The sequence below is a fragment of the Lithobates pipiens genome, unplaced genomic scaffold, assembly GCF_037356315.1.
Source record: "Lithobates pipiens isolate NorthernLeopardFrog02 unplaced genomic scaffold, aLitPip1_a1.2 Scaffold_22, whole genome shotgun sequence".
In the NCBI taxonomy this organism is placed as follows: domain Eukaryota; kingdom Metazoa; phylum Chordata; class Amphibia; order Anura; family Ranidae; genus Lithobates; species Lithobates pipiens.
Window position 1 is genome coordinate 17,750,490 of NW_027507784.1, and position 72,089 is coordinate 17,822,578.

The 72,089-nt window shown below is 42.8% G+C and overlaps 3 protein-coding genes and 1 pseudogene across 4 annotated transcripts; 3 read left to right on the forward strand and 1 right to left on the reverse strand.

The window, feature by feature from the left end:
* The first annotated feature begins 9,188 nt into the window (after positions 1 to 9,188).
* On the forward strand, positions 9,189 to 15,378 carry LOC143923356 (olfactory receptor 8G17-like). 2 transcript variants are annotated; one of them, XM_077446974.1, is made up of 2 exons: positions 9,189 to 9,433; positions 13,491 to 15,378. In XM_077446974.1, the coding sequence occupies exon 2, from the start codon at positions 13,515 to 13,517 to the stop codon at positions 14,448 to 14,450; it is 936 nt and encodes a 311-aa protein (XP_077303100.1). In that variant the 5' UTR covers positions 9,189 to 9,433; positions 13,491 to 13,514; the 3' UTR covers positions 14,451 to 15,378. The 2 variants fall into 2 exon arrangements, with proteins under 2 accessions (XP_077303100.1, XP_077303101.1); XM_077446975.1 differs by having other exon boundaries at positions 9,189 to 9,398.
* A 12,885-nt stretch (positions 15,379 to 28,263) lies between these two features.
* LOC143925615 (olfactory receptor 8G17-like) lies at positions 28,264 to 29,199 on the forward strand. The gene has a single exon (XM_077450087.1). It carries the CDS (start codon positions 28,264 to 28,266, stop codon positions 29,197 to 29,199), a length of 936 nt encoding a protein of 311 aa, XP_077306213.1.
* Positions 29,200 to 45,687: 16,488 nt separating this feature from the next.
* Positions 45,688 to 46,948, reverse strand: LOC143923357 (ubiquitin carboxyl-terminal hydrolase isozyme L1-like). Its single transcript, XM_077446976.1, has 2 exons — positions 46,545 to 46,948; positions 45,688 to 46,236 (listed from the first exon to the last, which is right to left on the reverse strand). The coding sequence occupies exons 1-2, from the start codon at positions 46,898 to 46,900 to the stop codon at positions 45,912 to 45,914; spliced, it is 681 nt and encodes a 226-aa protein (XP_077303102.1). The 5' UTR covers positions 46,901 to 46,948; the 3' UTR covers positions 45,688 to 45,911.
* Positions 46,949 to 50,712: 3,764 nt separating this feature from the next.
* On the forward strand, positions 50,713 to 52,009 carry LOC143925356 (olfactory receptor 5B12-like; annotated as a pseudogene).
* The last annotated feature ends 20,080 nt before the right edge of the window (positions 52,010 to 72,089 follow it).

A 72,089-nucleotide genomic window follows, 5' to 3' on the forward strand; every position in this document is an offset into this window, starting at 1 on the left:
TTCGTTGCATCAATAACTAAACAAAAAGTCTAATTTAAAACATATACTGAATACTAGTAAATGATGAATGAACCAGTTTGTTATATACTGTAAAAGAAGAATAAATACTAACTCTTCTTTGCAAATATACAGTATAAGCAAATACTGGTAAAAAAATAGGCTATAATGATTTAGGTTCAATTACAATTATTTTTCTTTTAAGTTTTAATACTTTATATAATTTTTTTCCAATCTATGTAAATGTATTATTTAATTTAGGATGCATCTTTCTTTCATACTGTCTAACTTAAACCCTATATGCCTGCAAGAATCATATCGGGGTGCCTGCTTTAAGGCCTCATACTGTCAGAAACCATGAATCAGACTGACACAGGAGTACAGTTAAATCTCACTTGTTTAATAATAATAAAAAAAGGTAAACAGAGTAAACGTAGTCAAAACAAAGCCAGAGTTTAGGAACCGGAATGTATAGTCAGACAAGCCAAAACATCAGGGAGCCAGAGATGAGTGTAGTAGAACAGCAAGCAGGATCTGGAGCCAGAAGGAATGTCAGCAAAGCAAGTCTTTAACAGGAGCGCAGGAGAGCATCTCTAGAGATGTGACCAAGGTGAAGGCAGAGATCATCTGGGCTGGGCGGCTTAAGTAGGCAGGACTGACGGACAGGATATCATCAACAGGTGAGTCACTGTGGAGAGATAGGAGCTGGCAATTAGCCGACAGCTGAGCGGCCAGCTCAGAGAAGGAAGGGCTGAGCCCAGCCTTGACCGTACCCCCTCCTCAATGACCCCACCCCTCGGAGGACCGCCAGGCTTGAGGGGAAAACATCTATGGAAATCACGGAGAAGGACAGGGGCATATGCGTCCGAGGATGAGACCCAAGTGCATTCTTCCGGACTGTACCCCTTCCAATGCACCAGGTATTGTATGCGCCCATGGAACCTACGGGAGTCAACACTGTTCTTCATACTCCTCACGGTTCTCAACCTGTACAGGGTGAAGATGAGGCACCAAGGTGGTAAAGCAGTTGCAGACCAATGGTTTTATTAAGGAGACATGAAATACATTCGCGATACACACATTAGAAGGAAGGTCTAATGAGTAAGCCACTGGGTAAATGCTGCGAAGAATACAGAAAGGCCCAATAAACTGAAGTGCAATCGTCAGTGAGGGAACACAAAGTCGGAGTTTGGGAGATGACAGCCAGACCCTGTCCCAAATCTAGTAGGAAGGTGCAGGCAGGCGTCTGTGGTCAGCATGGAGTCGGTACCTATCATTAGCATGTTGCAAAGCCTCCTTGACTTGTGCCCAAGTGGAACGAAGTCAATACTCCTCTAACGCAGGAATACTCTGCGGAACAAACGAGTCAGACAACATGGAAGGTTGGAGACCATATGACCTTCCTTATAATATGCATATCTGAAATGTATTTCATGTATTGTATATGTATCTCCTTATTAAAACCTTCGGTCTGCAACCGCTTTACCACCTCGGTGACATATTCTCACCCCGTGCAGGTTGGAGGTCCATGAGGAGTATGAAGTACAGTGTTGACTCCTGTAGGTTCCATGGGGGCATACAGTACCTGGTGCATTGGAAAGAGTACGGTCTGGAGGAACGCTCTTGGGTCTTTTTCTCAGAAGTACATCCCCCTGTCCTCCTCCATGATTTCCATAGATGTTTTCCCCTCAAGCTTGGTGGTCCTCCGAGGGGCAGGGGTCATTGAGGAGGGGGCACTGTCAGTGCTGGGCTCAGCCCTTCCTTCTCTGTGCTGGCCGCCAGCTCCTATCTCTCTACCTTGACTCACCTGTTGTTGATATCCTGCTCGTCAGTCCTGCTTACTTAAGCCATCCAGCCCAGATGATCTCTGCCTTCACCTTGGTCAACATCACAGAGACTTTCTCCTGCGCTCTTGTTAAAGACTTGCTTGGCTGACATTCCTTCTGGCTCCAGATCCTGCTTGCTGTTCTACTACGCTGATACCTGGCTTCCTGACGTTCTGGCTTGTCTGACTATCCGTTATGGTTACCAAACTTTGGCTATGTTTTGACTACGTTTGTTCTATTTACTTTTATTATTAAACAAGTGTGATTTAACTGTACTTCTGTCTTGGTCTGATTCATGGTTTCTGACCTATAGAAAATGTATCCAGCTTTTTGGAGACTTTGGATACCAGCCCTTATGAATTGCGATTCACTGCTAATTGTGACCTACATCAATTGAGTTATCTAAACCTGTTTCTTGTTAAACATGAGGGCAATATCATCATTAGAACCTTTTTAAGGTTACATCCCCACAGCTAGCTGTCACCACTCCCAATGGTTGGTGGCTATCCCGAAAGGGCAATTAATGCGTATTCGGCACAATTGTGCCAACATAGAGGACTACCACCACCAGTCAGAACTTGCGATGAATAGGTTCAGGGAAAAAGGTTATCATGATGACACTTTACTCCTCATTCAGGCTTCAGTTGGGTCTATGAACCAACAGAATTTGTTGGTGGATAAACCAACAAGGTCTAATAAATTCAAAATTCAAAAGACAGTGTAGCTTTCCTGACAGATTTCAGTAGGGATTATAAAATGATGGAACATATCATCAGAAAACACTGGCTGATTTTATTGAGAGAAAACATTGGTCAGTCTTCTTTCAAAATACCCAATGTTTATCTATTGGAAGGCTCCAAGTGTGAGGATCAGAATTTCCCCCAATGTCCACAATCCACCTAAGAAGTTATGTACCTTCTTGGATACTATGGGTTTCTATCATTGCAAGAGATACAAAGCCTGTAAAACCACAAGCATCTGCAGTAGGAAGGTAAATACTTTCAAATCTAATAGAACTGGAAAAGAATATCAAATTGATAAATGGATCTCTTGTGATTCCACTTTCATAACCTACCTCATCTCTTGCCCATGTGGGCTCCAATATGTTGGAACAGAATTAACAAGCATTTGAACAATATCACGAATGGGTTCTCCCAGGGCTTTTTTTTTCTCAGAGAATAGGTGCAGGAACTCTGCCTTTTGGAGTTAGCCCTTGTCTCTGATCCTACCTACCTCCGAGCACCGTTACTTGGTTCCACCCCCTACCGCCACTTTTAGAAAATACGGAACCAAGTAACATTTGTGCTACTAAGTAATTTGTATGGAATTTGTTAATGATAACAAGAAAAGCAGTAAAAAAGATCCCCTGCAGCTACCAATAGACCCCCTTCTCTCCCCCCCCCAGCAACAATCAAGCAAAAAAAGAGTTTGTAGATCCCTTTATTTTTATTTCATTTGTGAACATTCCCTGGAGTTTTGTATTGGCACATATATTTTTTTTTTCCATTTGATTTATCAGGCTTTGTTTTTGGTTTGGCAACTCATTAATAGAGATGAGCTTCGAGTTCAAGTCGAACTCATGTTCGACTCGAACATTGCCTGTTCACCTGTTCAGCGAACAGTGAACAATTTAGGCTGTTCGCGGCAAATTCGAAAAGCCGGAACACCCTATACAAGTCTATGGGAGAAGTCAAAAGTGCTAATTTTAAAGGCTAATATGCAAGTTACTGTCCTAAAAAGTGTTTGGGGACCTGAGTCGTGCCCCAGGGGACATGAATCAATGCAAAAAAAAAGTTCCCGTTTTTTCAGGAGCAGTGATTTGAATAATGATTAAAGTGAAACAATAAAAGTGTAATATTCCTTGAAATTTCGTACCTGGGGGGTGTCTATAGTATGCCTGTGAAGGGGCGCACCTGCGTTACATCAGAGGGGGGCGGGGTCACCCATACGTCACTGGGGAACCCCATGGCTTCCCTCATCAGCGTCACAGGGGGCGGGGTCAGGTGACGGGCGGCCCCGCCCTCCTAATATAAGAAACGTCAGCGCTGGGATCCCCGCAGTGTCTCCGCAGTGGAGACAGAAGACAGATGTATGGACAGCGCTGGACTGAAAATCACCCGTCGCTGGATCAGATCAGCCATCGCTGGACCCCGGAGAGATGATCATCCGTGTCTGGATAGCAAGAGTGGATTACCACCGCTGGAATCTTTTTTTATTTATTTTTGATTTTTAATAAAGGAATTTTTCAAAAGTGTGTTTGTCTTATTTAACCATTTTTACACTTTCTTTGTGAAATGGTAGGGGTACTTTTGTACCCCCTTACCATTTCAAACAAGGGGGCGGGATCTGGGGGTCCCCTTGTTAAAGGGAGCTTCTAGATTCTGATAAGCCCCCGCCCGCAGACCCCCACAACCACCGGCCAGGGTTGTGGGGATGAGGCCCTTGTCCCCATCAACATGGGGACATGGTGCTTTGAGGGGCCACAGACCCCAAAGCATCCTCCCAATGTTGAGGGCATGTGGCCTGGTACAGTTCAGGAGGGGGGGCGCTCTCTCTCGCCCCCCTCTTTTCCTGTGGCCTGCCAGGTTGCGTGCTCGGATAAAGGGCCTGGTATGGATTTTTAGGGGGACCCCCACATCAAATTTTTTTTAAAAATTTGATGCAGGGTTCCCCTTAATATCCATACCAGACCTGAAATGCCTGGTAATTGGATTTTATTTTTTTTTTATTTTTTTTTATCAATGAATGAATGAATTGTCGGCTAATACAGAGAACACTCATTGAGTGTTCTCTGTATTACGGGAGCTGACAATGGAAAGTGATTTTAAAAGACTTTTTTTCCTTGCGAAATGACACTTTGTGCAGGGACAGTTCTAAGCATGGGAAACATGGCATACTATAGACACCCCCCAGGTACGAAATTTAAAGGAATATTACACTTTTATTGTTTCACTTTAATCATTATTAAAATCACTGCTCCTGAAAAAACAGCCGTTTTTAAAACTTATATATTAGCCTTTAAAATTAGCACTTTAGATTGTGAACGTTCCAGTCCCATAGACTTTAATAGGGTTCTAAAGTTCACACGAAGTTTAGGACTGTTCGCAGGTTCTGGTGCGAACCGAACAGGGGGGTGTTCAGCTCATCCTTACTCATTAACCCCAGGATTAGATTTTACAGAAATATGGCCTACACAGATAAAATGAATATCTATAATATTGGTGTTGACATGATTTTGTCCATTGTGACCCAAAATGAAACTTGGAGAGCCACACTAAGCAATCAATCCCCCTGGTCCTCAGGAATAGGGCTGCCAGCGTGTAGGCTCACTGATCCAACAGTGATATAATCTATAAACATGGGGAATGCAAACACCAACATGAAACGCATCAGCAGATGTGCTTTTTGGAGAAATGTTGGCTGAGGCCATCTAGCATCCACACTTACATTTTTGTGGGAAATGCAACGTTCCCCATGTTTATGATTTTGTCCATGTTAATTTATAATTACAGAACGTTTTCAAAAATTTGGGAACAGTTTCTTTGGCTGGTAGGTGTGCATTGATTTATCTTTGATGATGGGAATTGCAGCTTGTACAATGTAATATTCAAGCAGCACAATGGCTAGTGAAGCGATGTATATGTTATTAATCGTTTGTGGATAAGCTCATGCAATGGAGGAGATTTACTAAAACAGGAGCACACGGAATCTGGTGCTGCTCTGCATAGTAACCAATCAGCTTCTAACTTCAGCTTGTTCAATTAAAGCGGAGTTCCACCAAAGTCAGCAGCTACAAATACTGCAGATGCTGCCTTTTAAAATAAGGGCACTTACCTGTCCCTCGGCTCTTGGGTGCTGCTCCTGCCATCTTTGGTAAGGGAATCAGGAAGTGAAGCCTTCACTTCCTGGTTCCCTACTGTGCATACGAGATTCACATTGCGTGTTCCCACTGGTCCCTGCTGTCTCCTGGCACTCATTTGTCTCCCAGAAGAGAGCGGGGGGGGAAGGTATAGATACCCATGGGTGGCATGGGTATCTATGCCCGAAAGTGGGAGCAAAATACCTGTATTAGACAGGTAACTGCTCCCCCCTCCCTCCTGAAAGGTGCCAAATGTGACACACTCCTCCCACCCATCAAGGCATTTTTATATTTGCATAACTTTTCTAAAGAGCCAGTCCACTGCTTGCATTATGGCTAATGGTCCTTGAGAGTTTTATTGAGCCAAGGTCCAGTGATGTGCTCTGAAAACCACGCGCAGCAACTTCTTGGCCCCTCCCACCAGCCATGACATGCCTGAATTGAATTGAGAAGCATAGAGATTCAGTGATGGCCTAATTGTTTAAAAAAATAAGGTATGTTATGGAAACAGAAAGGGTTTAATTAAAAATGTCATTAGCTTGTTGGTGGTACACACTATAATGTGTGAGATGTGTATTTTCAAGGGGATGCCAATAAGTTCTTACCCTACACCAGTGATGGCGAACCTTGGCACCCCAGATGTTTTGGAACTCCATTTCCCATGATGCTCAAGTGCACTGCAGAGTGGATGAGCATCATGGGAAATGGAGTTCCAAAACATCTGGGGTGCCAATGTTCGCTAATCACTGCCCTACACCATGATCTAGATGTGCTAGGAATCTGACATTTTGCAGGTTTATAGATGGATATCTTAGTAATATGCATGCCAATTTTTCTTTCTTTTTTTTTGTAGATCGTGGTGAATTATAGTTAGAGCCAAGAGAAATGGAGTAGGTGTCATGCCGGACAAAGTTGAATACCGAGCCATGATTAATGGATGAATGTTGCACCTTAGCCTTTTTAGGGATGCATGGTGAAGCATGTTTCCATGTTTTACTAATTTCTTTAGTCTTAGGATCATATAGATATACCCAGCTTTCATCCATGGTCTATACACAGCTGGCATCCCTTCATGGATTATTTGGGCAGATTTCCCTTGAAGATGGAGGAACCTAATCATAGCTTGGTATTCAACTTTGTCCGGCATGACACCTATTCCATTTCTCTTGGCTCTAATGATAATTCACCATGACCTACAAAAATAAAAATTGGCATGCATATCACTTAGATATCCACATATAAACCTGCATAATTTCAGATCCTTAGCACATAAAGATCATGGTGAGGGTAAGGACTTATTGCCCCCCCCCCCCCTCCTCCCCCACCTTTATAACATGTGGATTGACAATGTCAGTATATGAGTATATATAAAGGTTTATCTTGCTGTCTTACATAGACTTTTATAGGTAACCCATTCTCTATAGTGTCACCTGTTTTTAAAGTGCCTTCTCAGCACCCCCAAAAAAACAAAAAAAATCTATACAAATATTTAAAGGTAGTATTTAAAGGCTTGTCTTTTTTTAATTGGAAATTCCAACAATTATTAACACCGTTCTAAAACAAGACAAATATATTCTTTATGCATTTATTTACTTATTTATTTTCCTTTTTTTTTCTTTTTTTTTTTTACTTTCAAAATTTGTATTAATCATTCAAGAATTATAGAAATACAGAGTTCATATAAAAGGTTCAAATATAAAGTTGACAATGGAAGATACCAAATTACGTATTGCATAAACATATAGGGGAGAAATAGGGGAGGTAGGGGCGGATGTCAGGCTGAGTATCTAGAGAGGGATATTCGTCTGGTAGCATCTTAATACATTACTGGTAGAGGAAGCATGAGATATTTCAAAACAAGCACATATGACTTTTCCCGAAGATCGAATTTTAAACATCTGAGCCCGACCAACATTTGTAAACTTCGGGATATCACTAGAATAGGTTCGGGAGTGTAGGCTTCCCATGCCCCCCAAGTAGAGCTCCCAAGAGAAAATCTCCACAGGGAATGGCCTGGGATGTTTCCCCCATCATACGAACTCCCACTCCATAGTCTGCTAACCTATGCAGATTATGCTCCCCTATATGCTCTAAAGAATCTTGAGGATACGTAAACAACCAGTATAACAGTGTTGTCAACCACGCCATGAAACAGGGCAAAGGAACCAAATAAGATCTAGTAAAGGGGGCGAGAGAAAAGCAAAAGAGGGAAAAGGAGAATAGAAGATAAGAGAAGAAGAAATAAAGAAGATAGCGAAGACACCGAGGGGGAGAAAGAAGTCCTGGTCAATTATGGTGAGGAGGGAACATATTCGGTCCAAGATCGCGTCAAATCTCTGAACTTTGTCTTGAATAATACCGATTGCTTTTTCTTGGGTTAGAATCCAAGATATTTTCCTCTTTGCTGCTATGAAGGACACCGAAGGCTGCTTCCAAGCCCATGCTATGGTAATTTTTGCCCCCAGTAAAATTAAGTAAATACATTTCTGAGCGTTCACAGGTATCTTTTTAACTTTTTTGTTCAGTAAAGCAATAAGCGTAGTTTTGGGACAACCAAGCCATGACCCTCCGCAGCAAAGAGATAATCCGATTCCAGAAACCCTGTATACGGGGACAGGTCCACCATATATGGGGTAGATCATCCCAGTGGCCACATCCCCTAAAACACAAGGGGGGAAGCTCCCGGGAAGATCTGAGCTAGGCGAGAGCGGACCAAATACCAGCGGGTCAGAAGTTTGACACTAGCCTCTACTAGCGAAACATTAGCTATACCTTTGAAGGAACGAGAGAATTGCTGAGACCAGGTTTCTGTGTCCCAATCTATATTCAAATCTTGTTCCCATGCCAAAGCATATGAGGGTTTACCTGAATTCCCTGCCAAAGAATTGTATATCAAAGATATGCCCCCCCCCCCCCTCTGATCTCTAATCTCCAAGCACCATTTTTCATAGGGTGTGACTCTCGGGGCCTCTGGACCAGCCTTCCAAAAAGAAAGCAAGAAGTTACGTATTTGCATTAGTCTAAATTTTTTCGGATGCCGGCATCTCTAACTTTTGAACGCAGTGGTTCAGAGTGAGAGGTCCCATTATTTTACTTTTTTAAACTTTAGTTTTAGTTTTACATGTTGTATTAACACAGTTCATTGATATATTTTTTTTTCAGATTTAGAAAGAAAAGTTGTGATGATGAAGAGTAACTTCATCATCACAACTTTTCTTTCTAATAAATCTTAAAAAAATATATATATCAATGAACTGTGTTAATACAACATGTACTTATTTTTCTTTTTTTTGTATACAGTACATTGACTTGGCATGTGTGTCACTAAGGGATAAATTAATTAGGACAAAGCTTCATTTTCTGTAGAGATTAATTTTTACTCAGAAGGTTCATCTCCTATGAATTAAGAGCCATCATACACCTTTGCTTGCTCCAAATATGTCAGGAGGGGTTTTGCATTATAAATATGTGTGTGTGGAGCTGATGAGGCTGTATTGTGACTCAAAATGTCACACCGATATTCTGTTATATTACTTTAATTTTCTTCAGCAAAATGTCTCCACATCGGACCTGCTGCCACTGAATTGAAAACTGAAGTTCCAGAGGAGACTCCCCCATCCCTCTTCTATCAGAAATTATCTCTTTCAGAGGTATCAGGAGCAAAATCTGGGATGGAGCTGAAACAATATAATCACAAAATTGTTTTTACTTTATAGGTACTGTGTTATTATTACTTAGCCTAACAAACAAGGTATATACATATGTTTTGCTCCTACGATTGTGTTTCTTTGATTTAGACAATATATATATATATATATACTGTATATACACCTGTTAAATGGTTTGTGTTTATTTGTAACATCTTAATGGTGGCACCATCTTTATTACATTTAGAGGCAGAAGGAACATAATTTCCTGGAATAAGGTCCCCCTTTCTGAGAGGCATTGCAGCTATCTGAGCTCTGTTTACAGCAGCCACTCAGAAAAGGAGAGCGGGAGAGGCGCCGCCTAAGTGCAGTATTAATATGTCAGCATTTATTGCACAAGTTAAAAACACTTAAAAACACAGGAAAAAAGTGATATTATTGCTTATCAAAGGTATCAGTCTCTGCCACCCTGCAAGCTCTATGGACAGTCCAAGAAGGTTGGAAGAAGATTTGGAGAGGCTGGAATGCCAGGTGTATACAAGGAAGTCCACGCTAACCTGCAAGGACCGCAGAAGCGGACGTGAGGTCACCGGAAGAGGCAGGAGTCAGGATCGAGCTTTCCAAATAACAAGCTATGCGCTCGGAGCTCAAGGCTCCTTCTACTGGCTCATGGTCTAGTGACCAGTAGAAGGAGCTGTAAGCTCCAAGCGCATAGCCTGTTACTTGGGCAGCCTTGATCCCGACTCCTGTCACTTCTGTGGTCCACGCTGTTTATCGTGGACTTCCTTGTATAAACCTGCCATTCCAGCCTCTCCACGTCTCCTTCCAACCTTCTTGGACCACCAGTGGAGCCTGCAGGATGGTGGAGACCACGAGACTGATACCTTTGATAAGCATGAATATCGTTTGCGTTTGTATTTTTAACATGTGCCAATAAAAGTATTTATATTTGATATGGACATGGAGTTGCCAGACCCACTGTTGTCTAAGTGTTGTTCGGACAACACAGCAGCCAGAGCACCCTATCGCGGACTTAATTTTACATCCAGGAGGCTACCTTTGTGAAAGCGCTTGAATCCCTTGTCTACAAGCATGAATATCACTTCTATTCTGCTATTTTACAGAGTCTTGGACACACTCTTGGGATGGCTACCTCCTATACTGTAGCCCCTAAGTATGTTCTTATTTAGACTTATGGACTACTCAACATTGTTTTCTTAAAGGCACATACCATTTGATATGCCAGAACTTTTGTATTCTTTTTTATATTTACAGCAGCCATTCTCAACTTTTTTACCCACGAGAAACTCCACAAATAATTTTTAGGTCTTAGTGAACCTCTACTAAAACCTATTCATTGGAGTCTATCAGTCAGCAGTGGGAAGAATATCCCCTTATAGGATTACCTAAAAGGATTATTGAGGTCATGCCATTGACTCTGCCACATTACGTTGACCCCAGAACTAAGCAGACACCATTAAATGGGGAGGCCAATTAGCCATAGCTCCAGGAATGCCTAGAAATCTCTGAAGGAACCCTATGGTTCCATGGAAACATGGTGGAGAATGGCTGCCCTTTTTTCCTTTGGAGACACAGATAGGCAGCAAACTATTTCGCTGTTTGGTTTAAGGTTTTTCTACATATCTCCAGAGATGTTGCCCTAATCGGAGTTACGTACAACCTGTCGTGGGATAACAAATGAGGCCCAGCAGATATTTGGAACCCACAAAAAGTGTCAGGTAATGTCCCTTGCTTCTTCCATTCAAAACTTTGGAAATCACTTGGCATGAGCACAAATAATATATAAATATTTTCATAGTAAGGTGGGAAAGTCAACAATGCTTACTGAAAAAATAAATTAAAAAAATAAAGCGTAACTCCACTTTTGTTGAGAAAAAAAAATCACCCTCTAGATGACCTCTGTACATTGCAAGCATTATAACAACCTTTGCTGCAGATTTAGAGCCCTACAATACTCCAGATTCTGTGGGCAGGTCTGTTGTCCAGGGCTCGGGAGGTGGAGTTGTGATGTCAGTAGACTCCCCGCCCACCTCTACACTTCCCTTGGCCAGGCATCAATATTTCTAATTCCGCGTACACACAACCGGAATTTCCGAACAGCTAGGTCCGATGGTCTTCCTGACGGACTTTTGGAATGAACGGACTTGGCCACACATGAACGGACTTAGTTTGTTCGTTTTGAACGTGATGACGTAAACAGGACTAAACAAGGAAGTTCAATAGACAGTAGCCGATAGCTGCCCTTGAGTCCTATTTGGTCTGTGGGACCAGCACACAGACGAACGGTTTTCCCGCTTTTTAGTCTGTCGGACTTGAGTCAGTCAGATATATTTGAAATATGTTCTATTTTGAGGTCCGTCTGATTTTTATTTATTTGAAAAATTATCGGACTAGCCCACACACGATCAGATTGTGAGACGGACTAATCCCTTCCGACCTAGTCTGCCGGAAAGTCCGGTCGTGTGTACGCGGCATTACACTGAACTTCTGCTAGTCTCGTGGATTATTATCACTAACATCCAGTAAATACCCAGGAAAGTCACCACATGACTTCAGCATGCCCAATCATGCTGAGATGTGGAGCAGCCAATCCTGGGATAGCTGGAGAAGAAAGGAGGAGGGGGATGTGAAGTACACAGAATGTCTCTCTCAAAATAGTGCATGAGATAAGGAAATCACCTGTCACTCATAGCAAGGGGGAAGAAATTGACACCTATTTCTCTGGTGCCTGTTTTTATTTTACTGAAAAAAGATAAGAGGATTGCTCAGAGACGGATTAACTCTTCGTGGCAAGACTGGGCACAGATGAGATGACATCCTCTGCTGTAACAGATACGAGTCTAAATTTAAAAAAAGGGGGGGTTTACATCCACTTTAACTAAAAGAAGATGGCTTTTAGAGTGGGTAAAAGGGAGGAGTTAAAAATTATTTAAAGGGATCTTAAGGTGAAGATTAAAGAGGCTAAGAAGAAATATAGGTGAACGCTGTTGAGGAAACTCCAGAAAAACAATGTGAGAGAGGTCTAGAGTGGCATGAGAACCATTACATGTCTCACGCCAGTTGATGGAGGCACTACGGGAGGTGTGGAGAATAAAAATTAACGGAACCATCTTTTAACAGGTTTGATTCTGAGGCCCTGGCATTCACTCCCTTAGATTTAACACAAAGTTGTAGACAAGCAGAGTTGAGGCAAGTATCCCTCACTCCTCATACTAGATGCCCTTCCTCGTTTAGTATGTGTATAATACTAATACTATAAAAAATAAAGTATCACAGACAGCACTCAATTGTTTCTATCGCAAGTGCACTAATATGTGTCAGGTCACCTTGAGGCTAGGTGACAGGTGCACACCATAGGGATCAGGAGTGCACCGCAAGGTTGTGGACCCTACGGCTGACTGCTGCAGACGGGGGACAGATCCCACTGGGGTTTCGAACGTAAGATTCCCTGGGGCGCGGAGTCTAAGAGCCAGCAGGTGTTCACCAGCGCCTCTGGTGGTGAGGATGGACTTGGCTGCAACTGGCTCCAGGTCGCGACCCCCAGGGTCCCCCAGCTCATACCCACAGTAGGCAACAGGAGGATAGGGATGGTGAGGGACAAAGCCAAGGTCGGGGCCACAAGCAGACAAGAATAGTCGGGTACACGCCAAAAGGTCAGGATCACAGGCAAACAAGGATAGTCAAGACATGCCAAAGTCAGTAACGGAAAACAGTAGCAGAGCACACGGCAGGAAATAGGAAGCTAACACACAAAGGAATACACAATGGTTGATCAGCACTGATGGCCTGCAGTGCACAGGTTAATATAGGGCTCCCTGATAGGGCCTGGGGTGGAGCCATGCTTAGAGAAGAGGTTATAAAAACCACCAGGTGGAAGTGGCTGGCCTCTTAGTCTGAAGACATGAGGGGAGGTAAGCAAACACAGGAAGATCACTACATAACCATGACAATATGGCTACAATCACTCCAAGCGTATCTACGATTGCAAATTTGCTCTAGAATTTCTACATTTGATGTTGTGATTTGCAATAAATCAATTTATTTGATAAACTGAATGAAAAACATGGAATTGTATATTAGTATATATTGCATATTGAATATTATTACTGCACTTTTTCTAAATATTTTTTCCCATACCAGTCTTTACCAGAGAGTTCTGTTGCTATGGGGAATCAGACAATTTTGAAGGAATTATTTCTCTCTGGACTTTCAGACCTTCCGGCTCTTCAACTCCCTCTCTTTCTCTTCTTCCTTCTCATCTACCTTCTGACGTTGATCTGGAATCTGCTGATCATTGTCCTCATAGTCACCGACTCTCACCTCCATGTTCCTATGTATTTCTTCCTTGGGAACCTGGCCGGTTTGGATCTCTGTAGTTCCTCGGTCATCGTACCACGAATGTTATTTGACCTTCACACCAAGAGGAGAAAGATTACAACAACAGCTTGTATGACCCAAGTCTTTTTCTTTATATTTTTTGTCTCTTCGGAGACTTTTCTGCTGTCCGTCATGTCCTATGATCGATATATTGCTATATGTAAGCCTTTGCATTACATAGAGATCATGAGTTGGAAAGTGTGTGTACAGTTGGTATGCAGTGTGTGGTGTCTCAGTTTTTTCTTTTCTTCGGTTCACACATTTTATGCTTTAAAATTAACTTTTTGTGAATCGGATATCGTAGAAACTTTCTTCTGTGACCTGATCCAGTTGTTTCAGATCTCCTGCAGTGACATCTACATCAACGTCCTGCTCATCTTTCTCTTGAGTGGCATCCTTACAGTTGGGAATGTTATAGTGACCTTCTTTCCCTATGTCTATATATTCAAAACTGTCCTGAAAACAAAGGTGAAGGTCAACAGAAGAAAAGTTTTCTCTACATGTGCCCCTCATCTCACAGTGGTGATTTTATATTATGGCTCTGTTTGCTTTAATTATTTTCAGCCAAATGGAAGTCATCAGTTTGGTGGTAACAAAGTGGTGTCCATGTTTTACACTGTGATACTTCCACTCACCAATCCTCTGATTTATAGTTTGAGGAACCAGGACTTAAAAACAGCATTCCGGAATGTCGTAAGGAAGATTATCCACAATGCAATATAGAGTTGACCTAAATGAATTCCCTATATAAAACTATTCTTTTCCTGCACTCAGGTTTGCCAATAGCCAAAGTACTAGCCAGCACAACAATTTATTGATATCAAATTTTAACATGCACTAAATCCAAAAAGTCCAGCACTAAAAACATAAAATTGAGAAGTGAGACTTCATATATAAGTAAATATACAGAAATTTAAGCCTTGTACACACGAGCGGATTTTCCGCAGACAAAAACTCAGACTTATATTCGAAGGCGTGTGCCTGGATTTTGTCTTGCATACAAACGGTACACAATTCTCGGTAAAGAAATACGAAAGTAGTGATGTACTAGATGTACTACGAGCTGAAAAAGAGGAAGTTCAATAGTCAGGCACCACCCTTTGTGATCATTCTACTAATTTCATGTTAGTAGAAGTTTGGTAAGTGTTGATTCGCACTTTTCATTTTGCACTTTTTATTTCGCGCTTTTCATTTTGTGCTTTTAATTTTGCACTTTTCAGTTCATTTCTGAATGGCAGTTCGTCAACCAGCCATGTTACGGAATTCGTAGGAGATAACGTATTATTGGCCTTGGAGTTGTTGCTTTGACCCAAGTCCAGTCCAGGAACAGGAGGAGGAGGATTTCTTGGACCAAAAATTAGTTGCTTTATTAATCGTGACCAATTATGTCATATGCCTTTGCTGCGGGAGCTCCAGGAGACTAATCCAGATGACTTTCGGAATTATCTCCGGGTGACGGACCCCTGCTTTCACCAACTCTTGGCATTGTTGAACCCCTATGTTAAGAAGCAGGACACTTGCATGAGGCTTTTATTTTATTTTTTGGTTGAATAATAATCATTTGATTAGTTATATTTTCTATATTTTTGGATGCATAGAATGCACTTTTTGGTTAAGTTCTATTGGCAGATAGCATGTCTAATTATTATTTATTTTTATTTTTTAATGCACAATAAAAAAAAAAAATTGTGTAGAATAATACTTGACTATGTGTTTTACTTCAAATGACAGTTTGGGAGTCGGCAGTTGCATTTTATAAAATACAATGTAAAATTGACAAGGGGCAGCAATATAGTTTTATCTTTGATCTTAAAAACTACAGGATAATGGTGTTGTGGTAACTTGCACAAAAAGAAAAAAGCATAATAATATTATTCTTGATATCACTAGAAAAAAAAAAAAAACCTTTGAAAATGTATTTGCCGTAACTCCATCAGTATCACTAGCAAAACAGCTTCATTATTATCCCATTAAAGTGGAGGTCCACCCTAAAGTGGACCTTCCGCTCATTGGAATCCCCCCCCCCCCCCGGCGCCACAATTGGCACCTTTCAAGGGGGAGGGGGGTGCAGGTACCTGTACAGTACAGGTATCTGCACCCACTTCCAGGATAGCTCTCTGCGGAAAGGGGCGTAGATTACGCCCCTTTCCGAAAGTCCCCCGCTGCCTGCTGGGAAACACACAGATCCCAGAGGCAGCGGGTCCATCCTTATTGCGCATCGAGACTCGCGCATGCGCAGTAGGGAACCGGGAAATGAAGCCGAAAGGCTCCACTTCCTGATTCCCATACCCAAGATGGCGGCGGCAGCACCCGAGAGACGATCGAGAGATCGGCTTCGGGTGCCGACATCGCGGGCGCGCTGGACAGGTAGGTGTCACTATTTTAAAAGTCAGCAGCTGCAGTCTTTGTAGCTGCTGGCTTTAAAAAAAAAAAAACGCGGACTCCCGGCGGACTCCCACTTTAAACAAGAAGAGAATTGTGCGCTGCATTTCCATATTTCATAATTTCTGTATCAGGAATGTTAATTCTCCATTACGAACGCTAGTTTACGAGACCGGCCGCTTCCGGCTCGTCCTTGGTTCTGAGTATGCGTGTTTGTATAAGGAGACAGAAGCTGCGCAAAATCTAACAAATAATGATAAAAAATAAAAAATATAAAAAAAATTATAATAAACCAGTGAACAAATATGCGTGATAAACCCAAAGTGGTCTGAGTACCATAAAAAACAGTGAGGATTGCAAAATGTAAAAAAATGCAAAATATAAAATGAATGTAAAACTCCTTGATAACACAGATGCCACCTGATGTGATCCACCACCACATAAAATACACGCTTACCAGAGGGCAAGCTTGCACAAGCCTGTATAATAAATCGATGTCCGGTCATCGATCCAGTAACGACTCCCCTCCGTGATTTAGACCAAGGGTAAGCCGCGATACCTCAGTCCACCGAATATGCAGGGCAAGCAGCAAGCAGAACCCGGAGAGATGGAAAGAGGCTCACCATAGTGTATATCAGTATAACCAGAGTTTAATATAAATAAAATTGCACTCTAAGCCCTTGTACACACGGTCGGAGATTCCAACGGAATGTGTCCGATCGGACCGTTTTGTCGGATATTCCAACTGTGTGTGGTCTCCATCGGACTGTTTCCTTCGGAGAATCCGACGGACCAAGTTTTCCAAAATGCTCCGATCGGACATGTGTAGAGAATTCCGATCGGACAAAGTGCCACGCATGCTCAGATCAAATTCCTACATCAAAGCTATTGGCTACTAGCCTGAACGTAGCCCCATCGTAACGAAATTACGTCATCACGTTCTGAACGATCGGACATTCCGACAACTTTTTCCGACCGTGTGTATGCAACAGTTTCGGACAAAATCCGACGGATTTGGTTGTCGGAATGTCCAACCGTGTGTACAAGGGCTAAGCTGTCTCTAGGGCTAGTGTTTCTCAACTCCAGTTGACTGGAGTTGAGAAACACTAGCCCTAGAGACAGCTTAGAGTGCAATTTTATACTGATTTACACTATGGTGAGCCTCTTTCCATCTCTCCGGGTTCTGCTTGCAGCTTGCACCTGCATATTCAGTGGACTGAGGTATCCCGGCTTGCCCTTGGTCTAAATCACAGAGGGGACTTGTTACTGGATTGATGACCGGACTACGATTTATTACATTTACATTACATTATGATTTATTGCCCGTTGGTAAGCGTGTATTTTATGTGGTGGTGGATCACATCAGGTGGCGTCTGTGTTATCAAGGAGTTTTGCATTCCCCTCACTGATTCATCACTGGATCATTGTTATTGGACTATTTATTTAGGACTGTTCCGATTCATTTTATATTTAGCATTTTATACATTTTGCATTCCTCATAGTTTTTTTTCCTATGGTACTCAGATCACTTTGGGTTTATCACGGATATTGATTCACTGGTTTAATATAGTTTTTCTATATTTTTTATCATTATTTGTTAGATTTTGCGCAGCTTCTGTCTCCTTAGAGGGCTTTTACACTGCCGTGCCCATATCGTTGGCGGTAAAACGCCGTTATTTTTAGCGGCGTTTTACCGTCGAATTTGCAAGCGCATTTCGGCCGCTTGTGGGGCACTTTTACCTCCTGCTAGCGGCCGAGAAAGGGTTAAAACCGCCCGCAATATGCCGCAATAGCGGCATTTTGCCGGCGGTATTGCAGAGCTGCCCCATTGATTTCAATGGGGGAGCAGCGGTGGAGGAGCGGTAAACACGCTCCTTCACCGCTCCAAAGAAGACTTTTTCCTGACGTCCTGCCAGCGCACCGCTCCGGTGTGAAAGCCCTCATGGAGACAATGGTGCAGCAGTTTGAGGGCGGATTGCAGGCGCTATTTCTAACGCTATAGTGTCTGCAAAAAACGCCCATCGGTGTGAAAGGGGTCTTATATTTACTGGTTTGTGTGTATCTCACAATTTTAGCTGCAGCCTTATTTTTCACGTTAGCGGTGTGTTAGGCAGCGCGGTATTCTTCTTGTTTTTCCATGCGCGTTTGTACTTTAGACTTTTGTCCGACGGACCTGTGTACACACACGCGGAAAATCCGACAACCATTGAAAAAACAAAAGGAATACTGCGCTGTGACTACAAAACCTCAAATGTGAAAAGCATCAAACATCATCGAAAGACAAAGCGGTTTAAATATAAAGTGTAAAAGAATAATGTTGCGCTAGCGAATAAAGCTTCTATCAAAACATCAAATAAATTAAATGACAACGTAAAAATATGTGACGACTTAGTGACAAGGTCACAGTAAAGTGCAAAGTGCGTGGTCAAAACTTTTAAATAAGTGATGCTGATTTAAATCATAAAAGAAATATTATTGAAATATCATTCCTATAGATTGTGAAGAGAAGAAGTTCTTGTGAAAAGTGACTAGTTCAACATAATCGAGTGTCCACACTTTATGGTGCCCAAAGCAAGGTTCTTGCCAGTACCGCCTTTGGGCACCATAAAGTGTGGACACTTGATTATGTTGAACTAGTCACTTTTCACAAGGACTTCTTCTCTTCACAATCTATAGGAATGATATTTCAATCATATTCCTTTTATGATTTAACCACTTGCTTACTGGGCACTTAAACCCCCCTCCTGCCCAGACCAATTTTCAGCTTACAGCGCTGATGCACTTTGAATGACAATTGCGCGGCCATACAACACTGTACCCAAATGACATTTTTATCATTTTTTCCCACAAATAGAGCTTTCTTTTGGTGGTATTTAATTACAGCTGGGAGTTTTATTTTTTGCTAAACAAACAAAAAAAGATGCAAAAAAAAAAAAAAAGGTCATTTTTCTCCTTCATTGAAATGCGCTGATGAGGCGGCACTGGTGGGCACTGATAGGCTGCACTGGTGGGCACTGATAGGCTGCACTGGTGGACACTGATAGGCTGCACTGGTGGGCACTAATAGGCACAGATAAGGCAGTACTGATGGGCACAGATAAGGCAGCACTGATGGGCAAAGATAGCCACTGATGGGTGGCACTGATGGGTGGCATGGATGGGTGGCATGGGTGGGTGGCACGGATGGGTGGCACTAAGGGGCACTGATAGGTACCACTGATAGATGGGACTTATGGGCACTGAGAGGTGGCACTGATAGGTGGCTATGATAGGTGGCACTGCTGGGCACTGATGGGCGGCGCTGATGGGCACTGGTAGATTACACTGATGGGCACGGATATGTGGCACTGGGGTGCAGCACTGTTGTTGATGCAGATTTTGGGCACTGATAGGTGGCACTGTGGGCACTGATAGGTGGCACTGTGGGAACTGATGGGTGTCACTGTGGGCACTGATGGGTGGCACTGTGGGCACTGATGGATGGCCCTATGGCCACTGATGGGTGGCACTGATGGGGGGCACTTTTTTATTAGTTAGGTGGCACTGGCAGGGGGCAGGTGGGCACTGATAAGCTGGCCATGATCGGGACTAATGTCCCGATCACGGCCGCCGGTGATCGGCTTTTTTTTTTCAGCGCGAGGAGGAAAAATAGCCGATTACCGGCTCTGTTTTGTCACATGATCAGCTGTCATTGGCTGACAGCTGATCACGTGGTAAAGGGTCGGGATCGACCCCTTGCTCCGATCCGTGATCAGGCGAGTCTCATAGACTCGCTGATCACAGAGCGCGTCAATAGACGTAGTCCCGGCAAAGCAGGTCCGCGCTGTAGCCGTCATTCGGCTATAGCGCAGATCTCTAGTGGTTAAATCAGTATCACTTATTTAGAAGTTTTGACCACGCACTGTGCACTTTACTGTGATCTTGTCACTAAGTCGTCACTTGTTGAAATATATCTTTACATTGTAATTGAATTTATTTGATGTTTTGATAGAAGCTTTATTCGTTAGCGCAACATTATTCTTTTACAATCCGACAACAATTGTCTGGCGGAGTGTACAATCGGTCAGATTTTCCGACAACAGCCTGTCATCACACATTTCCCATCTGAAAATCTGATCGCATGTACGAGGCTTAACTTGTGCCAAAACACAAAGTGCATGAATGTTGCCCATGACAAACAGACAATGAGCAATCCGTGTAACACAACAGTCTGTGAGCAATCACAGTGTGCCCAATGAATACATTCGATATTAAACATGTGAAGACAAGTGCGGTTCACTCCGATGCAGAAAACACAGTTTCTTGGTCTTACACATCTCTACTTGGGACAAGATGACCAACATATACTTCTTACCAGACTGATATGACCCCACACAAAAAATGTAGGCACAAGTAGGGATGGCCCCGATGTTTCGAGTCGAATGTAAGTTTGACTCAAACATCCGGTGTTTGTTTGTTCGTAGAACAAAGGCGGGCAAGTCCGCCTGCTGCGGAGCGCCCCATAATGCGAGGTCTCGGTGCACTGAATGCTGCTGATTGGACAAAGCATGCACCTTATCTGCATGCTTTGGCCAATCACAGCTCCATGTGCTGTTTGAGCCATGATTGGACAAAGGCAGGGTGCTTTTGGCCAGTCATGGCTCAGGGGCTAAGTCCATGCCCCACACTATACAAGGCTGCTGCTTACACGGTCACCGAATATAGTGAATGAATAGATATTAGGCAGGTAGTGAGTGTGCAGTCAGTCATATATATAATACAGTTTAGAGTATATAGTGCAGTCCGTATAGTGTATATAATAAACTTCTGGGTATATAGTATAGTCCGTAGAGTATATATAATACAGTTCAGAGTATATAGTGCAGTCCGCATAGTGTATATATAAAACATTGCAGAATATATAGTGCAGTCCATATAGTGTATATATAAAACATTGCAGAGTATATAGTGCAGTACTTGGGAGTGTGTTACGTACAGAGTGCAGTATTTGGGAGCGTGTTAGGTATAGAGTGCAATATTCAGGAGTGTGTTATGTAAAGAGTGCAGTATTCGGGAGTGTGTTAGGTACAGAGTGCAGTATTCAGGAATGTGTTATGTAAAGAGTGTAGTATTTGGGAGTGTGTTGGGTACAGAGTGCAGTGTTTGGGAGTGTGTTAGGTACATAGTGCAGTATTCGGAAGCGTGTTACGTACAGAGTGCAGTATTCAGGAATGTGTTATGTAAAGAGTGCAGTATTTGGGAGCATGTTAGGTACAGAATGCAGTATTCGGGAGTGTGTTAGGTACAGAGTGCAGTATTTGGGAGTGTGTTAGGTACAGAGTGCAGTATTCGGGAGTGTGTTACGTACAGAGTGCAGTATTTGAGAGCGTGTTACGTACAGAGTGCAGTATTCGGGAGCGTGTTAGGTACAGAGTGCAGTATTCGGGAGCGTGTTAGGTACAGAATGCAGTATTCGGGAGTGTGTTACGTACAGAGTGCAGTATTCGAGAGCGTGTTACGTACAGAGTACAGTATTCGGGAGCATGTTAGGTACAGAGTGCAGTATTCAGGAACGTGTTAGGTACAGAATGCAGTATTCAGGAGTGCGTTATGTAAAGAGTGCAGTATTTAGGAGTGTGTTATGTAAAGAGTGCAGTATTCGGAAGTGTGTTAGGTACAGAGTGCAGTATTCGGGAGCGTGTTAGGTACAGAATGCAATATTCGGGAGCGTGTTATGTACAGAGTGCAATATTCAGGAATGTGTTAGGTACAGAGTGCAGTATTCAGGAGTGTGTTAGGTACAGAGTACAGTATTCGGGAGTGTGTTAGGTACAGAGTACAGTATTCGGGAGTGTGTTAGGTACAGAGTGCAGTATTTGGGAGCGTGTTAGGTACAGAGTGCAGTATTCAGGAGTGTGTTATGTAAAGAGTGCAGTATTTGGGACCATGTTAGGTACAGAGTGCAGTATTCAGGAGTGTATTAGGTACAGAGTGCACTGTTCGGGAGTGTGTTACGTACAGAGTGCAGTATTCGGGAGTGTGTTAGGTACAGAGTGCAGTATTCAGGAGTGTGTTATGTAAAGAGTGCAGTATTTTGGAAGCATGTTAGGTACAGAGTGCACTATTCGGGAGTGTGTTAGGTACAGAGTGCAGTATTCAGGAGTGTGTTAGGTACAGAGTGCAGTATTCAGGAGTGTGTTAGGTACAGAGTGCAGTATTCAGGAGTGTGTTAGGTACAGAGTACAGTATTCGGGAGTGTGTTAGGTACAGAGTGCAGTATTTGGGAGCGTGTTAGGTACAGAGTGCAGTATTCAGGAGTGTGTTATGTAAAGAGTGCAGTATTTGGGACCATGTTAGGTACAGAGTGCAGTATTCAGGAGTGTATTAGGTACAGAGTGCACTGTTCGGGAGTGTGTTACGTACAGAGTGCAGTATTCGGGAGTGTGTTAGGTACAGAGTGCAGTATTCAGGAGTGTGTTATGTAAAGAGTGCAGTATTTTGGAAGCATGTTAGGTACAGAGTGCACTATTCGGGAGTGTGTTAGGTACAGAGTGCAGTATTCAGGAGTGTGTTAGGTACAGAGTGCAGTATTCGGGAGTGTGTTAGGTACAGAGTGCAGTATTCGGGAGTGTGTTAGGTACAGAGTGCGGTATTCGGGAGTGTGTTACGTACAGAGTGCAGTATTCGGGAGTGTGTTAGGTACAGAGTTGCCAATTTTGGTTTAAGAGTTGCCAACTCAGTGTTTGGGAGTGTGTTCTGTACAGAGTACAGAGTTGCCAATATTTCAAATAGTGTTCTAGGGACACTATTTAGTTGTGCATTCAGCAAGTCACTGTTGAGTGTAATTTATAAGTGGTGTTCATTTATGTATGGAGTGTATAGCGGTATTTGCAGGAAAGGAGAGCAGTATGTACAAAATGAGCACAGTGGGTATGATGGGGGTAGTATGTGAAGGAGAGGAGTGAGGCGGGAGTAACGTTGGCCACTAGACATGTGCACTGCGGAAAAATTTGTTTGTTTTCACTTTATGTTTTTATTTATTTTTTTGTCAATTCGTAAAATCGAAAAATTCGGAATTTAAAAATGTGGTAATTCAAAAATCTGAAAATTAGGAAATATGGAAATTCATGAATTAGAAAATTTGGAAATGTGAAAATACTAAAACTGGAAAATCCAAAAAATTTTAATAATAACTACCTAACTAATAATAGCTAATTATTAAGTTATAGGTATTGGAATTTCCTTTCAAATTTGGCTGTTAGTGAACGTAACAAATATAAATTTATCTGAAGTTACGAATTATCCAAAATAATGAATGCCGCACCTAAACAAATGGAACATAACAAATTAATAATAAATAATAATAATAAGTAATTTGCTATGTTCCATTCAGATACAGCATTTGTTAGTTCGTATAATTCATAACTTCGGATAAAGTCATATTCGTTACGTTCACTAACAGCCAAATTTGAAAGAAAATGCCAATACCTATAATTTAATAGTTTAGCAATAGTTAAGATATTATTAGTTAGTTATTATTTCAGATTTTCGAATTTTCGGGTTTTCAAATTTTCGGATTTTCGTTCTTATTTTCAGATTTTCGAATTTCAAATTTCCAAGTTGCTGAATTTTTACATTTCCGCATTTTTGAATTTCTGAATTCTCTAGTTTAAGAATGGAATGAAGTGCAGAGTGTATGATGGCGGGTAGTATGTACAGGAGGGGAGTGCAGAATGTATGATGGCGGGTGGTATGTACAGGAGGGGAGTGCAGAGTGTATGACGGTGGGTAGTATGTACAGGAGGGGAGTGCAGAGTGTATGACGGCGGGTGGTATGTACAGGAGGGGAGAGCAGAGTGTATGACGGTGGGTAGTATGTACAGGAGGGGAGTGTAGAGTGTATGACGGCGGGTGGTATGTACAGGAGGGGTGTGCAGAGTGTATGATGGTGGGTAGTATGTACAGGAGGGGAGTGCAGAGTGTATGACGGTGGGTAGTATGTACAGGAGGGGAGTGCAGAGTGTATGATGGTGGGTAGTATGTACAGGAGGGGAGTGCAGAGTGTATGACGGTGGGTAGTATGTACAGGAGGGGAGTGCAGAGTGTATGACGGTGGGTAGTATGTACAGGAGGGGAGTGCAGAGTGTATGATGGTGGGTAGTATGTACAGGAGGGAGTGCAAAGTGTATGACGGCGGGTGGTATGTACAGGAGGGGAGTGCAGAGTGTATGACAGTGGGTAGTATGTACAGGAGGGGAGTGCAAAGTGTATGACGGCGGGTGGTATGTACAGGAGGGGAGTGCAGAGTGTATGACGGCGAATAGTATGTACAGGAGGGGAGTGCAGAGTGTATGACGGCGGGTAGTATGTACAGGAGGGGAGTGCAGAGTGTATGACGGCGGGTAGTATGTACAGGAGGGGAGTGCAGAGTGTATGACGGCGGGTAGTATGTACAGGAGGGGAGTGCAGAGTGTATGACGGCGAGTAGTATGTACAGGAGGGGAGTGCAGAGTGTATGAAGGCAGGTAGTATGTACAGGAGGGGAGTGCAAGGCAGCAGCTCACTGAGAAGCTGAGCCAAGTGCTAGTCCAGGCTCCTGGGTGGATCCTGACCATATGGGCGTGTTCTTTCCCCAGCCTGGACCGGCTCTGTGATGTCAGCCGACAGCGGACTTCAGCCCACTGTCTGCTGAAAACGGGTCACAGGAGCGCAGAACGAAGTACAGATAAATGGGCTTTGGCTGTACTTCTCCTTTAATACCTTCCTGACATCCCACAGCATTCCGCCAGCTTACCTCCCCATAGACATCCTGGAAGGAACTATTGGAGTGTCCGTCCTTACCGGTGTAATCTCAGAGGCTGGTTAATTATCTCCCTTCCCGCTTGGACGTAGCAGGCACAGCAGCCAGCAGTAGACCTCTAAACTCAGTCTGCAGTTGGCATGAGAGCACACTGATTGTGATTGCTGCAGAGTGCTGGAGGAGATGCTGGGGAAAGGAGTTTTTGTTTAACCTTTTTTATAACTCGCACAGGCGTATAACACGCACCTTCAATTTAAGAGGGAAGTTTCAGGAAAAAAAAACATCAGTGCCCATCTGCAGCCTTGCCCATCATTGCAGCCTGATCATTGCTCACCTGCAGCCTTGCCCATCATTGCAGCCTTATCAGTGCCCATCTGCAGCCTTGCCCATCATTGCAGCCTGATCAGTGCCCATCTGCAGCCTTGCCCATCATTGCAGCCTTATCAGTGCCCATCTGCAGGATTGCCCATCATTTCAGCCTTATCGGTGCCTATCTGCAGCCTTGCCCATCATTGCAGCCTGATCAGTTCTCATCTGCAGCCTTGCCCATCATTGCAGCCTGATCAGTTCTCATCTGCAGCCTTGCCCATCATTGCAGCATTGCCAATCATTGCAACCTGATCAGTGCCCATCTGCAGCCTCGCCAATCATTGCAGTCTGATCAGTGCCCATCTGCAGCCTTGTTATTGCCAAAATAAACAGAGCTGGTGTTCTGGCGTATAGTGTCTGGCCATCAAATAGTGTCCGCCCCGTACTGCGCATGCGCAGTACGGAGCAGACGAAGCTTCGGAAAATCTCCGAAGCTGAATGGCGCCTGCGCCGTGAGTGGAGGTGGTAGCCCCACCATCCAAGCGGACATAGGGTTGTGAATATTAGAGGGCCACTCACGGGCGAGCTTCGCTCGCCACGCTTCGGGCTCGGCCTCGCTGCGCTCGGCTCTTTATTATTCCTACTCTATGTCCACTTGGATGGTGGGGCTAGAACCTGGACTCACGGCGCAGGCGCACGTTCATCCTTGGCAATTTTCGGAATCTGTGTTGCTGTGTACTTTGCATGCGCAGTACACAGCGGACACTATCGGATGGAGGACGTTATATGACAAGACACCAGATCTCCTGTGTACTTGGCTTGGCTCACAGTTCCGCCCAGTCCCACCCAGTCCCGCCCATTGGCCTGGCTCTTATGATGGACATAACAGCGGTCCAATGGCAGGATGTCAAAGCTAGGAGGGGGGACTGGGCGTTACTGCAAGCGGAGTCAAGTACACAGGAGATTCAGCTCTGTCTATTTCAGTGGCACTCATTCCCTCCCTCCCCTCGTTCAGCATATAACACGTACACGCAATTGTCCCCTGATTTTAAGGGGGAAAAGTGCGTGTTATACGCCAATAAATACGGTATATATAAATTCTATTCTAGTAATGATAAAAAAATAATATTCATAGTTTGGCCTGGTTTGGGTGTCACTGAGGGATAAAATGATTCAGAAATTGCTTCATTTTCCATCAAGATTAATTTCTACTCAGCAGATTAGCCTCCAATGAGTTTACAGCAAATATACACTCTTGTGTGCTCTGGAGATGTCAAGGGGAATTTAAGCATTATAAATATATGTGTGTGGAACTGTTTTGTGATTCAAAATGTCACACCGATATTCCGTGACATTACTTTAATTTTCTTCAGAGAAAAGTCTCCACATCGGACCTGCTGCCATTGAACTGAATTTATCTATGCATGTACCAGGAGCAAAATCTGGGAAGAAGCTGAAACAGTAAAATAACAAAATTGAATTGACTTTATAGGTACTGGGTCTATTAGACATTATTGTGACTTAACACAAAAGGGAGGAGCCCCACCTTGCCCACACCCAAGTATTAGAATTGTATTTTTTTTTTTTATATATTACTTAGAAACATCAAACTAGCCGAAGAGATAGGATATCCTCTCTCTCTCTCTCTCTCTCTCTCTATATATATATATATATATATATATGTAAATTCTCAACCTTTTCTTTACCCACAAGGAACCATTGAAATGACTTTTAGATCTTTTCAGAACTTGGGTCAGTGGGGAAAAAAAACGTCTATTACATTGGTCAACAGTGGAAAGAACGCCATCCTAATGTTGCGTACACACGATCGGACTTTCCAACAACAAAACCGTGCAATTTTGTTTGAAGGTTGTTGGCTGCAACTTGTCTTGCATACACACGGTCACACAAATGTTGGCCAACAATTACGAACATAGAGACGTACATGATATCTCCATTACGGATGCTAGTTTTACAAGACCAAGTGCTTCCGGCTCGTCCTTGATTGTGAGCATGCGTGTTTGGCGTGTTGGTACTTTGGACTTTTGTCCTAAGGACTTTACACACGATCGGAAAGTCTGACAACACACATTTGTTGGCGGAAAATTTGAGAAGCTGCTAGCCAACATTTGTTGGTGGAAACTCTGACAACAAATGTCCGATGGAGCGTACACATAGTCGGACTTACCGCCAACCAGCTCAAATCCAACATTTCACGTTGGAAAATCCGATCGTGTGTACGCGGCATTACATTAATGGTCAGAATGCTATCCTTACAAGGCTAGCTAAAAGGATTATTAATAATATCATGCTGTTGTTCCTGCCACATGGTGTTGGCACCATCCTAGGTAGGTCAATAAAGTCACAGCTGAAGGTACCCCTATTAGTCTCTGGAAGAACCCTAGTGTTCCACAGAACCCTGGTTGGGAATGACTGGTGTAGAGAATGGAGGAAAGCTGTTAACCGTCTTGTTGGTGTCCGGTGAGTGGGCTCTCAGTTGTATCTGTTGTTTATTTCACACATTTTAAATTACTATTTTGTAAATCAGATATTACTGAAAGTTTCATTGGCACATAATTAAGACTTTTCAGTCAGTTTCTGGGAACCTAGTGTGCAGTCTTGGTCTACAGGTTGGATTCCCCCAAAATCCATAAAAAAAAAAAAAAATTAAGGAAAGTAAATACATTTTGGAAGTATGTAGGAGTAACTGTAACATTTTTTTTTTCAGTGTCTTTTATGATCCAAAACATACTGTAAAACTCCGATCCTCCTTCACCGGACAGTGAATTTGATGTATTCATCAACATCAGAGATTTTGGGCGTTTGCTATAGTTGGGACTGGCTCATGTTTTCTGCAAAAAACTTTGAACCTTCAATCTACAATTGCAGATTTGTTTTGGAATTTTTACATTTGATGTTGTGATTTGCAAAAAAATCTATTTATTCCATGAACTGCAGCAAAAATTACTTTATGTATTATTATTATTATATCATTTATATATTAGTACTGTACATAATTTATTAAATATTTTAAATATAATTATTAAAAGTGAGACATGTTGCATAATGGGGAATCAGACCATTTTGAATGAATTATCTCTCTCTGGCCTGTCTGACCTTCCGGCTTCTCAGATCCCACTCTTTCTCTTCTTCCTTCTAATCTACCTTCTGACAGTCGCCTGGAACTTGTTGATTATCTCCCTTATAGTCACCGACTCCCACCTTCACGTGCCTATGTATTTCTTTCTTGGGAATCTGGCCAGTTTGGACCTCTGTTGCTCCTCGGTCATCGTCCCACGCATGTTATTTGACCTTCACACCAAGAAAAGAAAGATTACAACAACAGCTTGTTTGACCCAAGTCTTCTTCTTTATATTTTTTGTTGCTTCTCAGAGTTTTCTGCTGGCCGTCATGTCCTATGATCGATACATCGCTATTTGTAAGCCATTGCATTACATAGAGCTCATGAGTTGGAAAGTGTGTCTGTGGTTGGTGTCCAGCGTGTGGTGTCTCGGTTTTATTTGTTCTTTCATTCATACGTTTTATGCTTCTAAATTAATATTTTGTGAGTCTGATATTATAGAAAGCTTCTTTTGTGACTTGCCTCAGTTGTTTCCAATCTCCTGCAGTGACGCCTACATCAATATTGTGATCGTCTTTTTCTTGGGTGGCCTTTTTGGAGTTGGGACTCTAATATTGACCTTCTTCCCCTATGTCTATATATTCAAAACTGTCCTAAATATAAAAGTGAAGGGGAAAAGAAGTAAAGTTTTCTCTACATGTACCCCTCATCTCACAGTGGTAATTATATACTATGGCTCGTTTTTCTTTAATTATTTTCAAGCAAATTCAAGTCATCAGTTCTCTGATAACAAAGTGTTGTCCATGTTTTACACCGTAATTCTTCCACTGCTCAATCCCCTGATTTATAATTTGAGGAACCAGGATTTCAGAAAAGCATTCCGAGATATTTCAAGGAAGATCATCTCCAATGGTATATAGAATTAACCAAAACTAAACCCTTAGCCCTTGTACACACCATTGGACATTCCGACAACAAAACTCATCGGATTTTGTCGGACGTATTTTGTCCGAAACTTGTGTTGCATACACACGGTCGTACAAAGTTGTCGGACAATCCGATCGTTCAGAACGTGATGACGTTATTTCGTTAGGACGGGACTACGTTCAGGCTAGTAGCCAATAATAGCTTTGGTCTAGGAATTTGATCTGAGCATGTGTGGCACTTTGTCAGATCGGAATTCTCAACAAACGATCGGACAAAGTCTCATCGGACCATGTTGTCGGAAAAGTTCATAGCCCAGCTCTAAAACTTTGTAGGTCGGATATTCAGACGGAAACAGTCCGATGGAGCCCACACATGGTTGGATTACCTGATAACACAGTCCGATCGGACATTTTCAGTCGGAATGTCTGACCGTGTGTACAAGGGCTTACAGCTATAATTTAAAAAAGATATACTAGTGCTTTTCTTATATAGACAATTCAGTAGATATGGGTAGGCAGGGATTACTTTAATTGGTGGACCCACCCAGCAGGTGGGGAATGAGGTGGTCCTCTTTGCTAAGACATGGGAGAAGCTTAGTCTGAGTGAGAAGTCAGACATTAAGCTAGTATATAGCAGAGGAGATGTGCATGTTCTCTCTTTTTTAGGGAGAGGCCTTGTAGGAATGGAGGACCTTTTGAATGTGACATCAGGACTAAGGATACTATGTATCTATCTGCCAGTACCACAATCAGGGCCACTGATATGTCAGTACAGCCAGCCCCCCTAGGCTGGGCCCAGGCCTCATCAGTTTAAAAGACCTGCCAGCAGTACTGCCTTTTTTTGCCGAAACTTGTGAGTCGCGTGTAGTACTGCCGGCTTCTACTTTTCTTTTTTTTTCCTCCAACTGCACTGCAGGGGGATCGGTTCTAGTATCTGCACCTCCTGCGGTCTGGGACCCCTGTGTGCCCTTTTCCTCTGCAGTGCTGCTGTTTTCTCTCCTCCCCCCTGTGTGCCCCTTTCCTCTGCCAGCTGCTGAGAGCACACAAGTGACTCACCATCCTGAATGAACACACCACCCTGAATGAACACAGTGAGCAGGTCCGCCATCAGGGGGGTACAGCCCATATACCTGTAAGGGGCCCAAGTGTCTGGACAGGGCCAGCCATATGTGAGAAGGCAGAGGCGGGTGAAGGGGAGCTCCGTGGCTGCACTGGCTTTTGGAGTGAATGTGAGTCAGCAGCTTTATCACTGAGCTTGCATCGGGCTCTTTGCTGCCACCTCTGGCAAATTCCTGCATGTGCACACATTGTATAAATGATTCAGTGCAGAAGAGTGGAAAACTCTATGTGGTCAGGATAGTTTGTAATATAGTGCTGTCACCTACCCGTTACGCTTGAAACTACCCAAGTAGGGACTGGAGGTAAGGCCTTGTTCAACCAACATATTTATTTACCTTCTTGCAAGGAAGGGCTTTACCTTGTGTTGGATGGGGAATGCTCAAGACTCTATGTCAAAAAGAAACAAAATATCTCCCAGTAAACTTACCAGCCAGCTTGCAGAACAACCACATTGACCCTGTCTAAAAGTTTGCATTAAAAACAGAGAGTTTTGTTTGCACACATTTGCTAAACAGCAGCACTCACATCATGGCTCCTCTGCGATCCTAACTCTATCATTTTCAGAGTCTTGCAACGCAGGTGTGCCTTGAGGGTGCCCACCTCTCCTTAAAGGCACAGGGACACATTTGATGCCCAGCAAGAGCACAATGACAGCTGGAGGCATCCAGTTCACCCCCCACACCCAATTCCACCAACTGTACAAAAATTGGCAAATATTGGTTGTTTTGCAGGCTGGCTTTTGCTTGTTTTTGATGTGTACCTTTGGGTGGCTGCTACTTTTTATATATATATATATATATATATATATATATATATATATATATATATATATATATATATATACAGTATCTCACAAAAGTGAGTACACCCTTTCATTTTTGTACATATTTTATTATATCTTTTCATGTGACAACACTGAAGAAACGACACTTGGCTACAATGTAAAGTAGTGAGTGTACAGCTTGTATAACAGTGTAAATTTGCTATTCCCTAAAAATAACTCAACACACAGTCATTAATGTTTAAACTGTTGACAACAAAAGTGAGTACACCCCTAAGTGAAAATGTCCAAATTGGGCACAAAGTGTCAATATTTTTGTGTCCACCATTATTTTCCAGCACTGCCTTAACCCTCTTGGATATGGAGTCCACCAGAGCTTCACAGGTTGCCACTGGAGTCCTCTTCCCCTCCTCCATGATGACATCACTGAGCTGGTGGATGTTAGAGACTTTGTGCTCCTCCACCTTCCGTTTTAGGATGCCCCACAGATGCTCAATAGGGTTTAGGTCTGGAGACATGCTTGGTCAGTCCATCCCCTTTACCCTCAGCTTCTTTAGCAAGGCAGTGGTCGTCTTGGAGGTGTGTTTGGGGTGGTTATCATGTTGGAATACTGCCCTGCAGCCCAGTCTCTGAAGGGAGGGGATCATGCTACAGTACATGTTGACATTCATGGTCCCCTCAATGAACATCTACATGGGGACAAGGTGATTTGTGGTTGTGGGGCAGTATCCCCCACTCCAAGCACCCCCCCATGTTAAGGGTATGTGGCCTGGTATGGTTCATGGGGGGGTGCTGACTCATCCCTCCCTTTCCTGACCTGCTGGACTGCATCCTCAGATAAGGGGAGCACCAATGCCATTTTTTTTATTGCCGGAAATGGTATTGTATTGCTAATAATTTAAATGTAATTTTTCTATTTATAAATGTCAGTTTTGCTGCAGCAGGTTCTATACATGGTACAGATTTTCCACTTTATATGCAGACTAAGGGGACCCCCCCAGGCACTATATTCAAAGGATTTTTTAATTTGAACTGTTTCACTTTAAGCAACATTAAAATCACTGGTCCTGTAAAAAGGATCCTTTAAAAAAAAAAAAAGTTTTGCATTAATTCATGTCCCCCAGGGCAGTACCTGTGGCAAGTGAAGATTAACCCAGCTTTCCAATAAATGCGGATACTCACAGCTCATTCATAATTTAGCAAGGGGTTGGGGGCAATTCTTTTTTCACACAGAGCTAAGCATGCCTGGAAAGCTTTTTTCCCTTTTTTAAAAACTGCATTTTGTATTTACTCTGTTTATCTTTGTGCAATATTAAAATTTGTTTGATGATCTGAATCATTTAATTGTGACAAATATGCAAACAAAAAAACAAAAACAGGAAGAGGCAGGACCAAGACATCCTCAAATGAAAAGAAAACTGACTTACTTCCTCTATTATGTGAGGTTTCATCATTGTCAGCGCCATCTACTTGCCAAATTTTTTTTTTTCTGATAGAGGTGTTTCTAGAAAAAAAAAAAATATATATATATTATAGTTACTAGATGGCACTGACAATATATCATAACATATAAAATAAAATACAGCAATTTTTGTCCTAATTTTTTATTTTAATTTTATATCTGTCCCGCCAACATTTTACACATAGACCTCTTAGCCCTTGTACACACGGTCGGAGATTTCCGACAACCAAATCTGTCAGATTTTGTCCGACGGATTTTGTCCGAAACTATTGCATACACACGTTCGGACAAAGTTGTCGGAAAATCCGCGTGATGACGTTATTTCGTTACGACGGGACTACGCTCACGCTAGTAGCCAATAGCTTTGGTGTAGGAATTTGATCTGAGCATGCGTGGCACTTTGTCCGACCGGAATTCTGTACACATGATCGGAGTATGTCCAATCGGATCATGTTGTGGGAAAATTTTACCAACAAGTTGGAAAACTTGGTCCGTCGGATACTCCGACAGAAACAGTCCGATGGAGACCACACACAGTCAGAATATCCGACAACACTGTCCGAATGGACACATTCCGCCGGAATCTCCGACCGTGTGTACAAGGGCTTAGTGTCAGCTAAATATTAGGTTTTGGAAAATAGATTTTTCACTGTATTGAAATGTTTATGCTAAAAGTACTTCTTTTTACTAGAATGAGGAGATATATGAGCATATGAGCCATCTATGAAGGAAAATGTACATCTTTGCCAGCACACCATGGATCAACAAGTACTGGGCATTCCTTCCTTATTGCATTTCCTCCCTGGCCACTGCTACCATTATACTACAAGAGAATACAGAGAGAGGGTGCCCCAGGGATTTTATGGGCGGGGGTTGAAGCCAGACAGAGAAGTAGAAGGAATATATAAAAGAGTATTTCAAAATGTATTAGTTTATAAGACATACAAAATTGTATATAAAGATACCGTAATAAAATCACAAGACCAGGGGTTAATCTATGGTAATTTACAGCAAAAAATTCTGAGTCATGAAATGGGTCTCATGGTAAGAGGCCAATCAATATACATGAGTTCAGAGCTCCCAACATGTTTCGGAATATTTACAATGTTAAATTCCTTCTTCAGGGGCTGATTTGCATCAAGCTGTATTGTCTAATGATGTAATGGCCAGAAAAAAATAAATAAAAGGCAGCCAAATCAACTGTATATGTACATGACACATTATTATTATTATATTTTTATTATACATGATTTATATAGCGCCAACAGTTTGCGCAGCGTTTTACAATGTAGGGGGGGGGGGCAACACAATTACAGTACAGTTCAATACAAAAGGTACAGGAGAGCTTACATTCTAAAGGGAGGGGGTGGTGGTACAAAAGGTAATAGCTGCAGAGAATGATTTGATGTGGGGGTGGTGTGGGGGACACATGTATGTAAACATATGATTGTGAGAAAGGCATGGGGGGAATAAAGATGGGGCAAGCATTTTATGAGAATTGGTGGTACTTACGAAATAACCAACTGTGATGAAACACAGTGCACATCAAGGCCCTGCTTGGATCATTGGTCTGCGTCTCAAGGTGGCTCCATAGCGTGGATCGTTTGGGAAAGGAGTCTCCAAAGAGTGATTTTCAGCACGTAGATGGTGACTCTTGGCCAGAAATTGGTATAAAATGTAACCGTGGTAATGTTTTCAAAAATTTGGGAGGAGAATGCAGAAAATTTGCCGAACGTTGGGGGGGGGGGGGGGGGTGGGGTTGTCACTTTCGAGTGACAGGGTCCACAAGGATCAATACTAATATCACAGAGACACTCCTAAGCAAAGAAAAAAATGTAATGGGAGTTTGATATGATAAACTGAGATGGAAAGTTGTTGCAAAAAAAAAGGGAGAAAAAGGCATACATGCAAAGGCTCAATTAATCATATGCATGTGCGGCTATTGTCTTATTAGTGTAAACCTTCCATGCAGTTTATTTGGCTCTGGTCTTATAAAGCATGTAAGTAATGTATCTGGTATATAGAGCAACCAAACAGACTAAAGTTGGAATATGTAGCAAAAAAGCTAGCGGAATCTAATAAAATTTGAAGAAAGGAGAGATAAAATCATATTAAAATGATTGCAATCTACTTACTTTCAAGTGTTCAATAGTATGCACTTTATACTACAAGTTGCATAGCTGAGGAGTTTTGTAGTGCAATAGGAGGAGTTCCCTATTAAAGTGTCTGTTACCCTAAAAAAAAAAAAAAAAAAGAATCATGTTGCCTTAACCACTTGCCTACTGGGCACTTAAACACCCTTCCTGCCCAGACCAATTTTCAGCTTTTGGTGCTCTCACACTTTGAATGACAATTACTCAGTCATGCAACACTGTACCCAAATGAATTTTGTGTCCTTTTTTTCCCACAAATAGAGCTTTCTTTTGGTGGTATTTGATCACCTCTAGGGTTTTTATTTTTTGCGCTATAAATGAAAAAAGACCGAAAATTTTGAAAAAAAACGCATATTTCTTTGTTTCTGTGACAGAATTATGCAAATTATTAATTTTTCTTCATTAATTTTGGCCACAATTTATACTGCTACATGTCTTTGGTAAAAATAACCCAAATTTGTGGATATTATTTGGTCTTTGTGAAAGTTAGAGAGTCTACAAGCTGTGGTGCGAATCGCACAAAATTGATCACATCTGATGTACTGGTGGCCTATCTCGCTTTTTGTGACCCGAACATGCCAGGAAAGTACAAATACCCCCCAAATGACCCCTTCTTGGAAAGTAGACATTCCAAGGTATTTAGTAAGAGGCATAGTGAGCTTTTTGATGTTGTCATTTTTTTCCCACAATTCTTTGCAAAATTAAGATTTTTCATTTTTTTTATTTTTCTCCACAAAATTGTCATTGTAATAGGTTATTTCTCTCACATGGCATGTGTATACCAAAATGACACCACCAAAATACGTTCTGCTACTCCTCCTGAGTATTACAATACCACATGTGTGTGACTTTTTTTTTTTTTTTTTTTCAATTATTTTTTATTGAGATTTTTCATATAACATATACAGGAAAGAATGAATAAAAAAAGCTCAAACAAATGAATATGACCAATAGTAGTGTTGGCAAGAAAATGTACAATTCTTTTAAATTGAAAAAAGTACACATATCAATTGGTATAGCACAAATATGATATCAGAACCTCATTTATACGCTATTATATACTATATATCATGCTTTCCAATGTTTTCTCGATAATAAGTACTATTCTCTCTGGTATGATATATGGTCGTGGATAGTCAAAGTGAAGGTAAGGGGAAAGGAGGGAGGGATAGGAAACGGGGTAAAAGAGAAAGAGAAAGAGAAGAATAAAGGGGGGTTAAGGGGGGGTAAAGGGTCCAGGGTCTAGTGATCCCCCCTAAACAGTACATCTTTATCACTTAGTATCAATTAGTATCACTTAGTATCCCTTAGTAGGGTCAAGCAGGCTTGTACCAATCTGACCACACTTGCCATCTACTAACCATCCTCATTCTGTTTCCCTGCCTGCTAGCAATTAAGGTTTCATATGCACAGTGGGTTTGGGTAGTAACCAGGACTTCGGATACTTTCGGGGCACAGTCGGATTTCCAATATTTCGCTATCAATGTACGGGCCACTAAAAGAATGTGTGTTATCACTACTCTAGATTCCAAGGGGAAGTTGTTTATACCTATATTCAGTATAGCTAAGGAGGGGTTAGGTCTAGTTATGATCCCCGATACGCTGGAGACAACGCGGAACAAGGAATTCCAGAAGCTCGTCAGGCTCCTACAGCTCCAAAACACGTGGTATAAATTCCCAATGTCTCCGCACCCCCTCCAGCACAACGGGGACCCTCCACCACCAAACTTAGATATTTTGTAGGGGGTAAGATACCATCTAAGGGCAATCTTTTGAGATAGTTCCCAGTGGTTAACGGACTTGGAAGAGGTATAGATAGCTCGGAAAGCTTCTTTCCATTGCTGAGGCGTAAAGGTAGTATTCATATCCCGTTCCCACAATTGGTAGGGGCGGGATTTAATAAATTCTAACTTGTTTTGGTACAGATTATAAAAAAGGGAAATTCCACCTCTAGCTAGGAAACTGGAGTTGTAGAACTTCCAAGCCACCTTAGGAACAAGCACTTGGCGTGATTTTATGGAACCCAAGCAATGTATCACTCGGTAGTGGGTATATCTGTCTGCCGGGGGAAGACCATACTGTTTCTGAAGCATATCAAATTTAATGGGACCTGAGTCAGTGTATAAGTCAGCAATAAATTTAATTCCTTTGTTATGCCATTTAACCATGGAAAGGTTGGGAACTATATAAGAAACCACCTCCAACGGCACAGGTAATTCCAGAATTTCCCGACCCTCCGAAGCAAGTTTCAGAAGAGTTCTCCAGGCCATCAAGGAGGCCCGGACAGTAAGAGGAAGGGTATGCACAGGGTGAGGTTTCAAAGTGTCTAAGAAAAGCAATAGTTTTAGGTCATCTGTCGGGCATAGGGCCTTCTCCAGTGCTACCCAAGGATTTTCGCAGGAAGGACTAAACCAGTGTTTGAGTTGTGTAAGAAGTGAGGCCCTATAGTAATCCCGGAGGTCCACCAGTCCCATTCCTCCCGCCTGTCTATGCTTTACCAGTAGTGATTTGGCACATCTCGGTTTTTTGCCTCTCCAAATAAACTGTTTGAGTAGTGCATTAAAGGGACCAAAATGAACCTCCCCTAGGGGGATCGGAAGGGTTCGAAACATGTACAAAATCTGTGGCAGGATAATCATTTTAAAGGTAGCTAGCCGACCTGTCCAGGTCAGTTCAGTTTTATTCAGTTGAGCGGTTTCAGTTTTAAGTTTTGTCAACAAGGAGGAGAAATTAGAAGGGGCTAGTTGTTTCAGTTCTTTCGTTACTTTGATACCCAGGTAGGTAATGTGTTCCTTGCACCAGCTATAAGGGAATTCCTGTTTCAATGCGGTCTCCAAGGGGGGGGGAATGTCTAGTCCCAGGATTAAGGATTTAGTTGAATTAACCTTATAAAAAGAGATATCTCCAAACTCCTTCAGGGTCTGATGTACCTGTCTAAGAGAGATGGCTGGGGTGGTTAAAAATAGGATAATGTCATCTGCAAATAAATTCAGCACGTGCTCCCTGCCCTGGACTTTAAAGCCAGTGATGGAGGGGTCGGATCTCACCCTCTCCGCCAGTGGCTCAATGAGGAGGTTGAAGATGGAGGGGGACAGCGGACACCCCTGTCTCGTTCCATTCGATATATCAAAAACTGATGACAACATATTAGATGTGTAAACCTGTGCGCAGGGGGAAGAATACAGGGCAAGGACTGCCGAAAGTATAGGGCCCGAGAAGCCAAACTGCATCAAAACCCGCTTCATGTATCCCCAGTGGATCCTGTCGAACGCCTTCTCCGCATCCAAAGATAGGAGCAGAGAAGGCGTCCGACAGGTCTTTGCATACTGGACCACGTTGATGACCCGTCTGGTAGCATCCGAGGCCTGCCTGCCCGCAGTGAAGCCCGATTGATCAGGGTTAATGATGGATGGAAGTATCGGGAGTAATCTGAGCGCTAAAATTTTTGCATAGACCTTTACATCGGTATTAAGTAAAGATATCGGCCTAAAATTGGCCGGAGTTGTAGGCTCCTTACCCGGCTTCGGGATCGTGACAACATATGCTTTAAGCATCTCCCTGGGGAAGGAGGCGGAGGACACTGCTGCTGCAAATACCTGTTGGAGCGTCGGGGACAACTGCTCACCAAAAACCTTATAATAGTCATATGATAGGCCATCCGGACCCGGAGACTTTCCTAATGGGAGCGTGCCGATGACTTTTTCAATCTCAGACCTCGTTATTGGGGAGTTGAGGAGAGTTAACTGCTCCTCCGTGAGCTTTGGCAACCGAATTTTGGCCAGGAACGATTGAATAGCATCGTCGGTAGGGTTGGGGGTGTTTGGGTCTCTATCTAGATTATAAAGTGCCGCATAATATTCGGCAAATGATTCTGCTATCTCCTGTGGATTAATTAATTTTCTGTTGTCTGGAGATCCTAAGAGATATGGTATTTTAGATTTCGTCCTAATGCCCCTAAGCCTTTGAGCTAGAAATTTGCCCGCTCTATTCCCTGAGGCATAGAAGGACATACGCAGGGAACGTATATATTTATCACTTTGGTCTATGAGCAAAAGTCTGTGATCCGAGCGGGCTCTAGAAAGTTGTTGAGCTAATTGGGAATCAGTATTGGCTTTATTGAGGGATTCAAGAGTTTTTATGGTGGCAAGCAGTTGGTCAACCTTCTGTGTCCTCCGCCTCCTCTCCCCTGCACATATCTTAATCAACACCCCTCTAATGTATGCCTTATGGGCACACCATAAAACCATCGGGTCATCTACCGAACCTTCGTTACAAGCAAAGTAGTCCTTCAAATGTGCTCTAATACTAGTAACATGTTCTGGCATCTGAAAGATACGGGAGTTGGCTCTCCAAATGTAGGCTGGACCAGGACCACGGCCCTCCATCACCACCATGGAGACCGGGGCGTGGTCAGACCACGTAATGTCATGAATAGTAGATGTAGAGATTAACTGTAACAGCTGTTTATCCACAAGTATCAAGTCAATTCGGGAATACGAGTTATGTCTGGGAGAATAAAATGTATAGTCTCGCTCTTCACTATGTTGGCACCTCCAGACATCATACACATCCGACGCATGTAAAAGAGGTTGCAACTTGGGAGGGAGCCGTTTGGGGATTGTAGTGGAGTCCAGAGCAAAATCAGGAGTAATATTGTGATCTCCACAGATAATTAGGGAACCCCATTTCATATTTTCAATCTTCCTATACAGTCTTTGCAAAAACCGAATTTGGTGGGTGTTGGGAGCGTAGAGATTGACCAGGGTATACGGCTTGTTATTAAGCTCTCCTTGAACAATCAGGTATCTACCCAATGGGTCCGTATGTAACTCCTTCAGGACAAAAGATACCGAGTCCCTAATAGCAATAAGGACCTCTCTGTGTTTCTTCGGTGCACAGGACATGAAAAGGGATGGAAAACTTTTATGTTGGAATTTTGGTGCATTGCCCGCTTCGAAATGCGTCTCCTGTATATATAAGACATCTGCTTTAAGTTTGAGAGCTTCTCTCCAGGCCGAAGAGCGCTTTGCAGGATGATTCAACCCGTTAGCATTAAATGAAACTACTTTGAAAGACATAATTTAACAGGTATTTGATGATACTCACGGTATCTGGGGGAGATACCAGCGACGACCCACAGACTTCTACTGCGACCACACGGACAAATGAGTCTTTTCAACAGACTTTCTGATCTTGAAAAAAGAAGAGAATCACCGGACCCTGGAGAACGTAAATGGAAAAGGGGGAAAAGGGGGGAGAAAGTAGTGTCTATGTAAGAAAAACAAAACAGTAGTAAAAAGGTAGGTTTCAACAAGAACCAGAGGGCGGAAAAACCGTCCATTATTGCGGGGGGGGGGAAAAGAACGCACTAATGCTCCCTAGTGCGGCAAGGTCCCAATGTGTATCCGCCCGTGTCACGGCAAGGGATAAAAGCATGTCAAGGATTACTTTTCTTGGAGTTTTTCTTCTTCTTATGCGACACTGTATGCCAACCATCCGGAGAATGTGCCACCCTTGCGGAAGCAGGCTCGTCATCCGTCTGTACCGGTAGGATGGCTAGGGAGCGTAGCAGGGCCAAGCCCTCTGTTATGTTGGTCACAACAGTGGTGTTGTCTTCGTGAGTGACAGTCAATTTCACGGGGTAGCCCCACCTGTACGGAATATTGTGATTCCTCAAGGCTTTGGTCACTGAAACCAACGATTTTCTTTTTAGCATCGTATACTGCGAGAGGTCCGCAAACAATTGAATGTGAGTAAATTTTTCAGGGGGGACCTGCTGTTTCCGAAACGCCATCATGAGCTTCTCTTTGGTTTGGAAAAAGTGTACTCGCATTAACACATCCCTAGGGATGTTATCTGGCAGATGGGATGGTTTAGGCAGCCTGTGTATTCGATCTACCTGCATCTCCGCTTCATCAGTGGAGGGAAGGAACGCACACATGAGTTCTCTGGCATATTGTTGTAGATGCGCAGGGAGGACGGTTTCAGGGACTCCCCTAATTTTGATGTTATTTCTTCTCGACCTGTCCTCAAGGTCTGCGATTTTGCTCTTTAGCCAGGAGATTTCATCTGCCTGCTCATGAAAAGCGTCAATCAGGGTGTTGTGGGAAGTTGCAAATTCCCCCATTTTTGATTCAATATGATCAACTCTGCCACTCACCTCCCCCACCTCTGTTTTAAAAGAACTGACACATTTCAACATGTCTGCATGCATGGAGGTGCGGAGGGAGAGCAGCATCTCCTTGAGCATGGTGTCTGAGACAGGTCTGTCAGTAGTAGGAAAAGCACTAAAGGGGTCTGCTAACTCCCTTGTGTCCTCCAAAGAGTCCTGCTCCGTGCTCACCTGTCTGCAGTCTTCCTCCAGCCTGGGCTTGGACTTCACAGGGCTGCATGAGTTTGGAGTGGATGCGGCTGGCAAACGACCTCGCTGAGCACTTGTCGCTTCAGGGCTGGATTCGTCCGACCTGGAGCTACACGAGGGAGGCGGAGGCGAGTCAGCTCCGCCGGCGCCATCTTGCCGCAGGCCTCGCTCCGCCGGCTTGAAGAAATCCGCTAATTTCTTCGGTTTGGCCGCGTCTTTCCGCTTGCGAGACATGCCGGCCGAGTCTGTGGAGTCTCCGGTCACCGGGAACACAGGCGGGAATGCTGTCCGTCGCTGCTATGTCACTGAGGAACCTACGCTGGAACGGAGCTCACTGCCTAAGCATCCATGCACCAGCGCGCGGTAGCCACGCCCTCATGTGTGTGACTTTTTCACAGCCTGGCCACATAGAGAGGCCCAACATGCAGGGAGCTCCATCACGTGTTCTAGGAGCATAAATTACACATTAACTTGTTGACTACCTATTACACTTTTGAAATACCAGGACAATGACACGTGACACTGATGACAGATGGCACTGATACGTGTCAATGATGACACTTATATGTGGCACTGATGACACGTGGCACTGATGACAGATGGCACTAATATGTAGCACTGATGACAGATGACACTAATATGTGGCACTGATGACATGTGGCACTAATACGTGGCACTGATGACATGTGGCTCTAATACATGGCACTGATGACACGTGGCACTAATACGTGGCACTGATGACACGTGGCACTAATACGTGGCACTAATACGTGCCACCGATGACAGATGGCACTAATACATGGCACCGATGACGCGTGACACTGATGACAGATGGCACTGATAAGTGGCATTGATGGCACGTGACACTGACAACAGATGGCACGTGACATTGACAGGTGGCACTGATGACAAATGGCACTGATACGTGGCACTGATGACAGATGGCACTAATACATGGCACTGATGACAGATGGCACTATGTGGCACTAATGACACGTGGCACTGATAACAGATGCCACTTATACGTGGCACTAATGACAGATGGCACTGGGGACAAATGGCACTGACAACAGGTGGCACTGGGGACAGATAGCACTGGGGGCAGGTGGCACTGGGGTGGGGTGGATTGCACTGGGGTGGATGGCACTGGGGCGGATGGCACTGGGGCAGGATGGCACTGGGGCAGGATGGCACTGGGGCGGATGGCACTGGGGCAGGATGGCACTGGGGCAGGATTGCACTGGGGGAGGATGGCACTGGGGGAGGATGGCACTTTTTTTTTTTTCTCTGTGCACTGACGGCTGCTGCAGCCGTTCATCTCTCCCCTCTCACACGCTGTCTGTGTGAGGAGGGAGAGCGGCGCTGAGAGATGATCTCATATGTTTACATATGAGATCATCTCCCATTGGACATGCCGATCACGCTGTAAACGGCCGCTGTGATTTTACAGCGATCTGTGTTTGCCTGTCCCCGGGGGACACGGCGAACACAGAACTTCCGCGATGCACACCCGCGGCGGCGCGCATTGTGGAAGTAAACAATAGGACGTCCAGGGATGGCTAATTGCACGAAAGCGCCTGCTCTAAAGCCGTAAATCGGCTATAGGGTGGGCGCGAGGTGGTTAAATAATGTTATACAGCACCGTGCTTCTGTAACTTGGCCTCCTGTATCACCTGAAATACCTGGCTGATCCTTCCTGGCTATGCCCCCCCCCCTGTAAACTGACCACGGTTTATCATGACTGCTGAGCCCTGACATTGTGGTCAGTTTATGTGCCTCCGTCATACGCAGCCCTGCTCTCTGCTCTCCCCCATCCTCACCCCCCTCCCCTCCCTGCATTTCAGCTCCGTCCACTCCACTATTCTCCCCTCCTGGTGCAATCAAATCTATAATAAAAGTATGCCATTCCCTCTGTTCTATAACACTGTGTGTCCCTGTGCTGTATAAAAAAAAGATGCTGATTATACTGTAAATCAGAGTGTTTCCTGTCACTCACTTAACTCTTGGCTCTCTGTTCTCTCTCCCCCCTCTTCCTAACGTCAGTGGCAGTGTTCAGCCCTGCCCACTGTAGCTGTCAAAGGAGAGAGCCTAGGAGTCACGTGAACGGCAGGAGCCACTCTGATATAAGGTATAATGGGCACTTTTTTTTATCTTTTAATAAAGGACTTATTCTATAATGCCCCATACTCACAAGCAGATATTCAGTCGGAAAACCTTGGATGGTTTTGCAGACGAAATTCCGCTCAAGCTTGACTTGCATACACACAGTCACACAAAAGTTCTCTGAACTTTCGACCGTCAAGAACGCGGTGACGTACAACACTACGACAAGCTGAGAAAGTTAAGTTCAATGCTTCCGAGCATGCATAAAATTGTTTTCGAGCATTAGGAATTTTGCGTGTCGGAATTTCCGATCTGAACTTTTTCCAACCGAAAAATAGAAAACCTGCTCTCAATCTTTTGATGGCTGGAATTCTGCCATCAAACGTTTAATGGCGCATACACACGGTCAGAATTTCCAAACCAAAAGCTCACATCCGACTTTTGCTGGCAGAATTTCTGATCCTGTGTACGGGGCTTAGGTGTCTCCTGTCTTTTTTACTATTTTTTACACTTTTTGTGAAATGGTAGAAATACCTAGGAGCAAAACTTAATACGTTTGGATGCAATGGCCCCATCTTCTCAGCGCTTTTGGCACTCTATGCAGTGCCAACTGCACATGTGTATTCATCTAACGCTATGTCTAAGAAATTCTACATCACAAATGGCACCCAACAGGGATGCCCGCTATCTCCCCTGATTTTCTCCTTAGCGATGGATCCTCTCGCGGAGAACATCTAGATTAAAGCCTTCTATTCCTTTTTCTCCGTCTATGGAAGGTTCACCCTTTCTAATGCCACGTACACACGACCGGACTTTCCATCAGAATAAACTCTGATGGTCTTTCCGACTGAGTTTCCGATGAAGTTCCGACCAAACGGACTTGCCTACACATGATTACACCCAAGCCCGTTTGTTTCTAATGCAATGACATAAGACGGGACTAGAAAAGGAAGCTCAATAGCCAGTAGACAATAGCTGCCCTTGCGTTGAATTTGGTCCGTCGGACTAGCATACAGACAAGCGATTTTCCCGGAATTGATTCAGTCGGAAAGATTAAGAACATGTTCACTTTCTAGGACTTTTGAAAATAAAAAAGTCAGCTGAAGCCCACACGCGATCGGAATATCTGATGAAATGATTCCGTCTGACCTTTTCTGCTGGAAAGTCCGGTCGTGTGTACGTGGTCTAAGCCCTTGTACACACGGTCGGACATTCCGACAACCAAATCCGTCGGATTTTGTCCGACGGATTTTGTCCGAAACTGTTGCATACACACGGTCGGACAAAGTTGTCGTAAAATCCGATCGGTCGTAACGTGATGACGTTATATCGTTATGACAGGACTACGTCCAGGCTAGTAGCCAATAGCTTTGGTCTAGGAATTTGATCTGAGCATGCGTGGCACTTTGTCCGATCGGAATTCTCAACACATGATCGGACAAGGTCCGATCGGATCATGTTGTCGGAAAGTTTTATAGCCAAGCTGGAAAACTTGGTCCGTCGGATATTCCGATGGAAACAGTCCGGTGGAGCCCACACACGGTCGGATTATCCGACAACACGGTCCGATCGGACATTTTCTGTCTGAATGTGTCCGTGTGTACAAGGGCTTAGACTTTAACCAAATGAAAATTACTACTCTTTCACTAATACGTATTATATGAACATATTCAAGCTATAAAAGTTTCTTACCACTTCAAATGTAATGTGAAAAATTGCTTTTCTGTCGTCTGTGCCTTGTCAATTGTTAACTCCTAATAAAAAAAACAATTAAAAAAAATAAATACATTTCAACAGAGGGCAGTCGAAGAATAAAGTCTCCTTCGATTACTCAACTCTCTGAACTTCTGCATTGTTCTATCCAATTGCTTAGCTTTTTATTACTTTTAAATTTCACTTTAAACTTTGTATTTAAAACTTTTTATTGCTTTAAGTTACTTAATTTTCAGTAAGACAAAGTTGTGTGTCTCTAAAGGATACATTTATTCAAATGTTACTTACTTTTCTTTAATGATTGAAAAGAAGTTTTAGATTAATCTCAGATGAAAACGTAGCCAATGATAACTTATGTGTTCATTGAAGATGTCAGGGGAAATGTTTGTATTATTATAAATCGATGCATGTACTGCTACAGTAATACAATGGTATTATGACCAACACATCACACATATTTTCTATTATGATTGCTCAATTATGTCTCCACAGCAGACCCGCTTCCAGTGAACTGACTCTTCCCCACCTCTCTTGCATTAGTAGTTACCTCTGACAAGGGTATCAGCGACAACATTTGGGAAGAGCCTGAAAAATGAAAATTTAATATTTTACAATCTTGAATTTTACAGGTTCTATTTTTTTTTCTTTTTTTTTTTCTCAATGATCTCAAAATGATGCTTTGCTAATCATTAAAGATGCATTATTTCCTAAACTGTGTTTAGATAGATAGATAGATAGATAGATAGATAGATAGATAGATAGATAGATAGATAGATAGATAGATAGATAGTTTTTTTTTTCAAACTTCAAAATATTTTTATTCAGAACTACTGAACAGAAGTGCAAAACAAGTAATCAACACAGGCACATTTTTTGTAGGTAGGTGAACAGTTGAAAAAGCACTTAAGATTTGTTGGAATGGCAAGCAGGTAAAACATTAGCTGTAAAAATGAAGTGTCAGGTAAACAAAAGTGCATTATTAACAGAACCGTGAGAAGCCCGACTTTGAAAAGATTATGCATCCTTGACAAGAGCCACAGCTGAAAAACGCACTTCATCTTTTGCCTGCTCAGTGTACTGCTTGCAAATGTGAACTGCATTCTCCAGGAAGGATTCAGATAATGGTCCATGGTCAATAGGCCTGTCAAGGTGCCCATCAATCTCCGTTAGGGGCTTATTTGCAGGAACAAGCACCAACACATGGCATTGGTCACCTCCATCTGGCCTGACAAAGCCCTCAGCTGCAACAGACTTGAAATCCGACAACAAGGCCTCATTTTTCTCCAACAGCTTTCCCCTTTCTTCAGATGAGCCAGCAGCAGACTTCTCAATATTTATCCTGGTTCCAACAGAAATAAGTAGTTGTCAAAAGGATTTATGGCTTCCCGTAAGAAGGCATAAGAATAATATGGAATAAGAATCATTATTGGTTCATGGTAAACAGGTAGCGCCAGTTACCCCGGTTGTCATATTGTTTTTATTGTTGGAAGAAACCCCAAATGGGGATTTTCTTCTTGTGGGGGGCAGCAACCTAGAATTATATATATATATATATATATACATAGGATTTGTATTGAGCCGTTTTATGTTTTTTGTCTACCCAACTCCCGGTGTTGATTAGTGCGATTTTTCTATTTTCATAAAGACTTCTCAATATAGCTCTTCAGTGAATAATCGTCAGAAAAACTCACAAAATCCTTGTTGCTAGCTACAGTGTGAATCAAAGCAACAAGTCCACTAGAGTTTTCAAGTGTTTGCTTCAAGTAAAACACTTCAGAGTTCAGATTTTTGCCCTTCTGTTCCTCTGCTTTTTTGTTTCGGAACTCTTCAAGCTTTGTTGTTAATGGGAAGGTGAGCACTACAGCACGAACCGGGTTGGAAAATGTTTTTAGGTAATCCGGTTCCAAACCCAGTATGTCCACATATTTACAGCTAGAAACACCAAACTTCGCCAAGAGTTTGTTCAGCATCTCCTGGTTGATCTCGGTAGGTGGTAGCGCCATGCTTTCTCACTATCTTTTCTTCTCGTCGTTCCGATAAAGCGATCTGCGTGATAGATAGATATTAGTCAATAATCTTTGAAATTAGTTATTTAAATAATTATTTTAAAATATTTTATTAAGAACCGTATGGTTATTAAATAATATTTATACTGTATAATATATTAGATATTTAGATTTACTTAGATCTTTTATTTTATTTTGATATAACATTATGCTTTGCTACTCATTAAAGATACTTTATTTCCTCAAATGTGTTTAGACAAATGAATACAGTAGATAGATTGACTGAAATAAAATAACATATTAATCAATAATATTTGAAATATGTTTGTTGTGAATTAATTATCTATGTACCATTTTAAATATGAACCGTATGATTGATAGAACAACATGCCCATGTTTTATTAGATACTTTTATGCCACGTACATGCGATCTAATTGTCCGGCGTACTTAGTCTGGCAAACAATCCGGCGGATAGTCCGGCGGACTTTCTGCCGAACGGACTTGGCCACACACGGACACACAGAAAGTCCGGCGTTTGCTAGCGCGATGACGTACAGCACGTACGACGGGACTAGAAAAAGGAAGTTCAATAGCCAGTAGCCAATAGCTTCCTTTTTCGTAATTGCTTCTGAGCATGCGTCATTCTTAGGCCGCGTAGACACGGGCGGATTGTCTGCCCAACTAAGTTCGTCAGACAATCCGTCCAACATTTGAATGAACGGACTTGACCACACACGATGAACAGACAGTCCGCTGAAAGCTTGCGCGATGACGTGTACAGCACGTACGACGGGACTAGAAAAACAACGTCCTATACACTGCAATGCAACCTTCGGCCGTGTAAATCCTTTCTGAGCATGCGCCATACTTAGTCCGTCCAACTTGCCTACTCACGAGCGGACTGTCCGCTGAAACCAAGTTTGGACGGACAAAACCAAAGTTGGACGAACAAAATTACGGAAATTCCGAAAGACTTAGTCCGCCAGACTGTCTGCTGAAAAAGTCCGCTGAAGCCCACACACGAGCGGATTGTCCGCTGAAACACGGTTCAGCGGACTAAGTTGGACAGACAATCCGCCTGTGTGTACGCGGCCTTAGTCCGCCAGACTAACATACTAACGAACGTATTGTACGCTGAAACCCAAGTCCGGTTGGACTGCAAAAATGCTTTCTAAGTCCGCCGGACTTTACGCTGAGAAAGTCCGCTGAAGCCCACACACGATCGGATTGTCCGGTGAAATGCGTTTTCGGCGGACTAAGTACGCCGGACAATTTGATCGTGTGTACGCGGCATTAGATTTACTAAGACTCTTCTCTTCTCTTCTCTTCCCTTCCCTTTGCTTCCCTTCCCATCAATTCCCTTCCCTTTCCCTCTCTTCACTTCTCTTCTCTCTTAAATACTGTACAAGCTGCATGATCGATAAAACAATGGGGTTTATTTACTAAAGGCAAATCCACTTTGCACTGCAAGTGCATTTGGAAGTGCAGTCGCTGTAGATCCGAGGAGGGACATGCAAGGAAAATAAAAAAACAGCATTTTAGCTGGCACGTGACTGGATGATAAAATCAGCAGAGCTTCCCCTCATTTCAGATCTTCCCTTTAGATTTATGGTGACTGCACTTCCTAGTGCACTTGGAGTGCAAAGTGGATTTGCCTTTTCGTAAATCAACCCCCAATATGTATATATTCGACTAGCTACTTATATACATAATAATACAGAGGGATTGCATTTCTATTGGTACATCTTTGAAGTTACAAGACATAGTTAACACTTTTACCTCTACAACACATTTTAAGTGCAATTTAAGGTGCCTTAAAATCTATTGCAGATTGATGATTTGGGGATTTTCCTGTAGGATCGTCTCACTTTCTGGCAGCTGTTGTAGTCACTTCAGCTCTGTGGTGTGAAAGAAACTCCAGACTGATCTGGGGCCTGTGTCAATGAGCTTTGGGCTTCTGTTATGTGAAAATGCAATGTGTTTCTGGGTGCTTCCGTTTGCGATGCTTCAGAGATCATTCAGAATTCATTGACAGGTGCATTTACCAATAGTTGACCTCCTGCTGACCGACATTTCATCCTTCTAGACTTCATCAACCTGCTCCAAGCTTCTTTTTGCATTTCTTATTTGCCTTAATGGAAAGATAAGCAGCCCACCGACACAGGTTTTAATCGACTGATATTTGCAATTAGCGTATGCTAATAAAAATGTTAACCTATTTGGGGTCCTGACCATACAGGTTGGGGATTCTGAACAATGGCATGCAAATAACTATTTTTTTTTTTAGTTTCAATCGTTTTTTTATTAAAGCTTTTCAGAGAAAATACAGAGTCATTGATACATTCTTTTACATAGTGGAATAATAAATCCATAGTAATGCAACTAAGAGAACAAATGTTTCAAATAGATATATTTAGAAATAACTGAGGTTAGTGGGTGCAGCAGGTACATCAATCAAATATAAGGGGGAAAGCCGCTCCCCTCTCCGGACACACCAAATGGGTACAAGCTGCGTCATGGAAAGGGGAGCGGCACATCTAACCCACAGATCAAATGCTATTTAAACTAGCAGGGATGTTACCTTCTAAAGCCTGCTACTCACCTAACCAGGTAATATTTTAGTAAAGGTGGTATTAACCACTTAAGCCCCGGACCAATTTGCACCCAAAGGACCAAGCACCTTTTTGCGATTCGGCAACTGCGTCGCTTTAACTGACAATTGCGCGGTCGTGCGACGTGGCTCCCAAACAAAATTGCCGTCCTTTTTTTTCCCCACAAATAGAGATTTCTTTTGGTGGTATTTAATCACCTCTGCGGTTTTTATTTTTTGCGCTATAAACAAAAATAGAACGACAATTTTGAAAAATGCAATATTTTTTACTTTTTGTTATAATAAATATCCCCAAAAAATATATAAATTTTTTTTTTTTCCCTCAGTTTAGGCCGATACGTATTCTTCTACATATTTTTGGTAAAAAAAACGCAATTAGCGATTATTGATTGGTTTGCGCAAAAGTTATAGCGTTTACAAAACAGGGGATAGTTTTATAGCATATTTTTTTTGCTAGTAATGGCGGCGATCAGCGATTTTTATTGTGACTGCGACATTATGGTGGACACATCGGACATTTTTAAAACATTTTTGGGACCATTATCATTTATACAGCAATCAGTGCTATACAAATGCACTGATTCCTGTCTAAATGACACTGGCAGTGAAGAAGTTAACCACTAGGGGGCAGTGTAGGTGTTATGTATGACGTTATGTGTTTTTTTTATTCTAGGGGGGCGGGGCCTGGCATGTGACGTAACTGATCGTCTTTCCCTATAAAAGGGAAGAGACGATCGGTGACAGCCACAGTAGGAAGCACGGGGAGAGGTTTGTTTACACAGACCTCTCCTCGTTCTTTAGCTCTGTGACCCGATCGCGGGACACCAGCGGCGATCGGGTCCGCTGGTCCCGCAGCCATGGTCACGGAGCACAGGACCCGGTTGGGAGCGCACCGGCGGCGCCACGCTCCCGACCCACAGCTGGGCACTTAAAGAGCAACGTACAGGTACGTGATTGTGCCCAGCCGTACCATTCTGCCAACGTACATCGGCGTGAGGCGGTCCTTAAGTGGTTAAGGAATAAAAAATAAAGAGAGAAAGGGAAAAAAGGGGATAGACAAGAAAGAAGATGTATAGAAGGAAGAATGAGATGTCCCTTCCGGAATGTTCTACCAAGATTGTTTTATCCAATTCCTACGAAGATGTCGGCAAATAACTATTTTATGCATAATGTTTTCAATTTTTCAGGAATAAACTGTCTTTTGCACGATGATCAACTACTTTACACTCTGATCCGCACACCCTGCAGCAAGAGACATTTTATCTTTTCATGTTGCTGATAGTAACAAGAATCTGTCTTAATTTTTCTGCATACAATACTGGTTATCATTTTTTGGAATGCGTTAAAGAAATCCTTTATTGGATATTCAAGTTTGACATAAATTAATTTCCCTAATGAGTTGTGGAAGTGAATTGTGATTTATTTATTTGTATTTTCTTTTATTTTTACGTTAACATTTTATTATTGTCATTTGTTTTTACTCAATTTTTTTTTTAATATCTTTGCATTTTTTATTTTATTTCAATTTGTATTTTGTTTAAAAATGTTGCAATGAAAAATAAGACAACATTTAATGAATTTATTCTCTTGGGCTTAGCTGACCTTCCAGCTCTACAGCTCCCTCTCTTTATCTTCTTCCTTCTTGTCTACCTTTTGACAATAACCTGGAATTTGCTAATCATCACACTCATAGTCTTTGACGCTCACCTCCACATACCTATGTATTTCTACCTCGGGAACCTGGCCGGTTTGGACCTCTGTTGTTCCTCAGTCACTGTTCCACGAATGTTATTTGACCTTCACACCAAGTGCAGACAGATTACTATGATAGCTTGCATGACGCAAGTTTTCTCCTTCATATTCTTTGCTACTTCTGAGGTTTTACTGTTGGCTACCATGTCCTATGATAGATATACCGCCATTTGTCAGCCATTACATTACACACAGATCATGCCTTGGAAAGTGTGCATCCAGTTGGCCTCCATTGTATGGTGTGTTGGTTTTGCTAACTCTTTAATCCACACACTTTTTGTCTTGAATTTAACATTTTGCGAATTCAATGTTATAGAAAGTTTCTTCTGTGACCTTCCGCAGTTGTTTCAGATCTCCTGCAGTGATGCCTACATCAACATTCTGCTCATCTTTATCCTTGGTGTTTTCCTTGGAGTTGGGTCTTTGATACTCACCTTCCTTCCCTATGTTTCAATATTCAAAACAGTCCTGAAAATGCAAGTTAAGGGTAAAAGGAGTAAAGTTTTCTCCACATGTAGCTCCCACCTGACAGTGGTCTTCGTATTTTATTTCTCTATTATGATAAATTATTTTCGGCCAAGTCCTAGTCATCCATCTTGCTGGTGACAAAGTGGTGCCTGTCTTTTACACGGTGATCGTTCCTCTCCTCAATCCTCTCATTTACAGTCTGAGGAACCAAGATATCAGAACAGCATTTCACAATGTGTTTAGGAAAATTATTCCCGCTACAATAGAAAATTAATTTAAATTAAATCCTCATTTGTAGATAATAAAACGTCTTTGTTTGAAATTTATCTCTAGCCAAAGATTTTTTTTTCCATCAGAAATTGTTCTAGCAGCTATAGTAGATTGGCCTGATTGTTTCCTAGAAGTTAAAATAATCTGGGAATCGATTAAAGGAATAATTCACTTTTCATAACTTGTTAGCCCTTGTACACACGATCGGAGATTCAGACGGAACGTGTCCGATTGGAGCGTTTTGTCGGATATTCCGACTGTGTGTGGTCTGCATCGGACTGTTTCCATTGGAATATCCGTCGGACCAAATTTTCCAACTTGCCGGAAATATTTTCCGACAAAATGCTCCGATCGGACATACTCCGATCATGTGTAGAGAATTCCGATCGGACAAAGTGCCACGCATGCTCAGATCAAATTCCTACATCAAAGCTATTGGCTACTAGCCTGAACGTAGTCCCGTCCTAACGAAATAACGTCATCACGTTCTGAACGATCAGATTTTCCGACAACTTCGTCCGACCGTGTGTATGCAACAGTTTCGGACAAAATCCGTCGGACGAAATCCAACGGATTTGGTTGTCGGAATCTCCGACCGTGTGTAAAAGGGCTTACATGTATTCAGAGTGTTACTAAATCAGCAGTCCCCGCACCCCCTGAGCCACCATTGTGACGGCAGGAGGGGAATCTTCTCCCAACACCCACTGTCACAATTTAACTGGAGCACAGCTTTGAGCCCCCTCACCCCCCCCCCCCCACCACCACGGACACGTCACTCATTCACAGAGTTCTGTGAATGAGAGAAATACAACTAGTGTGGCCGAACCATTGCGGCTGTTGGCTTGTAATTCTCAATGAACTATGGGGGCACTAGTGAACGCTCTAGTAGTTCATTAATCTACCCTGCATTCAGTAACTGCCTGCCAATACAGCTTCACCAAGAGTCTGCAGGAGCCTGATACTGCACATGCGATCTTCTGCAATGCTTTACAGGCTCCTAATAACAAATAATAAATGCACATTTTTTAACCAGCAAAAAGCTTTGAATTTAATATATATTTTTAAATGTGAATGGCCAGCTGGGACAGGTACCTGTATGGCCATTTGGAACGCTTGGCCGCGGCATAATGCTGTGATGGCTGTGTTCCTTGGACACAACACATAACAGATAAGGATATGGCCTCTTTGATTGGCCCTCCCAATCATGTGATGGCTGCGTCCAATCACAGCCATCATTTAATGTAAACAGAGGCATGTGCCTCTGTATCGGCTTTACTCCTGAGCTCAGTGAGAGCCCAGTGGCGTGGGAGGGGGGGGGGGGGAGAGGATGCTGCAGCCTGACAGTAATCTCTGTGTAGCTGTTGTTTATCTGCACACAGATCACACAGACTGCAGCCATCCCACTCCAGTACACAAAGCACCATCTGTCACTGTCCACAGTGCACATCGACATTTGTACTAGTGTCCCGTCAACATCTGTCACGGTGTACAGTGCACAAAAACATTTGGCACAGAGACAAATGATAAATATTTTAGGTAACAAGTGTAAATAAATAATATTAATGCACCTTTGACATGTGCAAAGGTGAACGCAAAGTGCAGAGAAGGGCAAAGAAACTGATAAGAGGCACGGAGGAGCTGAGCTATGAGGAATGTTTAGAGGAACTGAATGTATTCTCTCTTGAGTAGAGGAGATTAGGGGGGATATGATATTCATGTATAAATACATAAGGGGGGGATATGATCTCCATGTATAAATACATAAGGGGGGATATGATCTCCATGTATAAATACATAAGCGGGGATATGATATTCATGTATAAATACATAAGGGGGGGATATGATCTCCATGTATAAATACATAAGGGGGATATGATATTCATGTATAAATACATAAGGGGGGGATATGATCTCCATGTATAAATACATAAGGGGGGATATGATCTCCATGTATAAATACATAAAGGGGGGTATGATCCCCATGTATAAATACATAAGGGGGGATATGATCTCCATGTATAAATACATAAGGGGGATATGATCTCCATGTATAAATACATAAGCGGGGATATGATCACCATGTATAAATACATAAGGGGGGATATGATCTCCATGTATAAATACATAAGGGGGGATATGATCTCCATGTATAAATACATAAGGGGGATATGATCTCCATGCATAAATACATAAGGGGGGATATGATCTCCATGTATAAATATATAAGGGGGGATATGATCTCCATGTATAAATACATAATGGGGGATATGATCTCCATGTATAAATACATAAGGGGGGATATGATCTCCATGTATAAATACATAAAGGGGGGTATGATCCCCATGTATAAATACATAAGGGGGGATATGATATTCATGTATAAATACATAAGGGGGATATGATGTCCATGTATAAATACATAAGGGGGGATATGATCACCATGTATAAATACATAAGGGGGATATGAGCACCATGTATAAATACATAAGGGGGGATATGATCTCCATGTATAAATACATAAGGGGGGATATGATATTCATGTATAAATACATAAGGGGGATATGATGTCCATGTATAAATACATAAGGGGGGATATGATCACCATGTATAAATACATAAGGGGGATATGATCACCATGTATAAATACATAAGGGGGGATATGATCTCCATGTATAAATACATAAGGGGGATATGATCACCATGTATAAATACATAAGGGGGGGATATGATCTCCATGTATAAATACATAAGGGGGATATGATCTCCATGTATAAATACATAAGCGGGGATATGATCTCCATGTATAAATACATAAGGGGGGATATGATCTCCATGTATAAATACATAAAGGGGGGTATGATCCCCATGTATAAATACATAAGGGGGGATATGATCCCCATGTATAAATACATAAGGGGGGATATGATCTCCATGTATAAGTACATAAGGGGGATATGATCACCATGTATAAATACATAAGGGGGGATATGATCCCCATGTATAAATACATAAGGGAGGATATGATCTCCATGTATAAATACATAAGGGGGGATATGATCTCCATGTATAAATACATAAGGGGGGATATGATCTACATGTATATATACATAAGGGGGGATATGATCTCCATGTATAAATACATAAGGGGGGATATGATCTCCATGTATAAATACATAAGGGGGGATATGATCTCCATGTATAAATACATAAGGGGGATATGATCACCATGTATAAATACATAAGGGGGGATATGATCTCCATGTATAAATACATAAGGGGGGATATGATCTCCATGTATAAATACATAAGCGGGGATATGATATTCATGTATAAATACATAAGGGGGGGATATGATCTCCATGTATAAATACATAAGGGGGGATATGATCTCCATGTATAAATACATAAGGGGGGATATGATCTCCATGTATAAATACATAAGGGGGATATGATCACCATGTATAAATACATAAGGGGGGATATGATCTCCATGTATAAATACATAAGGGGGGATATGATCTCCATGTATAAATACATAAGCGGGGATATGATATTCATGTATAAATACATAAGGGGGGGATATGATCTCCATGTATAAATACATAAGGGGGATATGATATTCATGTATAAATACATAAGGGGGGGATATGATCTCCATGTATAAATACATAAGGGGGGATATGATCTCCATGTATAAATACATAAAGGGGGGTATGATCCCCATGTATAAATACATAAGGGGGGATATGATCTCCATGTATAAATACATAAGGGGGATATGATCTCCATGTATAAATACATAAGCGGGGATATGATCACCATGTATAAATACATAAGGGGGGATATGATCTCCATGTATAAATACATAAGGGGGGATATGATCTCCATGTATAAATACATAAGGGGGATATGATCTCCATGTATAAATACATAAGGGGGGATATGATCTCCATGTATAAATATATAAGGGGGGATATGATCTCCATGTATAAATACATAATGGGGGATATGATCTCCATGTATAAATACATAAGGGGGGATATGATCTCCATGTATAAATACATAAGGGGGGATATGATCTCCATGTATAAATACATAAGGGGGGATATGATCTCCATGTATAAATATATAAGGGGGATATGATCTCCATGTATAAATACATAAGCGGGGATATGATCTCCATGTATAAATACATAAGGGGGGATATGATCTCCATGTATAAATACATAAAGGGGGGTATGATCCCCATGTATAAATACATAAGGGGGGATATGATATTCATGTATAAATACATAAGGGGGATATGATGTCCATGTATAAATACATAAGGGGGGATATGATCACCATGTATAAATACATAAGGGGGATATGATCACCATGTATAAATACATAAGGGGGGATATGATCTCCATGTATAAATACATAAGGGGGATATGATCACCATGTATAAATACATAAGGGGGGATATGATCTCCATGTATAAATACATAAGGGGGATATGATCTCCATGTATAAATACATAAGCGGGGATATGATCTCCATGTATAAATACATAAGGGGGGATATGATCTCCATGTATAAATACATAAAGGGGGGTATGATCCCCATGTATAAATACATAAGGGGGGATATGATCCCCATGTATAAATACATAAGGGGGGATATGATCTCCATGTATAAGTACATAAGGGGGATATGATCACCATGTATAAATACATAAGGGGGGGATATGATCCCCATGTATAAATACATAAGGGAGGATATGATCTCCATGTATAAATACATAAGGGGGGATATGATCTCCATGTATAAATACATAAGGGGGGATATGATCTCCATGTATAAATACATAAGGGGGGATATGATCTCCATGTATAAATACATAAGGGGGGATATGATCTCCATGTATAAATACATAAGGGGGGATATGATCTCCATGTATAAATACATAAGGGGGGATATGATCTCCATGTATAAATACATAAGGGGGATATGATCACCATGTATAAATACATAAGGGGGGATATGATCTCCATGTATAAATACATAAGGGGGATATGATGTCCATGTATAAATACATAAGGGGGGATATGATCACCATGTATAAATACATAAGGGGGATATGATCACCATGTATAAATACATAAGGGGGGATATGATCTCCATGTATAAATACATAAGGGGGGATATGATATTCATGTATAAATACATAAGGGGGATATGATGTCCATGTATAAATACATAAGGGGGGATATGATCACCATGTATAAATACATAAGGGGGATATGATCTCCATGTATAAATACATAAGCGGGGATATGATCTCCATGTATAAATACATAAGGGGGGATATGATCTCCATGTATAAATACATAAAGGGGGGTATGATCCCCATGTATAAATACATAAGGGGGGATATGATCCCCATGTATAAATACATAAGGGGGGATATGATCTCCATGTATAAGTACATAAGGGGGATATGATCACCATGTATAAATACATAAGGGGGGATATGATCTCCATGTATAAATACATAAGGGGGATATGATCACCATGTATAAATACATAAGGGGGGATATGATCTCCATGTATAAATACATAAGGGGGGATATGATCTCCATGTATAAATACATAAGGGGGGATATGATCTCCATGTATAAATACATAAGGGGGGATATGATCTCCATGTATAAATACATAAGGGGGGATATGATCTCCATGTATAAATACATAAAGGGGGATATGATCTCCATGTATAAATACATAAGGGGGATATGATCTCCATGTATAAATACATAAGGGGGGATATGATCTCCATGTATAAATACATAAGGGGGGATATGATCTCCATGTATAAATACATAAGGGGGGATATGATCTCCATGTATAAATACATAAGGGGGGATATGATCTCCATGTATAAATATATAAGGGGGGATATGATCTCCATGTATAAATACATAATGGGGGATATGTTCTCCATGTATAAATACATAAAGGGGGATATGATCACCATGTAAAAAATACATAAGCGGCCCATACTGTAAAATTGGTGTTGAGTTATTTTCATCACAGGTGACTAGGGGGCACTCTTGGGCCTGGATTCTTTCCTAAATGTACATAATATAACTGAATGTTAACATTTATAGGTAAAGTTGATACAGGGAATATCCTATTGCCTCTCAGGGGATCAGGAAGGCATTGTTTACTCTGCTGGTGCAAATTGGTTCATGCTTTGCATGGATTTTTGCCTTCCTCTGGATCTCCTGTGGGTATAGGATTGTGTATATAGGATTATATATTTTTTCCCCTTTATTGGTTGAACTAGATGGATGTTCGCACCACACATGTGAGGTATTGCCATAAATGTCGGAAACCTGAGAAATAATTCTAGCACCAGACCTCCTCTGTAACTCTGTGGAAAATTTAGCCTGTAAATGAAAAACAAACTGGCTTAAAGACTATATTCGGGGAGAAGTGATTAATAATTCATACCCTGAAGGGTGTAAGGTTGTAAGTGTTGCGGTACAGCCCACGGAGGATGTCTCTGGCAAGTACCTGGCAAATGAAGCTTGTATATTTAAGTTATTATAAGTTATGTACTCTCAAGTTAAAAAGATTTACATACATACATCCTACAACTGGGTAAGTCAATCATGGGGAAGGATCTGAAGGTTCTCAAAGATCACAGACTTAAAGCGGAGGTCTACCCTAAAGTGGACCTTCCGCTCATTGGAATCCTCCCCCCCTCCGGCGCCACAATTGGCACCTTTCAGGGGGGAGGGGGGTGCAGGTACCTGTACAGTACAGGTATCTGCACCCACTTCCAGGATAGCTCTCTGCGGAAAGGGGCGTGAATCTACGCCCCTTTCCGAAAGTCCCCCGCTGCCTGCTGGGAAACACACAGATCCCAGAGGCAGCGGGTCCATCCTTATTGCGCAGAGCGACTCGCGCATGCGCAGTAGGGAACCGGGAAATGAAGCCGAAAAAACAAATTGCGTTACTCCTCCTCCCTGACGTCACCGCTACACGTGCTTGTCCCGGAAGTATCGGGCGTTTTTTCGAGACCGGCCGGCTCGAGTATTATATGCTATTGATTCATTGGTGCTATGTAAGTGCGCAATTTGTTTTTATTTATTTTATTAAAGTGTTTGGTTTTACACTATTGCGAGCCTTATCTTTTCATATGTTCGTTGACGTGAGGGACTGCTGCTGAGTCTGTGTTTTCCGAGAGGGTGTTTTTTCACCACCTTATATGTCCAAGGATCCCTGGCTGGGGAGAATTAGCCATCTGCGATTTGTGGTTCTCTGTAATAAAGAACCATGTGTTTCTGGTAAGCGGCAGTGTTAACCGTGGTGGAGGTGTTCACAGTTTTCACGGATTTGGATTTCTTGTCACTGTTCCTTCACTGTGGGAGCTGCTATTACCATCTTATAATTTGGGACTTTCTATATGGACTTTTCAATACATTTATGGACTATTTGATTATTTTCACTGTTATTTGATTTTATTATGTTCATTATTGGATTGGATATTCTCCATAGAACTCCAGGCATAGGAGTTTATTTACTTGTAGAATGGGCTGCTCACCACCTTTCAAACCGGTTGATTGATATTAACTGTTTTCAAAAAAGCTGGACATGTAGTTGAGAATTTAATTTAACCTCTTGAGATCCGCGCTATAGCCGAATGACGGCTACAGCGCGGACCTCCTTTGCCGGGACTACGTCTATTGACGTCGTCCCGTGCACGAGCGGCCTGCGCACCCCCTGAGGGGCGCGCGCGGCGTGCTCTGTGATAGGCGAGTCAATGGGACTCGCCTGATCACCGATCCGAGCAAGGGGTCGATCCCAACCCCTTACCACGTGATCAGCTGTCAGCCAATGACAGCTGATCATGTGACAAAAAAAGACGATCACCGGCGGCCGTGATCGGGACATGAGTCCCGATCACGGCCAGTGTATCAGTGCCCACCTGCCCCCTGCCAGTAACCCCCAGAGAATTAAAAAAGTGCCACCCAGCAGTGCCACCCATCAGTGCCCATAATGCCACCCAGCAGTGCCATACATCAGTGCCCACAGTGCCATACATCAGTGCCCAAAGTGCCATACATCAGTACCCACAGTGCCACCTATCAGTGCCCACAGTGCCACCTATCAGTGCCCAAAATCTGCCTCAACCACATTGCTGCACCTCAGTGCCACATATCCATGCCCATCAGTGTCATCTACCAGTGCCCATCAGTGCCCATCAGTCCCATCTATCAGTGGTACCTATCAGTGCCCCTTAGTGCCACCCATCAGTGCCACCCATCCGTGCCACCTATCAGTGCCACCTATCAGTGCCCATCAGTGCCGCCTTATCTGTGCCCATCAGTACTGCCTTATCTGTGCCTATCGGTGCCACTTTATCTGTGCCTATTAGTGTCGCCTTAACTGTGCCTATCAGTGCCCACCAGTGCCGCCTATCAGTGCCCACCAGTGCCGCCTCATCAGCGCATTTCAATGAAGGAGAAAAATGACCTGTTTGCAAAATTTTATAACAAACTATTAAACATGATTTTTTATTTTTTTTGCATATTTTTTTGTTTGTTTAGCAAAAAAATAAAACTCCGAGCTGTAATTAAATACCACTAATAGAAAGCTCTATTTGTGGGAAAAAAATGTTAAAAATTTCATTTGGGTACAGTGTTGTATGACCGCGCAATTGTCATTCAAAGTGCATCAGCGCTGAAAGCTGAAAATTGGTCTGGGCAGGAGGGGGGTTTAAGTGCCCAGTAAGAAAGTGGTTAAACACATTCACAGCTCAAAGTAAACTTGTTTTGCTATATAATCAATTGCATTATCAGTGTTTTCCCCTCTAAACATATTAGTAAGCCTCCATATTGGCTATACAGTTCAGTGTTGAATACCGGTTCACAGAAAAGATGTTCTGAAAGTGGAAAGAGTGCAGAGAAGGAGAAATGAACCAATAAAAGAGTCAATAAGCCATAGAAAAAAAGTAGCTGAACTGAATTTGACAAGATGTTCAATATATGCATCTACGGAGGGTTACTTCCTACAAGAGGTATAAAGTTTATTAGTGGAGTAGTCAGATAGACCTGCAGGGGATTCATCAATGTAGTTCTCTAAGCAAATAGCATTGACTTGCTGACAATGCATGGAAAACAAATAGGCAATCATTATAATATTTGGGTGGCAAACAATAAATTGTGACAATATGCCATTATGCCAATTTGGCGTCATGTTTCCAATTTGAGTATCAAAAAACTTTTCATAAAAAAAAAATAAAGCTTGGCTTTACATTCTCCTGCTATTGTATTGGCTTTTTAACTATTTGCAGACTTTGCACATGCTAAACACGCCCCAAAAAAAGCTTCATTGTTGTACACAGGACGTGTGGAGCACATCCAGTCTAGCTACCCTGCTTATAGGGCCCCCCTCCCAGTATGCAACAATTGTCAGCTTTGATTAAATTAAAGCCGGCATTACTGCATACTCACAGAGAAGGTTTTAGCAGCTGTAGTTGTCAAAAAAAACAGTCTGAATCTGTATTAACCACCTGCCCACCAGCCACCGCCGTTGTACAGAATGGCTTGACTGGGCGAAACGACATTATGTAACAATGCTTCGCCCTGTGGCCACTAGGGGGGGCGCATGCATGCCGCCGGAGGCACGTGCCCTCCGCTCACCTACCGAGCCGATGCGAGTGCCCCGGTGGTCTCGATCATCGCCGGGCTTCCGCGATCACTCGGGGGAACATGGAGAACCCAGTTTCCGGTTCTCTGAGGGGAGAACTGACAGATGGACTGAGTATGAACAGACAATCTGTTATCTTCCCTGCATAGTCCCCATCACCCTTCTGTTAGAACCGAAACTAGGACACACATTAACCCCTTCACTGCGCCCTAGTGTTAACCCCTTCACTGCCAGTGATATTTTTACAGTAATCAGTGCATTTTTAATCGTACTGATTGCTGTATTATTTTAACTCCATATTTACACTTACCGTATATACTCGAGTATAAGCCGAGATTTTCAGCCTCTTTTTTGAGGCTGAAAGTGCCCCCCTCGGCTTATACTCGAGTCATCGCCGTCTGCCTGCCCGATCAGCGCGTCGAGCAGACAGACGGCAGCCATTCTACTATTCAAAAGCCGCGCCTCCCTGTCTGTGATAGGCGGAACACTCAATTTCCCAGCAGTCAGTGGTCCGCCTATCACGGACATCCGCTCATCCTCATACTACGGACGAGGATGAGAGGATGTCCGTGATAGGCGGAACACAGACTGCTGGGAAATTGAGTGTTCCGCCTATCACAGACGGAGGCGCGGCTTTTGAACAGTGGAATGGCCGCCGAGGCGCCGACGCCGGCTGTCAGACGAGAAGAGCGGCGATCCTGGCATGGCAGAAGCACACAGGCTCGTGACGCAGGCTCGGGACGGAGGCGGGACGCAGGCTCGGGACGCAGGCTCGGGACACAGGTAGGCTGGACACACAGGGATGGACGGACACACACACAGGGATGGATGGACACACACACAGGGATGGATGGACACACACACAGTGATGGATGGACACACAGGGATGGACGGACACACAGGGATGGACAGGCATGTCTCACCCTCGGCTTATACACGAGTCAATAAGTTTCCCAGTTTTTTTGGGGTAAATTGGGGGCCTCAGCTTATATTCGGGTCGGCCTATACTCGAGTATATACGGTAGTTTACTCTAATCAGCCCCATACAGTGAGCAGGAAGCAGTTAATAATGACAAATTGAATGCTTTATATGTAAAAATTGCTCTGGTTTGTAAGGGGGTGAACAGGTGCGAGAGGCAAAGTGGTTAATGCGATAAGTTGACTTGTTGACAAGGGAGGGAGCTCAAGAAGTGTGAGGGATCAAGGCCAAGCCTGAACTTTGCAGGAATTGATGGAGTTTGCTTATTAGTCTTAACGTGATAAGTAGGTAATTGGCAAGATTGAGGGGAGATTTTGTTAGTAGTTTCGTAGGCAAGAGAAATTACGAGGAATAAAGGAATATAATATATCATAATAAAAAACAATTTTTTGTTACGCTAGTAGGTAGATACTGTATACATAGAATTGTTTCAAAGCATGGGGTGGGGGGGGGGGGGGGGGAAGAACAGGGTGGACTTTTTTAGGCAATGTCCAGGGATCAGGTACTGTTGGAAAACAGTGGTTAGTCAATAAATATAGGTGAGATTAAAATGTCTATAGCCTGGGTATACGACCACAGGAAAAATAAATTTCGTTGCACAAAACTGGAGGCAGCATGCTGAAGGCTAGAAGGCACCTTTAGAGAAAATACAGAAGCAGAGACAGGCAGCGCCAACCTAAGTGCAGCAATATAATACACATTTTATTTGTTTCAGTAGAAATACACTCACTCTGTATTGTATAAAAACAGGCACATCATGTTTGGAAACATCCGAATGGATAGTCTGGTGAGCGACAAAGACTCCAATGGAGGTGATCCTCTTGCGCTATGTGGTCCTGTCTGGAGGCACCGGTGGGTTCCAGTGTCCCAGGCTCAGGTCGGCACAGCCTCGCAGGGATCGTCGGTCTGTGTAGTATATGGAGTCGCGTTGTGATGATGCTAGTTGCGTGCACCCATTCAGAGCATGCATGCTCCTTCGTCAGGCATAGCATCCCGCCATCTTGGAAGTGGTAAAAAAGGGGAAAGAGCAATGGAATCATAGTACTGATGTGATATTAGTCATGTGATAGTTTACTGAGCTGAGTGACTCCAGGAAGCCAAGGGGCGGGGTTACGGGGACTAACAGGTTGTATTGCGTTACGCGGGAATAAAAGAATACAAACACTAACCCTTGTGAAAATTGAAAAAAACTAACAGACAGGGGTTTCACACAGACAAGAACGGACTTCAGGAGACATAAAAACTGGGGACAGATTTGCTGGAAGAATTTACACATATATACACACATATACATAAGCGAACGATACACATATACACATATACATACGCATATATGTGTATATATATATATACATTCATATACATATGTATATGTATGTATATATATATATATATATATATATATATATATATATATATATATATATATATATATATATATATATATATATATATATATATATATATATATATATATACATATATGTATATGTATATATATATATATATATTTATATATATATATACATATACATATATATACATATATGTATATATTTATATGTATATGTATATATATATATATATATATATATATATATATATACATGTATATATATATATATATATATATATATATATGTATGTGTGTACACACACAAAATTATTATTATATAAAAATCATATTTATGTATGGAAACAATTAATTAAATTGGAAAAAAATATATAAAAAAAATATTAAAAAAAATAATTATATATGAGAAAATGTATTATAATATTGGGAGATATATATAAAAAAAAAAATTAAGATAAAAAGGGATAAAAAAAATGGATAACAAATGTATGGATAGAGAATACACAATATATAATATATATGTAAAATGGATAATTAAAAATATAGAAACATATAGGGGAGCATACAAGTATATATGTGTGTGTGTGTCAGACACATCTACAACTATGCATATATATGTTGAGAGATGTTTCATTTATGTTAAAACAAGTACTTACTTGGGCCAATTTCTATGTGTAAAGATTATGGAATTTCAAACTAAATGGACCCTGTAATATGATAAAAAGACATGTTATTTGTTAAAAAGATATTATGATATTGGTATAGGAAGAAAAAAAGGGAGGAGGGGGGAGGGGAATGAGGAAAGAGGAGAATAGAGAAATTACAATATTTTGCATACATGGCTCAAATATTATTTAAACAACTGAACTGATTTCTATGTCCTCATTCAGGCCTCCAGGTGCAAGAACATCGAGGGTGTATATCCAGAAAGTTTAAACAACTGAGAGAGAAACTTTCTGGATATACACCCTGCTGTGGATTCGGAGGCGTCTACCTCCAATACATAAGAAAGACTTGGGTCGGGATGCCGGAGGATAGGGGCTGATGTGAAAAGTCTCTTTAGTTCATCAAAAGCTTCCCGGGCTTGCTGAGACCATTGGAATTTAAGTTGTTGACGGGTTCGTTGAGTAATAGGGAAAATAATCGTGGAGAATCCCTGAATAAGTCTGAGATAAAAGTTGGCGAAGCAAACAAATCGCTGAACGTATCTCTTGTCTGTGGGTGCTGGCCATTCTTGGATAGCTTTGACCTTTTGTGGGTCCTTTGAGATTCCCCCTGTGGTGATGATGAACCCGAGGAATTGGATAGTGTCTCTTTCAAGCTCACATTTCTCTCCTTTTAGGTAGAGCCCGTGCTCTCTGAGGATTAGGAGGACCTTCCTGACGTGTGTTCGGTGTGTTTCTAGTGAGTTGGAGAAAATCAAAATATCATCAAGATACACAATTACAAAGTTGTCTAGATACTCATGGAATATATCGTTGACAAGGTGTTGGATTGTAGCCGGGGCATTGCAGAGCCCGAAGGGCATCACTAGGTATTCAAAGTGTCCGAATCTAGACCTGAAAGCCGTTTTCCACTCATCTCCATTGCGGATTCGGACTAAATTATATGCTCCCCGCAGCTGTAGCTTAGTGAATACCTTGGCAGTTCTTAGGCGTTGGAAGAGTTCAGGGATGAGGGGAAGCGGGTACCGGTTCTTAACCACTTCCCACCCGGCCAATGCACATATACGGCCGGGTGGGAGCCGCCTACTCCTGATATGACGTTCAGGAACGTCATTCAGGAGTAGCGGGATCGCGCGCGCCCGCGCAGCGGCGCGATCCCGATGCGCCCGTGTCACCCGGACACGGCGCATCTCAGATCGGCAGGAGGGCTCTGTGATTGGCCCTCCTGATCACATGACGGCCGTGTCCAATCACGGCCGTCATGTGATGTAAACAAACAGCCGGTTGCTAGGCAATCGGCTCCTCCTCTCCTCACACAGAAGTCATCGCTGTGGAGAGGAGAGCAGATCGCTGCAGCCGGCTGCTGATCAGTGAGTATGGGCTGCTTTTTACAGCTTTTTACTCACTGATCACCAGTCTAGTGTACACAGTAAACACACCACACAGTAAACACATCACACAGTATAAACACAATGTCCCCACACATGTCCCCAAAACATACATGTCCCCAAATAATAAAAACACATGTCCCTAATAATAAAAACATGTCCCCCACATATGTCCCACTAAAATCACATGTCCCAATGATTATCTGCACACATATGTACGTGATCACCTGCACACATATGTACATGATCATTTGCGTACATATGTCCGTGATCACACAAACCAATTATTATACACTTAACGGATTTTTTTTTACCAAAAACATGTAGCAGAATACATTTTGGCTTAAATTTATGACAAAATTTGATTTTATTGGATTTTTATTGAAGTAGAAAAAAGAAAATAGTTTTTTTTTTCCAAATTTCCGCTTTTTTGCGCTTATATCGCAAAAAATAAAAAACGGAGTCGTGAATAAATACCACCAAAATAAAGCTCTATTTGTGCGAACAAAATGATAAAAATTTCATTTGGGTACAGTGTAGCATGACCGCGCAATTGTCACTGAAAGCGCTAGAGCGCTGAAAGCTGAAAATTGGGCTGGGAAGGAAGGGGGCGAAAGTGCCCTGTATTGAAGTGGTTAATAGTAATTTTATTAAGTTCCCTGTAGTCCACACAGGGCCTGAGTGAACAATCCTTTTTCTCAATGAAAAAGATGCCTGCGTCAGCTGGAGAAGATGATGGTCGGATAAATCCTTTTTCTAGGTTTTCATCTATGTAAGAGTGCAGAGCTTCCAATTCGGTTTCCGGTAATGGGAAGATCTGCCCGAATGGTATTTCGGAACCGGGTAGAAGATCAATCGGACAGTCATAGGGCCGATGGGGCGGCAGAGTATCAGCCTTTTTTTTGTCGAAAATGACCAAAAAGTCATGATAAGCTGAAAGGACATGCAGGAGATTATCAGGACTAGTCTGTATTGTTAAGCAAGAGGTGGACTTGTGGGAGGTTGGCAGGAGACAGTGCTGTGAACAGTAGGGAGAAGAAAAGCGCACTTCCTTCTTGTTCCAGTTAATCAGTGGGTCGTGGGCTTGTAACCAAGGAAACCTGAGGATGATCGGAAACATCGGAGAATGGATAATGTCAAAGTGAAGAAATTTGCGATGGCCAGAATCTGTGGATGTCAGGATCGGTTTAGTTTCTTGGGTCACGGGACCAGAGCAGGGTAGGGAGCCGTCAGCCAGGTGGATTTGAAGATGTTGTTTCTTAGTGCAGAGAGGGATGTGCAGATTCCGAGCTAAAGTTAAGTCCATGAAACAACTGCAGGCTCCAGAGTCAATGATGGCTCCCAGCCAAACCTCCTCTTCCGCCACCTGTAATGAAATCGGGAGGACAAGGTGAGATTGGGTGGAACCCGAAATCTGAGAATTCACAGCAGCATGAGGTCGGCACTTACTGGGCCTTACAGGGCAGCTGTGCAGGAAATGACCCGATTTACCACAGTACAGACAAAGGTTGGCTTGACGCCGACGGAGTCTTTCGTCAGGGGTGAGCAGAGCCTGGACTAGGCCCAGCTGCATGGGTTCGCTGTCAGTAGAGGAGGAAGGGACTGGAGCAGGTGTAGGCACAGGGGGTACCCGGGGTAGCATCCACGTGGGTTTAGATGACTGAAAACACTCAGAGCGACGCTCCCGTAGATGTCGGTCAAGCTTGGTAGCCAACTAGGCCAGGTCTTCTAAAGATGCAGGGGTATCTACCAGGGCCAGTTCATCTTTTAGGGTCTCGGAGAGGCCCAGGCAAAATTGGTATTTAAAAGCAGCCTCGTTCCAGTCAGTGTCCCCAGACCATTTGCAAAACTCTACAATATAGTCCTCTACTGGTCTTTTTCCCTGGGGTAGGAAGTACAGGAAGGCTTCGGCCGTAGCAGTGCGTTGAGGGTCATCGTACAGTTGTGACATGGCTTCAAAAAGGTCTCTACGGAATCGAGAAGGGAGCTCTTTTGTTCCAGGAGGTTATGGGCCCAGGACTGCGGTTCATCGGAAAGCAGAGAGATGATGAACCCCACCTTCACTGATTCAGAGTGGAAAGTCCTGGGCTGTAGAGCCAGGTACAGGAGGCATGCGTTTTTGAACATCCTCGTTTTTTTCGGTTGCCCAAAAAACGCTCTGGAGTAGGGACCCTGGGTTCTGGAAGAGTCATGACTACTGCAGGTGTAGCACTGCCTTGAGCTTGCGAAGCAGAAGAGCTGCTGGCTGTAGAAGGTGAAGGATCCGATGGATTGGGAGAGATCGCCAGATGCTGTAGACGGCCTTCAATCTGAAAGTAGCCATCCTGGAGTCGCTGCACTGCCTGGGTGAGGGCTGCAACCTGCTGGCAGAGAGCTTCAAGAGGTGAGCCAGCTCTGTCGGCTTCTGACATGGCTGGTTTGTACTGTCAAGTACTCACCAGAGCCGAAGTGCTGAGAGCGGCTTTCCTTGCAGCTGGGTGCACAGTACCCCTGAGGATGGAACAGTGGGTACAGGGCACGGAGGGGCATGGGTTGCCAGCAGGTGACTTGTATGCAGAAGGTCTTCTGAAGGAAGAGATTCCCGTGCAGATAGTCTTGGAACATGTTAGAAGGGAACGCCCGGCAGGGGTTCTAACACCTGGAGTGAAGGACAGCAGGAGGCCGAAGGTCAAACACCAGGGAGATTAGATCAGAGTCCAAGAGCAAGCCAGGTCATACACAGAGGTCAGTCCGTGGGTCCAGGCGTCACCACACAGGGAATAGGCAGAGACAAGTCCAGGAGGCAGGCCAAGGGTCAAACACAAGAACAGCAGAGAAGGGAATCCAGGAAGCAAGCCAGAGGTCAATCACAGGAGAGGTTCAAGAGAGTAGTCAGGTACGATCCGGATCACAACGGGAAGGCTCAGGTATTGAGGCACAGGAACACAGGAACACTGGAGCTGAAAAGACAAACCAGCAAAGACACAGAGCACATTGATGCTTTTTATAGGCCTGTCAGGCCAATCAGGTGATGCCCATGGCCGTGTGCACAGGTGTACGCATGCGCGCACGATGTTGTATTGTATCACGCATATCCATGCGTCAGGCCGTGGAACTGTGTGCGTGCGGACCCGCTAATTCGCGCACCTGTGTGCCAACATTGAAGTCTGGTGATTCTCTGACACACACGACCAGACTTTGCCAGCGGAGTAGGTCCGGCGGACAAACCGCCGGACTATAGCGGGAGTCGCCCAGACTTTTGAAATGAACAGCCTTGCCCACACACAGAAAAGTCAGTTCATTTTGGCTCCATGTAGACGGGACTAGCGCAGGAGGTCAATATCGCCCGCCTCCATCGGCGAGATTGACACGTCGCTGGCCCCGTCACCTGGTATGGACTTAAAGGGGAAGCCCTACACCTAAAAACGGTGGGGGGGTCCCCCCAAAGTCCATATCAGACCCTTATCTGAGCAACGCAGCCCAGCCAGTCAGGAAAGGGGGTGTGGACGAGCGAGCGCCCCCCTCCTGAGCTGTACCAGGCCGCGTGCCCTCAACATGGGGAGATGCTTTGGGGAAGCAACCAATGGTGCTAAAAGCTGCTCGGCTGTTATCCTAAAGGAGCCGGAGGGGAACCCCCTAATCGCCCCCTATTTAACCCTTTCACCGCCTGTCACCAGTGATTAGTATTAGTGTCATGGGTGATGCTAGTTCGTTTTTTATAGCATCAGGGTACCCGCCATATATTACCTAATAAAGGTTTAACCCCCTGATCGCCCGGAGGGTGACATCAGTTAGGTTTGCCAGTTGCCAGTTAGGGTCAGCGTCAATCCCAGGCAGTGTCAGATTTATGCCAGTAGCACTAACACCCACGCACGCACCATACACCTCCCTTAGTAGTATAGTGTCTGAAGGGATCAATATCTTTGATCCGATCAGAACTATATTAGCATTCCCAATATTTTAGTGTTCCCAAAAAGTGCAGCATTAGCATAAATAAAGCACCCCTGCCCCCTATGCTTGCGTCGGTCTTGTGTCGTATGTAAACAGCAATTGCAACATGCATGTGAAGTATCACCGCTGATGTCAGATCGAGGGCAATAATTCTAGCAGTAGAACTCCTCTGTAAATCTAAAGTGGTAACCTGTAAAGGATGTTAAAGGCTTTTAAAAATGTATGTAGTTTGTCGCCGCTGCACAGTTGTTCACAATTTTAAAGCATGTTGTGTTTGGTATCCATGTACTCGGCATAAGATAATCTTTTATATTTTACCAAACATTTGGGCAATATAGTGTGTTTTAGTGCATTAAAGTTAAAAAAAAAAAAAAAAACATTTCCAAAAAGAAAAATCGTTGTGCAAATACTGTGTGAAAAAAAATTGCAACACCCACAAATTTTAATCTGTAGGGCAGGTGTGACCAACCAGTGGCCCGCAGAGCCCTCTGATGTGGCCCGCGACCTCCTGCTCTGGGATGGCTGGTTGGCAAGCCCAGATCGCAATTTCCCGACCCTGCATCCCAGAGCATCAGTGTTGTGAATGAAGCCGGTGGTAGAGGAAGCAAGCGGTTGCGTAGCAGAGCTACATAAAACGAGGCTTCCTGTATAGCGCCACCTCCTGTCACAGGCGGAGTGATACCAAATGCACTCTGCCTGGAACAGCAACAGCTGGCGATACCCGAATTGAAGACTGTTATTAAAGGTATGTTTAATACTATAATCACAGTGTATATATGGGCATATCTGTTCTGCAGTGGTTACCTGGCTGCTTTCAAACTGCACTGAGCCATAGACCTCTGTTATTACCTACGGGTTTGGTGCGCTTTCAGAAAGTGCATTACACCTGCAGGATATAATAGAATCCTATAGCAAAGTGCAGCTATCCCCAAGAAAAGACCAGAGCACATGAGTGTGAAAGCAGCCTAATGCCGGCCATACACGGTTCGAATTTCTAAAGAATTTTCTTTCGAAAATCATATCTAAGAATTTTCGTATGAATTTCGCACCATTAGTGGGCTGCAGCAACAGCCGATTTTCGTGCGGAAATAAAATTTGAGGAATTGGACATGTTGGAAATTTATAGAAAAACTAACGATTTTCTAATCAATGATGGGAGAATCGTGCGAGAAATGTAATAAGAAAAGAAAATGTACGGAGATAAAAGAAAATTTACGGAGAGAAAAGAAGATTCCCGGCCAAGAAAATTATTTTCTGTAACAACATGAGGTGAAATTGAAGGCTTGGTCGGCCGAATTTCGAAAATGAATGGTGGCGCCATCGGATCACAAAAAAAACGAATTTTCTGATTTTGAAAAGAAAATTAGTTCGAAATTCGACCGTGTATGGCCTGCATTAGGCCCCTTTCACATGATTGGTCCGACCCAATCAGACCCTCCATTCACCTCTATGGAGCGGAAAATCTAAACAGACTTGTGTCCCTTTACACCTGCATACCTTCTATCTGATCCGCTAAAAGAAAAAAAAAAACAGAAGGGGATATGTCCCCTTCCACCTGGGCGGATCGGGGGGCCCATAGAGTAGAGTGGACTGTGTCCGCTCTGCATAGGCGGAGTGTACACGGACCTGTCATCCGCCCATTATATGTAATGTTTGGGGGTTCAAAGTCATTTTCTAGCAATTTTTTTTTTTCATGTGAACAAAAAGTATCAGAAAGGGCTTTGTCTTCCAATGGTTAGAAGAGTGGGTGATGTGTGGCATAAGCTTCTAATGTTGTGCATAAAATGCCAGGACAGTTCAAACCCCCCCAAATGAACCCTTTTTTTTTTGGAAAATAGTCACCCCAAGCTATTTTCTGATAGGCATGTTGAGTCCATGGAATATTTTATATTTTGCCACACGTTTCAGGAAAATTACAATTTTTTTTTTTTTTTTTTTTTTTTTTACACAAAGTCGTCACTAAATGATATATTGCTCACAGATGCCACGGGTATATGTGAAATGACACCTCAAGTCAAAATACATTTTGCTGCTTCTTCTGAGTACGGAGATACCACATGTGTGAG

Coding starts and splice junctions, on each gene's coding strand:
- LOC143923356 (XM_077446974.1), top strand. CDS start 13,515: ATGGGGAATCAGACAATTTTGAAGGAATTATTTCTCTCTGGACTTTCA.
- LOC143925615 (XM_077450087.1), top strand. CDS start 28,264: ATGGGGAATCAGACCATTTTGAATGAATTATCTCTCTCTGGCCTGTCT.
- LOC143923357 (XM_077446976.1), bottom strand. CDS start 46,900: ATGGCGCTACCACCTACCGAGATCAACCAGGAGATGCTGAACAAACTC. Junction 46,237..46,544: donor CTGAAGAGCTATATTGAGAA/GTCTTTATGAAA, acceptor TGTTGGAACCAG/GATAAATATTGAGAAGTCTG.